A 56,853-nucleotide genomic window follows, 5' to 3' on the forward strand; every position below is an offset into this window, starting at 1 on the left:
CTGTAGGCTGACTGACTAAAGAGCCAAATATTATATAGTAGCAGCTTCAGGAGAAGGAAAGAGCGAAGCATACTCTCTTGATACGAATTCTGCTCTCATTCCTCTCCCCTACTCATCTCCATCTATTAATCAGAGAGTATTTATTCCAATATAGGGATTTCATGACAGTAAAAAAAGATGAAAATATTAATGTCAAAAAATTTAGTGGGAAATATTTTTCTTTAAAAGACGTGAAAGACAGAAATGTTTACAAACTTCTAAACACGTAACGTGTCTATAGTAATTACATATGAGGAAGATAGTTTTTGGAATCTGGTTAACAATAAAAAGAAGATAGGGTTATAAATTGATTTTTTTTAGCATCTAAACTTAGGTCAGAAAGAAATGGTTTCCCAATTGTATACTTTTGTCGTTTACACTGAAATAACATTTGTATATCTATGTGGATATGCTGTTAGCCGCTAGAACTTGTAGAATAGTGTAATTAACTGGTCTTGAATAATAAATAGCACTTGAGGATGCATAAGGAAAAAAATCCCAAACTAAATTACATTTTAGAGAGAAATGGAGAATTAATGGATGCATGAAAATATGAAAAGAGAAATTCTTACTTATTTTAACAAATATCTTCTGCAAACCTTTCCAAGTTTATGATTATACAAATCATCATCTATCACAAAGGGAAAAAAATTAAGCAATTAGTGAAACCACAAAAAAGAAAATGATAGATTTTACAGTTTTTAAAATGAATAGAAAAGTTGTATGGTTGCTGTATAGATGAGAAAATAAGAACGTTGTGTTATTTTTGGAGAAAAAGCAAAACAGAGACTTTTAAAAACAGGGCTCCATTGGAAGCGCTTGAGGGGTTCCCCAAACGCATAATTTCTTAAAAGCCCAAGTACGCAGTTTTTTGTGTACCTTTAAAACTATCTCAAACTTCCAGAAAATTTTCAAGAACATCTTTTTCCTCACTATTTGAAGGTAAATTGCTAACATGGTACCCTATACCCCCAAATACTTCAATGGGTAATTCTTACAAATAAGGACTCCATAATAACTTTCTCCTCCATAACTACCACACAACCATCAAAATCAAGAAATTAACACTGATATATTACTGCAATCCTCAGTCCCCATTAAAGTTCTGCATTTATCCCAACAATCTGCTTTATAGCAAAAGGGTCCAGTCCAGATCATACAGTGCATTTGGCTGTCATGTCTTTTGACCTTCTTCAATTGTGGAACAGTTCTTCTGTCTTTCATTGACTTTCACAACCTTAAAGTTTTTGGAGGTTGCAGGTAGGTTATTTTGTAGAATGTCTTCAGTTTGGGTTTGTCTGATGTTTCCTCATGATTAAATTCAGGTAATGTGCATCTTTGACAGGAACATCAAAGAAGTGATGATGTGTTCTTCTCATCACATCCTATCAGCTGACACATCCTATCAGGATTTCAATTTGTCCCATTACTGGTGATGTTAACTTTGATCACTTGTTTAAGGTGGTGTCTCGCAAGCTCCTCCACTGTCAAGTTACATTTTTTTACCTTTGTAATTTATACATATTTGTACATAATTTAAGTATATAGGCTAAATTTTTTTAAAATGATAATAAAACACCCTTGAATATGTTATAAATCAACTTTTAACTCACTGGAGGCCATTTCAAGTTATCGGCTTGACTCACTTTTGCATAGAGTTTAGGATGTTGCACACAATCTTCCTCAGGTTCTTAGAACATAATTTTGAATGACTCTTCATATTGTTTTTTCTTTAGCTGAGCTGAGTTTTCTGAGCTGATCTGAGAGACACTCAGCTATACCTCTGAGCTTAAAGAATTTTTAACACTGAACGATAACCCTGAAGTGTTCACAGTATTTATTTGCCTGGGAATAAAGCATCTGCATTAATTTTCTATTGCCAGAAAGCAAATTAACACAAATTTAGCCAGCTTAAAATAACATATTTATTATCACACAATTTCCCTGGTGCATGGTTTAGCTGGGTCCTCTGCTCTTGGTCATATGCAAGGTATTGACTGGGGCCAGGGTCTCAATCTGAGGTTCAGGTCTTCTTCCAGGCTTGCGTGATTATTAGCAATATTCATTCCCTGAGGCTGTAGAACTCATGACAGCCTGTTTCTCCAAGACCAGTAGGATAGTCTCTGACTTCAGATCTCTAGATTCTCTTTTAAAAGGTTCACCTGGTTAAGTCAGGCCCACCAAGGATAATATCTCTTTTGATTAGCTCAGTGTCAACTAATCAGGGTCATTAATTACATCTGCAAAATTCCTTCACCTTTGCCATCTGGATTAGATACTTGAACTTCCTGTATTGCTTCACTGGCTATTGAGTTTGTCACTCTGTTCTGAGTCAGCTTCTTCTTTCTTCAATTTTAATTGAGTTTTTGCATGTCGGAACACATAAAATTGTACAAGTAAAAACACTGTTACAACAAGTGTGTGCAATTGTGAAATATTAGATGAGGCTTGGGTATGTCTCTTTATACATGCTGTGTAGTAAAAGTTGTACCATAACAAGTAAATGCACAGCACATTGAGTTGTGATACTTTCACATTAAATAATTTTAATACTTGTAAATTTTGATTGCTTCTTGCCTGCCTTTTTTTGGTAAGAAATGAGATCAGTTATTAGATATTATTAGTGATGCCACTTAGAGGCAAACATTTATTAACATCCTCTCAAGCTTCTAGATTAGTTTAATTGAAGAGTATACTCAGTTTACAGTGAAGATGGAGGTTGATAGATCAGCAACAATCATCCACGAAACCTATAGGGCAAGCCTGTGGTTACTATTCTCTAGTTACATTACACTCATCCTTAAGAATTTAAAATGTAACCTTATAAAATAAAATATTGTCACAAGTTTCTGTTTTTATCTACGGCAGAGGCAGTGATCAAAGTGAATGTTTTAAGTGAGATTTTGCTTGATTAAAGAGTCTATTACTTTAAAAAAGTTTAAAAGCCACAAAAGAGTTTGAATAAGATAGTATTGGGAAGGTTGGATCTATAGCTAGTTAATGAATCCAGGAAATTCAGGGGCCTAACCAAGTCATAATTTAATTCAATTCTTTCTTTAATAGGACTTAAGGAGCTGTTACATAATTTGACCATTTGTGTATCCACCCAGTCTGATAACAGGACTACTGACATCACTTCCTCCAGCTAAGGGTTTATTGCACCTGATCAAGACCCTGTTTTTCACACTCTTCTACAGAGATATACGATAGCCCATCTTGCGTTGCTGAGTAAGCCTTATATCTGAATCTATAAGTCTCCTACCACCAAGATCTGACCATGTGCATTTTATCAGACAAAGTCAGTTCTTTCAACTGTCAGCTATATTTCTGGCTACATAAAGTCCATGATACAATTTCCCAAACAGAGTAGATTCCTTGGTATATGTCTCCTAAGTGACAAAGATTTCCTCTCCTAGAATGAGGCCAGGAAGGATCAAAATCTAAACATTCTAAAGTGTTAGGTTTCTCAAGGTATTTTTCTGCTCAATCTTATTGAGGTGTAATTGAAGTATACCAAACCACATACATCTAGAGAGTACAGTTTGATCCATCTTAACAATACATATATCATAATCAAGATAATGAACATTTCCATCAGCCTCAAAAGTTTCCTTTGCTTCTTTGTAATCCTTCCCTGCCTTCACCCTCTTCCTCAGAGAATCACTGATCTGCTTTCTGTCATTACAGATTAATTAACATTTTCTGGAATTTTATATAAATCGTATCATCCAGTATGTGCTCTCTTTTTGCCTGGCTTCTTTCACTCAGCTACTTACTTTAAGATTCATCCACGTTGTGGTGAACATCAATCATCCATTCCTTTTTGTTGCTGAGTAGTATTCCACTGACAGGATGTATCACAATTTGTTTATCCATTCATTCTTGAGGGACATTTGAGTTGTTTCCAATTTTAGACTATTACAAATAAACTTAACATAAACTTTCATATATATGTCTTTATGAGGGCATATGTTTTGTTTTGTTTTTTTTTGTGAGGAAGATCAGCCCGGAGCTAACATCCATGCTAATCCTCCTCCTCCTGCTGAGGAAGACCAGCTCTGAGCTAACATCTATTGCCAATCCTCCTCCTTTTTTTTCCCCAAAGCCCCAGTAGATAGTCGTACATCATAGTTGTACATCCTTCTATTGCTGTATGTGGGACGCGGCCTCAGCATGGCCAGAGAAGCGGTGCGTCGTGCGCGCCTGGGATCCGAACCCGGGCCGCCAGTAGCGGAGCGTGCGCACTTAACCGCTAAGCCATGGGGCCGGCCCCGAGGGCATATGTTTTAATTTCTCTAGGGTAAATAGCCAGGAGTGGAATGACATATGGTAGGCATTATGTGTAACTTTTTTTTTTATTTTTGGTGAGGAAGATTGGCCCTGAGCTAACGTCTGTTGCCTAATCCTCCTCTTTCTTCTTGAGGAAGATTGTCCCTTAGCTAACACCTGTGCCAATCCTCCTCCATTTTTTATATGTGGGACACTGCCACAGCACGGCTTGATGAGTGGTGAGTAAGTCTGCGCCTGGGATCTGAACCCACGAACCCCGGGTCGGCCGCTGAAGTGGAGCATGCGAACTTAACCACTACACCACCAGGCCAGCCCATAGGTTTAACTTTTTAAGAAACTGACACACAGTTTTCCAAAGTCACTGCATCATTTTGCATTCCCAGGAACAATGTATGAGAGTTCCAGTTGCTCTACATTCTCATCTACACTCGGTATACTCAATTTTTAGAAGTTTAGTCTTTCTAACGGGTGGGTAGTGGTTTTAAGTTGCACTTCCCCAATGACTAATGATGTCAAATATCTTTTTTTGTGAAGTGTCTGTTCAAATCTTTTGCCCATTTTCTTGCTGGGTTGCCCAATGTGTTTTTAATGAATGGGTCTGGGAAAGACTGGGCATTCGAATAACTCATTTCCTCATGTTGAACTTTTTAGCTCAAGAAATGATAAGTTAACCACTTTGATCTCCACCAAATTTGAGGAGACAGCTACTTTCCTCTCTGTATAACAAGAATCTATTCTGGGCTGCTTGATCTGATCACCTAGTACGTTACATGCCCTCTACCTCTATACTTATATCTCTCCTGCCAGGGCATGTGCTGCCTGTTAAAATATTCAGCTACAATTTGGTGCCCTCTTTATTTCGCATACCCTGTGATATTATTATTGGAGATGTGAGCACTAGAATTGGTGCAGGGGCTACTGAAAGCCTCCTTGCAATCAGCGTAGAATGGGAGAAAGTGTTTTGTTTTATGGTTTTCCTTCCAGGGAGAGCACGTCAACTTAAATGGAAAACTTTTCTCTAACTGTATCAATAAATACATGAGATATTGCCAATAGAAATCTAAGGGAAACCATATATCTATCCTTAGACTTAGCATAGTCTAATTAAAACGAGAGGCTAATTGAAAAACAATTAAGCTCTCTTTGCTCACTACCATTCTCAAGATAGATATTTTGAACTCTATAGACAGCAACTAATATGTCCTTACTCCACATCTTACATAGCCGTCTCCAAGCTGAGCTGTGTACATGATCGGACTTGAAATCAATACTGCCTGGTAAAACAAAGTATAGACAAAAAGATGAAGTCACATCCAAAATAATAGTGGTTATCCATTTTTCCAACTATTGCAGATTAGAGGCAGGTGGTGTTAAATATTTGATCTTAATATTTCAATAATGAAGAGGACTTTTGTTCTATTCCCCCGGAGGCAATGCATTTACTTTCTTTCTTTCTGCCTCCTCTCTTTGCTCTTCCCCAAGGCAAGAACAGATATTTATTTAATTAGTGAGGAGGAGAGTCTGACGATCATAAGGCCAGGTGGTCTCAGCCTTTAGAATCCTTTCTGGACCGCCTCTCCCGAGGCACTGTGGGCTCACTGCCTTCCAGGTTCTAATCAGAAAACTGGCAAGTGTGTTCGGCCTCCTGCAGGCTCTGACAGACCTCTGTTCTCTCGGAACCAGCTTCTTACCCTGCTACTGCATGGAAAAATCAGGTTGGCTGTTCATGTTGGGCTGTTTATCTATAGTTCTTGGTGGGTAGGGCAACGCAGGAGATAGAGGAGAGGCCTCAGAAAAAAGATTTTTCCTTCAAACCTAGTTTTACTGCTGATAAAGTTGAGAATCAAAACATATTCTATCTCCTTGGGTCTATTTCTGAGTTAGTAGAATCTGGAGGGGATTGATTTGAGCTACTGGTTTTGAGATTCAGAAAAAAAAAAAAAAAAAAGCTTGAATTGACTTATGGGAATGGGCATCTCCATTCTGTTCCCTTCACGGATGCATTGCCCAGTTCAGAGGATACATACATGATGTGGTTCGTGGCAAGCTCTGTTTTTGCCCCATCCTCTGTACATGCCTTCAAGACCAGACTCTCTTCTCTTCCCTAATACTTAAATATTGAGATACTTTGTAAAAAGTCTGGGTGTTACACAAGCATTTGCTGAGACTTGCAAAAAATGAAGGAAAGCATAAGTAAAAGAAACAGCAAATTTCAAGGTACAAAGGGCTGCTTTGAAAGCATTAAATAGAGTTACAGTCTGATAACACAATGTGAGAACTGATGAGTCTGATAACAAAAGAATCTACCTCAGCAATTTTTCCTGAATAGTGGGTAAAGGTGACTCAGGAAAAAGGTAACCTTACTGGAGCAGGTATTTAGTGCCGGCAAATCTGGTTTGTTTCTAATGCAGACACTTTCTACTTTTATTTATTGAGTTAAAAACACATGGCCAGCCCTGGTGGTCTAGTGGTTAAGATTTGGGGCTCTCACTGCATGGCCTAGTTCAATTCCTGGTCAGGGAACCACATCACCTATCTGTTGATTGTCATACTGTGGCAGCTGCATGTTGCTGTGATGCTGAAAGCTATGTCACTGGTATTTCAAATACCAGCAGGGTCACCCATGCTGGGCAGGTTTCAGTGGAGCTTCCAGACTAAGACTAGGAAGAAAGACCTGGCCACCCACTTCTGAAAAAATTGTCCATGAAAACCCTATAAATAGCAACTGGACATTGATATAGCATAGGAAGGTGAGAGGATGACCCAAAAAAGATCATGCAGAGTCCTGCTGTGCTCTACACAGGGTCGCTAGAAGTTGGAGTCAACTAGGCAGCACTAACAAAAAAAACCATATAATATTCTTAGGGCACGCATTTTTCTCTTCACACTGTATATTCTTTGTGATCAGGCTTATAACAACAGTGGTTTTGCCAAACACAGTACATTTTAGGAATTTAACCTTCATAATTGATAGATTATCGTATTGCTTTTGTATTTGGGGGAAAAAATATTAAGTTAAAAAGAGAAAAGTTAAATGACCTGGTTGAAAATAATGAGCTTTCAAATTCTATTATTTCTTGAAATTTGCCTCAGATATGGGAAAACAAATCAATAACAAACTAAAGCTGATTTTATCCTTCTCATGTTTAAACTTCCATGATTAGTGAGCCGGAGACACACTCTAGAGGCGCAAACTCAGATGAAGCTGAGAACTCAATAATTTTCAGTTTTATTATAAATTTATTACCTGTAAAAATGTGCGTAAGATGTTGGATCTGGCCATTCAAACCTTCACTGAGGACAGTGGAATAACTCTGGTGTATGGGATTACAGAGCCCTAGCCTTGACAGAAATTTTGGAGGCCTTCTCAGCTCTAATCTCCTGGGACAATTGCCCTGAACTTTCTAATTACAGTCTTTTGTATAACTGAAACCTAATAATACTTCCCCATATAACTCACTTGAATAAAAAGTTTGAATTAAATAGGGGGCACAGTGCAGACTTTTGCTATCAGAACAGTTCAAAAATCTTCTCAGACTTGTGAGCTTCGAGTCTTGCCACCTTCTTTTCTTACATTCTACCAGTAAGGTTGTTTGAATGGACACAGAGCAGATTCAACCCAATGTCCAAGAGGATATTCTTCCAACACTCAACGCGACAAGCAAATTAATTTGTTGCCTATTTCATCTAAAAATGATGCCAGTATCCTCTTCAATAATTGTAAGTCTAAATTTTTAGACCAATATTGAATTGAGCTTTAGGCAGCACTATTCCACTACTAATCTGTTAGGCTGTGTTAGTGCCTTTGTAATGAAATCAGATGAAAAATGATGCTTATTGACACTTAATATTGGCCATTTATTGACCTTGAATTAATCTGTTTAAGCATAACATAGACCCTAGTTGTTGATGCTTTTACAAAAACTGCACCTCAGTGAGCAGGAATGATTTCCTGAGAGGCATTTCAAACAATGCCAAATAAAATTTTAAGTCACCTATACTCCTTGTTCTTTTTCTTTAAATTGTCTCACTCTTTCTAAACTTGTATATTTATTTATACTCTGTACAATTGGTGCTTTAAAAATTTTTGGCTCTTGGGACTGTGCTCTTCACAACATCAAATCATGCTGTGGGGAGGATAAACATGAGCAACCTGAGAGGTAGACTCTGTTTAGGAAGACAATTTGCTGAGATTAAAAAAAGCACTGGTTTAGGAACCAGGAAACATGGTTCTGCCAAATAGCTCCATGACGGTGAATGAGTAATTTCATTTCCGGTTTTTAATTTCCTCATCTATAAAACGACCCAGTTGGGCTGGATAATCTCTATGATCCCTTCCAGTTCTGAATATTTGAACGTATGCTGTTTTAAAATACTCTGGCATTTCTTATAAAGCCCTTTCACGTATACTTTATCAGTTTATCCTCAAAAGAATCCCTAAAGTTGACAAGGCAGGTCTTTAGAAAATAGATATAGAAACTGGGTGTCATTTTAGATGTGGTAGCTACGATTGTGGGAAATTAGGTGATTGGCAAAGATTATCTATCTGATAAACAGCAGAACTGGAACAAGAACTCAGGTCTTCTGACCCCAGCAAATGTCTGTGCAGGCCACACAAAAGCACAAGAGAAACCATAACTGGAGTCATGAATTATATGTATGAATTATTTCTACTAACGATACTTCCTTTAGTTACTTAAACCACACTAAACTCAAACTAAAAGTAAATAACGGAAATAAAAGTAACAAAATGACCAGTGATCTATTGTGATATGAATGTGGGGTAATTACAAGGGATTGAAAGATAACAACCGGGCTCTGGGTGGTAAATTTGAGGCTGCAGTGTCGAGCAAGGTTATGATTCAGTTATGGCCACTGCTTACCAGAAACGTAGAGATAAGGTACAGGGGGCAGTTGGGGCACAAAGTCATGAGGAAAGACGAGGAATTGGGAAACTTTTCTGTAGGTCTAAAACTATTTCAAAATTAAAAGTTAACAAAAAAGAGTGACAGGAGCACAGTCACACAACAATTAAACAATGTAGCAGGACTCTTAGAGCTGAGAGAGACTTCATATTATATTTCATGAACAGATCAATAGACCTGAATTATTATCAATAGACCTCTAACTACACCATCTTGGACTACTCTTTGAAAAATTGTGGTTTTGGACTAAATCAGTGATTTTAAAACTGTTGTGTGGATTCTGGAAAAGTACTCCAGGCCCAAAAGAGCAAAGCAGGAGTTGCTCCAGACCTGCCTTCCATCCCTGTTCCCATTCATCCAGAGCAGCTTCCCTTTTTTTGGATGTACTGTATAGTTGTATTTGAAGAAAGGTTCCACTGCTTCAAAACAACTTTTTTCCCAAAGCTGCCGAACTAGATGAACTTTACGAATGATTTCAATTATGAATTCTTGGGCTTCAATTATTTGGAGGGAAACTATATTATATTAGAGATTGGCAAGGCAGGACCCATGGACCAAATCCAGCCTCTAGATAGTTTTTGGAGGACCCTCTAGCTAAGAATGGTTTTTACACTTTTAAATGGTTAAAAAAAAGAGAGAAAGATTTTATGACTCATGAAAATTATACGAAATTCAAATTTGATTGTCCATAAATAAAGTTTGGTTGGAACACAGCCACACCCATTTGTGTATATATTGTCTATGGCTGCTTTCACTTACAACGGCAGAAGTAAATGGTTGTGACAGACACCAGAGACCTTAGGCCAGCAAAGCCTAGGTGTTTATTATCTGGCCCTTATAGAAAAAGTTTGCCAACTCCTTTGTTATAGAAAAACCAGTGTAAATGATACAGTTCAGGAAATCCAGTGACCTCTGTGCAAGTATTCAGTTCAAAAGGAAAATGGCCTTTTAGGAAAGCTCAGAATAACTAGGGTAAGCCCTTGCATCAAAGCATGAGGTGACAATGAGCTGCATTTACTCATTCCTGCATTATAGGCGTCATTTTGAAATTGATTGTGATTGGATAGTTAATCTTCTCCCCTTCCCACAAAATCTGCCTCCTCCCATGCAATCATACAAAGGAACTTCTACTGTCAACTCCATAACTTCCCCCAAGAATATATGCACTGTAGGAAGGCCTTTACAAGAACCCTTGTCCAAGGGTGGGGATTTCAGGTGTTTTGGTGGGACTGTGGAGAGTTGGAAGGGCATGACATCCTTGGGCAGCGTCCTTCAGATCTCATCTTTTCCATATAAGGTCGGCCTTAGCTCTACCTCTCCCTTGATTCGCCAGGCAGTCAATTTCTGCACAAACCAGAATAGATACTTTCTGCTTTCTTTTGCTATCTGACACAATTATTCCTGATTGGGGAATAAAACCCCACCCAATTCCATAAGGATTTGGGAGATCAGCAGAGGTTATAAACGGATAATATTAGCAATGTTTCTGTCCTAGAACTTGGCCCCATTCTTAAGGGTGATATGCTAAGCTCCTGTCTGGCTCAAGGTTTCCATGACGATCAAGAGAGTTAATGAAAGAGAAAGTACTTTATAATGACAATGAAAAAATACAAGTGAAAGCATTCCTGAACTATGGCAATATGACTATAATGTATACATAGCTGTTATTAAGCTAAAAGCAATCCGAGATTAGAACTGAAAAAAATCATCAAATTGGTAGTCTCGTTTTTTATACTATAAGCACATAACGGACAGTTTAGCTGCCCTAATCCTGATAGATACAATATCCACTGCTGTTTTCTCTTTCCAATGACTCATGAAGTGTATTAGTTTGCTAGGGCTGCTGTAACCAAGTATCACAAACTGGGTGGCTCAAACAACAGAAATTTATTGTCTCACAGTTCTTGAGGTTAGAAGTCCAAAATCAAAGCGTTAGCAGGGTTAGTTCCTTCTGTGAAGGAAGGATCTGTTCCAGATCTCTCTCTCTTGGCTTGTAGATGGCCGTCGTCTCCCTATGTCTCTTCATATTGCCTTCCCTCGATGAGCACCTGTGTCCAAATTCCCTCTTCTTACAAGGATACCAGTCATATTGGATTAAGACCCACCATAGTGACCTCTTTTTAACTTGATTACTTCTGTAAAGACTGTATCTTCAAATAAGGTCACATTCTGAGATACTGGGGGTTAGGATTCAATATATGAATTTTGGGGTGACACAACTCAACCCATAACAAGAAAGATGGTTTATTTTGTGAACTTAAGTACAAAGTCCTTTTCTTGAAGACCTAATTCTTTGATGATCCATTGATTTTAGTGAAAGATGCTTCTTTCTTCTTTATTTTCTCAATTTCAAGCAAAGCTTGTCTCATTTCCACTGCTAAATCTATCCTGTTGAAATGGAGAAAAACAATAAGCTTGCCCTCTACAATATTGCAAAGAATCATCAGTAAATTCAAAGGTCTACCATGTAGAATTCCAGGCATACCCAACTTGGTGATACAGTCTTTCAATACACAGATCTTCTCCTAAGAACATAGGAACAATAGGTGAGAACACACCTCACCACTTTTTGCAAGAGCATAGAAAACGGGAGAGGTGTGGTTGTGGTTGAAGTCAGGCTGCTGGCTTAACTACAGAATATAGTGTAAACAGAAGCCTCTGAGAATGGGTGTTCACCTGTTTAAAGGGAAAATAAAAAAGAATATTTTTAGAGGAACGTATCAGTGATAGAACACTTACAAATACCAGATTTCAGTAAGTCCTGTTGGGGAGCACACATTTTAAGAGACACGAGGCATCGAAGAAGTCTTTCTTTTTGTGGCTAGAATATCTAGAAATCTGAGAATTAGCCTATTTATTTATTTTTAAACATTAAATTAAATTTATTTGCTATTTTAATAAAATCATTCCAGCTAAAATAGTAATTGCAGCAGCTGGTCTTTTCCACTGTTCCCTGAGTGCACCCCCAAAGTTTAGAATGTAGTCTTCATTTTCATTTGTCATGTACTAACATGTGCTGCACATCCTAATGCAGGCAATTACTAAAAATGTCTCTGAGGCAGTAAGACAGGTTCTACCTAATTCTCTTGTTCTGACTACAACATTCAATGATAAACTCCAGAAATGAAAAGAAAAAATAAAAGGAAACACTAAAACCTTTTATGAAATCTCCTCCAAATTTTTATTCAAGCAGTGAGGAGTTCAGTTATTAGCTATAGGCCTCCCCTGCTACCAATAATTGCTACATGGTAGCAAAAGCTGTGTAGGAAACTGTCAGTTTGTGTCAGTGAGGCACACATAAGCAGCTCCAAAATAATCCTTAGAAAAGACTGAAAAGCATGTGTTGTTGGCTTCACGTCTGAGGCAGTGTATGGGGGCAAAGGCCTGAAGGTGAAATCTTGAGTAACCTTTTGCAGTAGCCTGATTTCCAGCCTATGCATTTGTTTATTTATGAATGTCTTTCCACTGTGCAAGAGCTGAAATTTACCTGATGGGCTTAAACCAACAGTAAAAAATGGTGGTGACAGTCACTGAGCCCAGCTGTATTGAATTATTGATACAACAAATATAATGAGAAGGAAAGAATCTAGCATTTCCTGAACACTCACTCAGTGACTAGGTCAGCACTTCACCAACTTTAATGTGCATATGAATCATCCAGAGCATCTTCTTAACAAGCACATCCAGATTCAGCAGGTCTGGGGCAGGGCCTGAGATTCTGCGTTTTTAACAAGTTCTCAGTGACTGCCTGCTGCTGGTCCCCAGACCACACTTTGTGTAGCAAGAGTCTAGATCCTTCATATTTAATACCTACAATAAATTTGAGAGACAGATAGTATTATTACCTTTTAAAACAGATGTTGAAGGAGAGGTTAAAAAATTCGTAAATGAGGAAACCTAATATTTGACTAACAGCAAAATTCCTACTCTTTCCAATAATCTCATAACACCCCATAGGAGTAACAGATGTTTGATTTTATTTTATTTTTTAAAAATTCGTGTCTCGGGGCCGGCCTGGTGGCGCAGTGGTTAAGTGTGCGCGCTCAGCTTCAGCGGCCCCAGGGTTCGCAGGTTTGGATCCTGGGCGTGCACCGACGCACCGCTTGTCAGGCCATGCTGTGGGGGCATCCCATATAAAGTAGAGGAAGATGGGCATGGATGTTAGCCCAGGGCCAATCTTCCTGGGCAAAAAGAGGAAGATTGGCATCAGATGTTAGCTCAGGGCTGAACTTCCTCACCAAAAAAAAATTGTGTCTCAAATATGCCTGATAAACTGTGACATTTATCTAAAATTCAGATCCTTGGGTCCCACCTCAGTCTTTAAATTAGAATTTTCAGATGATGTGCTTAGGAAAAGGTCATTTAATCTGGTACCTAGGTGATTCTTGTCATCAGGGAAGTTTAGGAAACAATGGTCATTTAGGTCAAAACACTGTAGTTTTGAAACTTAAGTAAAGAGCTCTAGTGTTCTATGTTTATAAGAGAGCTTGAAAGAACGTGGTCTGCTGAGGTAAAAAAGATCTCGAAACCCGTTTAACACATTTCAACTTCACTAAGAAGGACTGCTGGGGCGCACGGAAGGAAACTTGCTGGCTTCCTGATGTAAGGGTGTAAGGGATAGGTTTAAACCTGTATCTTATAACAGGGTGCTAATGTGTAGTATTTAATTATGTCCCTTTTAATTGTAAGGTGAAATCAACAACAGCCACCAAGTTTTCTTTCCCTCTTTATCCTGTAAAGGATCTTTGCCTACCAATTCAATTATAGAGCATCTATATTCTAGAATAAAATCTCATCGAAATAATATTTCCCATATCCAAAGTCCATAATTAAATTTTTTAGTAGGAACTCTCAATGAGATTGGAGTCGGGTTGGTTACTTATCTCTGCTTTGAAAGGGCAACTTTGCACCAAGGAGATTACCCATAAATTTTTCACTATAGTTCTGAAGGGTAAAGAAAGGGCCAAAGAAGTAGGTTTTCTAAAGTAAGCATTGAGTTACTTCTTTTAGATCACTGATATTTTTTCTGGCTTTTAAAAAACGCATTTAGTGTATTACAAGACTATATATTATTAAAAGGCACTCTAGGATCTTGATATAGTTAACGTATTTATGAAATTATTTATTAGCTTAATACACTCTGTTATTAAGAGAACCTAATAATTTAATACCTAGAAGACCTTGGATTTTCTTATATATTTATATTTTGAATAAAATATAATTATATATGACCATTTTCAAATGAATTATTACATTTCCTCTTAAAATTAACAGGATATTTCAAATATGTCGAAAGACTTGTATACTGAAATCTCACTATGACACAATTCACTAAGGGTAGAATTTGTTGCAGGGTAGGTCAACCAGTATAAATAGACATTTAGAGACAGCCCAATCTGAGTTTGAAGCCCAAATCAGACCAGTTGCTTGACTTCTCTGTGTTCCATTCCTCATCTGTAAAATAGGGACATTTCATTGCCAAGTTATGTATTAGACTAAAGATAGATAAATGGGCAAGTGTGTGGTAGGTGATTACTGAATTGTAATTATGAAACAGAGTATAATTGATGAACTGTCAAAAGGACATCCTTTTAATGATTATCACTTATAAAGTAATCTCAAATAACGAATTTCCCCATCACTTGTTTAGCAAAGTTCCTGTGTTATTTACTTCCTCCATCAGATTACAGTGAAGTCACATGATATCTACACTTTACTTATTCAAATTCAACTATATGCATTGACAAGAAAGAAAAAAAATGGAAAGAGGAAAAAAATTCCCCAATCTTAAATGATCTAGGCAATGTAGCCCAACATTCCACTCAACGAGCAAATACGTTGGCATAAATATAAGATGAGAAATGTGAATCTTTCTCTCAATTGGTCTCACTTCCAATGGGACTCTTAAAGTATGAACATGTCACTGTACAAAGTATAATTATAGTATCTTCAAATATTTATTTCTGTACAAAATATTCCTAAAGCACAAGCCAACAACTTCCCTTTATCTGCTGCTCAACTGAAGAAACAATGATCCGTTTCAAAGCTGGAGGGAAAACTGGCTCTCTTGGAACGATTGAGAAATATTATGTCTCTCTCTGAGGTAACAACTTTCTGAGGAATTTTCCAATGCAATTTGTAAAAATCTTTTTATTTTGAAATAATTTTAGACTTACAGAAGTTGCAAAAAAGTTGGAAAAATAGTTCAGAAAGTTGTTGTCTACCTTTTACCCAGCTTCTCTAATGCTAACAACTTACATGTCCATAATATAATTATCAAAAGCAGGAGATAAACATTGGTATGAAACTATTAACTAAACTACAAAGCTTATTCAACTTTTGCCAGTTTTTCCCCAATGTCCTTTTTCTGTTCCAAGATGTGATCTAGGATCCCACCTTTCAGTTATTTGTTGCATTTTCTTAGTGTCCTCCAGGCTGTGACAGTTCCTCTGTCTTTCTTTGTCTTTCATGACTTTGATCTGTGTCTTCATGAAAGTAAAGAAAGGTAATCAAGTCAACATTTAAAAAAAATGTCTTAAGTAGGTATTGATTTCTTAGGTAATTCTGTGTAACTACAAAAGCAGGATATTTTCTACAGGGGGTTATTTATTAATTTGTCATTACACAAGTGAATGTAGCAGAGGCCGTTATCAGAATGAATATAACTACCCAAATGATAACAAAAAGTATGAACTGCTCTTGCTCTTTGATAGTTACTATCTTACCGTAGGAGCCATTTCAGACACTGGTGGAAGAATCTGTTGTTAGAATTCCATTTCCAACACCTCAGATGGATTGGAGAGTCAGCAATTTTGACTTCAGGTACTTATTACCATTGATTTCTTAATAATCTTTCTTGGATTTATTCAAAAGAAAAATAAGCGAAAATTTATAGACAAGTAAGAATCATCACACATAGAAACTCTTTTTTAAGGAGTGATGATTTTAACAGCAGTAATTACGTCTGGTGCCAGTATGTTCAAAAACATCCTTCAATTATAAACAATAAATGGGCATTCACTGCAAAGATAGCATCTTTTAAGGATTTTAAAGTATGGTGACAGAAATGGAAATAATAGTTGAGACCTATGAAATTTAAAAATTTTGTAAACATAATTCAAAGGATCATAGTTATCAATCTATATGTATGTTAACTAACATAAAAAGGCAGAATTTTCATTGTACTTTTGAAGATCAGTAGCAACATGTATTTCTCTAGAGGACTCTTTTTCCCCAGCTTTATTGGTATAATTGACAAATAAAAATTAAATATATTTAGAGTATATAACGTGATAATTTAACATACAGATACCTTGTGAAATGATTACCAAGATTAAGTTAATTAACACATCCATCACCTCACATAGTTATCTTTTTGTGTATGTGTGGTAAGACTAGAGGACTCTCTGTTTTCAGTTTTTTGTTCTTTTATTTGCAAAGATTTGAAAAAATATTGTGGGTTATTTAGATTCTGGTTTGTGATTACCTATTTTTTTTTAATAAACGTTTTATTTTGGAATAAATTTATGTTTACAGAGAAGTTGCAAAGACAATAAAGTTCTCATAGAGCCCTCACTGGTTTCCCCTGTTGTTAATATTTTACCTTACTGTGGCACTTTGGTTAAAACTAAGAAACCAACGTTGATACATTTCTGTAAACTTGCGATTTTATTTGGATTTCACCCGTTTTTCCATTAATATTCTCTTTCTGTTTTGGAATCCAATCCAGGGTGCCACAGTGCATTTAGTTGTCATGTCTCTTTCAACCTCTGAGCTCCTTTTACCTTGTCTTTCATGACCTTGACACTTTTGATAAATACTGGTTAACTGTTTTGTAAAACACCTCTCAATTTGGGTTTGTCTGAGTCTTTCTTATGATTACATTGAGATTATGCCTTTTTGGCAAGAATTCCACAGAAGTGATGCTGTGCCCTTCTGAATGCATCCTGTCAGGGGTGTGTGTTAGTCACAGGATAGTTTGGTCAAGGTAGCAGCTGTCAAGTTTCTCCACTATAGATTTACTATTCCTCCCTTCCTATCCTCTGTTCTTCGGAAGCAAGTCATTGTCTAGTCCATCAGCAAGAGCGGGGAGATTTAAGCTCTACCACCGGCAGGGGGGGCTTATCTACATATATTATTTGGATTTCTTCTATAAGGAAGATTTGCCTGTACAGGACTTTTAAAATCTAACATCATTAGTTATCCAATTGATGTTGAAATAATGCTATTCATTTATTGCACATATATTTTTGGTAGATACCAATAAAGTACAAGGCATACTAGGTCCCTGCGTGATACGATTTATATCTAGCGGAGAGAGAGATTAAAAACAAATAAACAGCAGATAAAAAATTGCATAATGGGATAAATGTTATAAATGATACTCAGTATGTTGTAAGAGAATGTGGCGATTCTTGGGGAGGCCGTCTGAGAGAGTGTAGTTTGGAAAGGTCAGTTAGATGTGTTGACATTTGAATTGAGAAGTGGAGGAAGAGAATAAGTCAGTTCTGTGAAAAACCTTTCAAATGATAGAGTGGTCTGGAGGAGGAAATTGTCCTGTAATGGTTAACTTCATGTGTCAACTTGACTGGGCCACAAGAGTGCCCAGATATTTGGTTAAACATTATTCTGAGTTTGTCCATGAGGATGTTTCTGGATGAGATTAACATTAAATTGGGAGACTGAGTAAAGCAGATTGCCCTCCCCAATGTGGGTGGGCCTCATCCAATCTGTTGAAGGCCTGACTGTCTTAGAGCTGGGACACTGGTTTCTTCTGCTTTCAGACTTGAACTCAAACTGGAATTTACACCATCAGCTCTTCTGGTTCTCAGGCCTTCTGGCTCAGACTGAAACTATATCATCAGCTCTCCTGCTAGAGAGCTAGCTGACTGCAGACTAATACATGTCCCCAGAACAGAAAGGGGGCTAGCGTGGCCCAAGTGCCATGAAAAACGAGAAACTGCTATGAGAAGAAGTAGGGAAGAAAAGTGAAGGCTGCCCCATTGGGGCCTTGAGGACCAAGGTGAGAAAGGGGTTTGAATTTTGCTCTACAGTTTGTAGAAAGCCTTTGAAAGGTTCTTAGCAGGAAAATTAAATTATATATTACATTATTAAAAGATCATTCTAGGGCCCACAGATGGTAAAGGGCAGATGTTAGGAGGCCATTGTTGTAGGCTAAGCTGGAGACGACTGTGTGTCTCCTGGATGAGGAGTATGCCAGCTCAGATGCAGAGAAGTGGAAGGATTTGAGAGAACGTTTGCAAGTTGGACTGACAGGCCTCGTGTATCATGGTTTGATTTCATATGGTGTTTATTAATTTAAAAAGATAAAGATGGGTCAGCCCCAGTGGCCTAGTGGTTAAGTTCAGCACACTCTGCTTCGGCAGCCCAGGTTTGGTTCCCAGGCACAGACCTACACCGCTCTATTAGCGGCCATGCTGTGGTGGCGGCCCACATACTAAAAAATAGAGGAAGACTGGCATGGATATTAGGTCAAGGTGAATCTTCTTCAGCAAAAAAAAAGATAAAGATAACATTCCTATAGAATTTTAGAAGGTTAAATTTGTCCTAGGGAAGGGGAGTATCAAACTCCTGAAGAAGGATAGAAAGACATTCACTGCAGCAAAAAATCAGAAACGTGTCCATCAATATGGAGCTGGTAAAACAATGCATCCATTAAAAAGAAGGCAGTAGATTTTTGTACATGGAAAAGAAATGATGATCAAGAGATACTAAGTGAAAAATATGGTGAAGAAGAGTCTGTATAGTATGATCCCACTCATGTGAATTAGAAATGATGATCACTATGTCTACCCTATATTAAGTATTATAAGAAGTCTGATGAAGTGTATCAATATATATTGTTAACAGTGGTTAACTCTGTTAACAGTGGCTATCTCAAGATGCAGTAGGGATTGTGGGGGGGTTTCACTTTATACCTTATCCCTGTTTGTCTTACTAGAATATCTTAAACAACGGATGAGAAGAAAAATTTCTTTTTATCAGAGGCACAAGCAGTACTTTCAGGATTAATAGGTACTTTAATGAAGTCTTTGAATCAACTTTAAGAAATAAGTCCTATAAATATAAATATTTTCCTTTATAGAGAGTTTACATTACACTCAGACCAGGAAAATGGAGATTATTGACTAAATTGAAATTATTAACATTTCCAAGATGACATTGCAACCATATTTATTCATTTCCTTCAAATTAACATCAAAAAGAAGTAAGTTTACAAAGGTTTTTCTATGTCATTTATTCAGCAATGCCTCTCACAATGATTTTCATAGCTTGATAGAGAAATAGATATAGAAATTTATTTGTGAAATAAAATAATTTTCTTCTTAAATTATGCTTTATGAAAAGACTGTCAAAGCATGGTCATCTCTAAGCACCAAGATTATACATTACGTCTATTTTCTTCTTACCTCCTGTCTATATTTTCCAAATTCTCCATAATAATCACGAATCACTTTTACAATCAGAAAAAGAGGTTTTTTAAAAAAATTGTTACATTAAAGTTAGGTGTCCATACATTTAACACAGTATATCTAATCCACGTCAATCTGCTTGCACTTTCTATATGACATCAAGTAGTTATCTTTTTCTCAATGACTGAACTTTGCAGACTTTATTTACAAACTGGGAGCAAATGACTTGTATTGTGATCAGATTAGTCCCCACCTCTCTCTATCCAAAATGACAAGGCAAAGTCCATTGAGCACACCCTGACAAGCAACATTTTAAATGTCGTTACTAAAATGACTATGCAGGCCTCTACAGAACCACAAAGAAAGGTCAAAGCAAAGAGAAGCTTACTGTTAGAAAAACTCCAGCCTGTTACACCTTCTCTTAGCCACAAACACATAGTACGCAGCAAATACTTTTAGGTTACACTGAGAAAGTTTGAAACTGCAGCTTTGGTGTGCATTGTGATGTGCAGAAAAAAGGGAGAGAAAAATAGGGGTTTCTTCATGACGACTGAAGTTTTTATGCAAAGGGTTTGAGATCCTTGGATGAAAGTTACTAAGTAAATACTGCATGACATGCACATTGTACAACAGCATATCATAATTATAGTTCGCTTTCAACCATCTGAAGCCTTTCGGTATTTTCTGGTTTTAGCTTCTAAGCCTTGTAAATTATTTCTGACTCATGAGCCTTTCACCCTAGGGGCAACTCACAAGCTCCATAAAAGTATGGATATTTTTCTTAAATCTCTTTTCCAGCAAATGCATTCATTTGCTGTTTAGCCTCAGAATGTACATTCCCACAGTGAAAAGCAACTAAATAATACTTGTCTTCCCCTTTTATATCCTCCTTTTTCTAAAAATGTCATATTTATAATTAAAAGCACATATCCGAAGACCAATTTTTTATTACAACTGAGGATCTTAAGCTGAGGAGGGAATTGGGAGCAGGATGGTGTAAATACTACTAGGCCAGAGTGCCCCAACCTTGGCCCAATCGGCACCTTGGGCTGGGTAATTCTTTGTTGTGAAGGGCTGTCCTGTGCATTGTAGGATGTTCAGCAATATCCCTGGCCTCTACCCACTAGACGCCAGTAGCGCAGAGCTCCAATCCTCCAGATATGACCACCAAAAGTGTCTCCAGACATTGCCAAATATCTCCTAGGGGACAAAATGGAAGACCAATTGAGAAGACCAAAGACGATATAAAACCAAACCCTTTGTGCCTTTGCCAATTCAAATTGTTCCTTTGATCCCATGATCAACCTCTACCTAACCTACCACCAGCCTAAAACACAGACAGTCACAAATGCCCTCACATTCTTCATGCCAAAGCCCTTAAACATTGTCTAGAGTTCTGCCTCTGAACCATATGTGGCCAACTTGGCTAGGAGGAGAGAAGCAGGCACTGGTAACTGTTTCCCACCCTTCACTGACATGGGTGTTCATGCTTATCACTTTTAATGTATGTAAATTCATAATGTCTTGACTTCTGAGGCTCTAAAATGGCCCCAGTTTCTTTATCTGCTAGCCACACTCTGCAACTTCATGCTCCCTCATGAATATTGTTTCAACCATAATTTAATTAAATATGTTTGTTCTACCTTGCAATTGTTTTTCTCATTTGGCACTTAAATATACAATATGATCCAGGCTCAAAATATTTATTTCCTGAAATTATCCTAGATTAGAGCCAATTAATTAAAACTGGGAGAGGGGATTTATAGAATTTAAAAAACCCAAAAAACAAAAAACGCTTTCTCTAATTCATCCCACAACAAAGCAACACATATTAGCTCATATAAATTTTCTTATTATGCCTCCTAATATAGTCAAGGGATGTTTATTCTTCCTGCTCCAGGTTGTCTGGTGTTTGAAGCACCAAGGAAAATGGGCAGAGGAAGTGATTTCCTCTACGGAAGAAACATTATTAATGAATTCTTCCCTATGGAAAACTCTGAAAAGTGGATCTATCATTACTAGATTTGTAATCTTGAGTAAGCACCTTAGTCTCTGCCGGCCTGTTTCACCTTTGGTAAAATGAGAATGGTGATACCTACCCTCTAGGGCATGTTGAATGAGATAATCTGTTTTAAGCTCTTAGCCCTGTGCCTGACATACAGGTGTTTAAGAAGTCATTTTCTATGCCACTTCCCTTTGTCCCCAGTACCGGTTAAATAATTTGTGAGGTTCAGTGCAAAATGGAAAGGAAGGGTCTCTTATTCAAAATTATTAAGAATTTCAAGACAACAGCAGAACATGAAGCCATGTCTGGGGCCCTTCTAAGCAGCTCTCTGTTATGGCGTAGGTTATACACTCATAAAGCCAGCCCGGCTTACTCCCCTAGGGTTTTCAAGGTTCTATTTGTCTATCCTTCTACTAAATTAAAAGCCACTCTTCAATTTCATAATTGACAGGGAAATAAATGCAACTAAAGAAGGCTTGATTATGTGTGTTGTTTTTCAATGCTGGCTCACTTTTACTCAAGCTGTTGAGTGTTAGTGAGCCCAGAGCTCTTATAAAGGAGCTGTTTTCATTTGCCATGGTATTGTAGAGGTGTGTATCATTCTCAACATGGAGGAATCAAAAAAAATACTTTAGTTGTCTACAAGTAATTGGACCCTTGAAGATAGGCCAAGAGGCACTTAGTGGCCAAAGAGGTACTTAATTCAAAAGGTCAAAAGCTCTTTATCTAGACTTATCAAACAGCATTCACAAAGAAAGCAGCATTGTTCTAAATCGCTGTTTTAGATCCTAGACTGGACACTTTTGGGGAACTGGTCCAGATGTCTAAGTGTAAAATACCCAAAGAGGAAGACTTGGTCTCCAAACCACTGAGCCCCAGGTCTGCCTGTTATTCCCTCTCCTTTATGGATGCATCAACATGTCCTTTAAAGGATTTCTCAATGTTCTCACATCCTATTTATAAGAGCAGATCCTGTAAAAAAACAAAATGTGTGTGAATATATACATGTATACATATACATACACTGCCGCACCTCCAGGCACACAAGGTATCTTAACAGAAGGCAGAGATTTGACATTTATTAAGCACCTCCTATGTGCCAGGTGTTTTATATACACTGGAAGATTAGAGTATGTTTTCATCCATTCATTCATTTACTCTCAACACCCAAGACAGCTTTTTTTTTTTTTACAGTGGAGATACTGAGGCTCAGAGCAGTTATGTAACCTGCCCCAAATCACACAGTTAGTAAGCTGGAAGATCTGGACTGGAGATTTTATGACCTCAAAGCTCATATAATATCAAAATCCTATTCAGTTTAGATGATTAAAAATCAGGGGTCCAATTTGTCACAGTCTCTTTGAATCAAACAAACAAAATGCAACAAATTTCAACATACTTGCTAATCTTATTCGTGTATATGGCCGCCTTGCTCTTACCATAATTTTCACCCTTTCCCCCACTCCCACTACTATAAATCGCTCAGCATCTTACGGTTAGCAATTTTGCTAACAGTTGATCGGGAGAACAGGATGGCCTCTCAGCAAAGATTAAAGGTTAACTTTAATTCGTGGTCTGGAACTAACACCGAAGACCTCAGGAAAAAAACGAGCTGTTCGGAATGACAACTCCTCACTTCCGGCCTCGACTGCGCGGGAGGGAACTTGCGCACGTGAGTCCGAAGGATTCCCAGCCCGCGCCGCCCTCCGGGTAACTGGCTGGTCGGCCCGGACGGCGCAGGCGCCAGGGCCGGAGCGGCTGGGGCCGGTCGGCCCGCGGTTTCCCTGGAGACCGGGCGGAAGCGGCCGGAAACTGCGCTGCGGTTGGCCGCGGCTGGATGGAGACGCAGGGGGTGGAGCCTGAGGAGGAAGGCGGCCGCGACCAGGAAGAGGACGCGTCTCGGGCCATGGAGCGGTTGGAGGCGGGGGCAGCCGGCAGCTCGCCGGAGCCTGAGGAGTCCGACGATCTTCTTTGGTGTAAATGAGAAGGGCGGGGCGGGCGGACACCCAGGGCGGCGGCCGCGGCCGTTGGGGTGTGACGGGCCCCGCCCCCCTCGGTTCCTTTCCGTCGTCCGGGCTCCGTCGAGAGAGCTGCCCTTCATTAGTGTTTTGTGGCTAAGACCCCGAGCGGGACAGCTTCGCCTAGTAGGAATAGGGTGGGTGCGTCAGTGTGTTCGTGGAGGGTGCATCTGTGGTGCCTTAGACCGCCCAGTGAAAGCCTAAGAAGCTCCCGGGCGGGTTAAGGTGCAGAAATGGAGAACCTTGTCGCCCTCCCGGCACAGGTTGGGGCCTGGCCTCAGCCCGCGCTGGAAGAAATGGCTCGGAACCGAGGACGAGGCACGTCTGCAGTGGCCGCCTCTGCGGTGACCCACTTCCAGCCCGTGGGCTCTACTTTGTACCACCCAACCCCAGCGCCTGGGGCCGGGGCTCTGCTTTCCTGCACTTTTTTTTTTTTTTAATTGGAATAATTTTAGGTTTAGGGGTAGCTTTTCCTAACGTTAATAATCTTACAACACCACGGTACATTTGTTAAAACTAAGAAATTAACGTTGGCATAATACTGTTAACTAAAGTGCCAGCTTTATTCAGATTTTACCAGTTTTTTCCACTGATTTTTTTACTGTTCCAGGATCCAAACCAGAATACCACATTGCATTTAGCCTGCCTTGTTAACTGGTGTTAAGAGCTGGAATCCTCTCTGTCAACCCCTCGCCCCGCCATGGCATGAACTACTTTTAAAATCCAAGAAATATTTACTTATTCTTTCAATTTAGCGAATATTTATTGGTAGTCTGTTGTATGCCAGACACTGTTCTAGGAACTGGGAATTAAGCGCTGAACCAGATAGTCCTGCTCTCATCTGAGAGCTATATACAGTCCCCTGGAACCCGTAGGTTCTGTCTTCTGCTGTTTTGTATTTCTGATTTTTTTTTTTTTTAAGCCTAAGGACATGCCGCTTAGAATAATTTTTGTTGGTTGAAATCAGCGTTTAAACTTGTCTGCCCCTTCCTATTTACTCTGAATTTTACTATAAACTTCTTGGTGGTAGGATTACCTCTTGCATCTTCCATTATTGATCAATTCCTGAAATTTATTACTATCCTGAGAAAAATACAGTGCACAAATAAATGCTAAATAAACAGGACTGAAGACCCTACTATAGATGGAGTTTCTCTCATGTTTGTAATTTTTAGATGCTTTGACACAAATAATAAATCCAGGAAAAAACTTTTAAAGTCACTCTGCATTCTTCTTTCTCAATTACCATGTTTTAAGGAATGGCCAGTTGCTCAGAGATGATAAACAGCCTGAATATATTTTTGTATTTTTTTGCACATTGTGCATGCAGTTCATGATCAGCTGGAGCCAGCAGGAAGTTCTTCATCCAGAGTCATAGTGCACGTGGATCTGGATTGCTTTTATGCACAAGTAGAAATGATCTCAAATCCGGAACTAAAGGGCAAACCTTTAGGTAATTCTAGTCATTGATAATATTTTCCTAGTATGATAGGATTAGCTACTCATTTATTGTTTATTATGTTCTGATTTATTAACCATACTAAGAAAGATTTGGAAGCAGTTCTTAAGGTGTTTTATGGATGATCTTTGCTTCACTACCAGGTGTAAACTTTATAAGGCTCATTTATTAAATGGTGAATTTGATGGAGGTAGTATGGCCAACTGAACAAATGAACAGAACCCATAATAAACTTGTAGTCTTTCTCAATGTGTGAAATTTTATAATCCTCTTATCTCAAAAACAGCCTCTTTTATAACATTTTAATGGAAGCTTTCAGCTGTCCTCCCATTTTGAAATTAACTCTTGAATTGTGTAATGTCTGACAAAATAGTTGGATTTTGAACAGGACCTTAAATATTAAGGCAAGCGTTCCATAAAAGCACAAGTATCTTTTTAAATAAAAGGCAGAGAAATTTTACGTTGAGGATTTACTTATTAGTATGTTAGCTTGTTTTAACATTTTTATTATATCTTAAATTGGAAAAGTAATTTAAATTTCCAAAAATTTCTTTTATGCGTGTAGTAAGGATTTATCTTTTAGTATAAGCTTCAAGAGCAATTTTGGTTCACCTGCTGCTACCCTCTTGTGCCTGGTTTGGTTCTGATAAATCCCAATTCAACCCAGCCTAGTTGATTTACTAAAGAACAAAGGGATGACTAGTTTTTGGTACACCAAGGTCAGTCTAGGATCTTTAAATTTACCTAAGGATGTCAAGGAGTTAGGATTAGGGGGCCTAAGTTTTCTCCTAAATGTGTTTCTAATTAGTAGCATTATAACACAAGGTGTTTTGTAGATAATGCTTAATAAAAAGATATTGTGTAATTAAGACTGAGGAATGAATGTGTATTGGGAAGTGAGGGATGTGATGATGAAAGTTTCTAGGAGAAAGCATATGTAGACTTTCATCTATACTCAATAAATATGACTACGTAACTTGGGCTGGTGAGATATAGTGGTGAGTCCATATAATTCAGCATTAAAAGACTACTTTTTTACTTAAGGACGTTACCAGTCTGACTTTTTATGTAGTTCACTGACAAATCTTAAATTACTTTTGACTCAATGTTCTATTTTTGGGCATAATCTGAAATCTTTATGTGAAATAATGTTTCTTTGTCTTGTTTATATTATCAAAATTTTAGAAACAAGTGTCTTACGTTAGGGGAATGGGCATAACATTTTTTTCCTTCTTGTTTGTGTTTTACATATTTTAAATGAGTTACTTTTATAGAGGTAAACAAGTAGTCAACTTGTGTAAAGAAAAAAGCAAATAATTTTAGCAATCTTAAGTCACTAGTAAACTAGAATTTGATCCAGTCTGTAGAAGATCGTAATTTAATCATTTTTGATAATGAGAGGGCTCATAATGCCCCCTCACTATCTAATCTTTTATGCAGATTACTATGAAGAACAGTCCAATAATTAGAACATTTACTGGAGAGAGATCCCTAATAATTGTAACAGAACATTGCTTTATATTCATTGGAAAATTAGACGATAAGTGAATTTTTTTAGCAGCAACTGGTAATTAATTGTACTCAGTTATTTTCATCTGCTTTATGTTTTGGTAAAACATGGCCTAGAGTTATGTATAGAAAAAAATCCTGGAAGGATTTTATTTGTATCTTTTCACTGAAGATTCCATAGAATATATTGATCTATGGTAATTTTTGTTAAATTCTACTTCATAGAACTTTGATGAATGGAGTCTGCATTTTTTAACTGAGATAGAGCTTTTTATTCTTATCAAAACAAATTGCATTGCAACTTACAATTATAATATGGAATTAATTATGTTTTAAGATGTTTCTTCCATCCTGCTCAGTTTTCTCATAAAATGTTTATTTTTTCAGGAGTTCAGCAGAAATCTTTGATGGTTACCTGCAACTATGAAGCTAGGAAACTTGGAGTTAAGAAATGTATGAGTGTCAGAGATGCAAAAGAAAAGTGTCCACAACTGGTATTAGTTAATGGAGAAGACTTGACTCGTTACAGAGAGATGTCATATAAGGTTACAGGTATATATTATGGACAATATATTTTCAGCATTAATTTTTATATAGGATGCCTATTCACTACATGTATCTTTTAATAAATGTAAAATACCGTAAGTCAGTTCCTTTTTGCTAATAACTTTTTATTTTGGGTCTTGTCTGCTTTAAAAAAATTTTAATGTGAGAGATGACTTTATGTGTTATGAGTACTGTTGACAAAAAGAATATAGTTGGAAGGAATTTGAATGCTATCATGACTAGTGTTTTTATAAATATGAGGAAAAATGTAAAACAAAATTTAAAAGAGAAAACGGGAAGATGTACCAAAGAAACTCAAATATTTTTTATTTTAAGTGCCAAATTTAAATGAATTATGAAGAAATATGCTATACTCTAATACACTAATGGTACTTGGGAGAAGCTTCTGTAGTGTTCGATTAACATACTTAAAAACTGATCTGTTAAGAACTGTTAGCAAAAATAATGCGTATATTAATTTTTTCTTAGATTTTATGTGTATATTAAATATTACAGTGTAGGTAAACTCCCTCATACTAAGGTTTGGGTTTGAATCTTAGTGTTTTAGTTAATTACAGGAAAAATGAAAATGTGTGTACTGGCGTATTGCAAATATATATAATTTAAAAATGTGTAAGAATCAGCTTTTTATTTAATTTTTTTCTATTTTTTTGTTCTTTTGTAATTTGTAGCAGTTTCCTGATGAAAGCGTTAAATACCGTAATATCCAAAAGCTCTTAAAAATTAGCAAGAAAAAGAAACTCCAGAAGAATGCACAAAGGATATGAATAGGCAGTTGACAAAAAGAGCAAGCCCAACGTCCAAGAATTAAGTGGAAAAAGAATGCTCAAATTTGTTAGTGGCTAAGGAAATTTGAATTAGTAAGATCTTTTATATCCATCATACCTGCTAAAAAATAATGAGAAAAAGTGAAAATGTAAAGTATTACGGCCTTTTTAAAAAAGCAAACTAGAAACGTTTTTTGAAATTAAAGATATATGTTATATTCTTTACCCCAGTGATCTCACTGCTGGGGATTTATCTAATAGAAATAAAATCATAAAACATACATACAAAAATGTTTATTGTAGCATGGTTCATAATTGGTAGAAATGTGCAATGAAAACATATGCTCATCAGGATAAGAATGGCTAAACAAGCTAAGAGTTCCCTATGATGAAATATTATATAGCCATTAAAAAGCATGCATTGGTGTTATACTGTTTGACCTATAGAGATATGCCTTGTTGTTCAGTGAGTAAAAGGCAAGATGCAAAAACATGTATCACATTTTTCCATATGTGTAAAACAGTGGCCCAAACCCCTTCCTCCACATATATGTATATGTCTATATATGAACAGGAAGAGAGACACGAGAGGATATATGCTAGGTTTCTAACATTGGTTAACTTCTGGAGGGGAAAAGGCAGTGCTGAAATGGGAGGAAGCGGGAAGAAGGGTTAGTCAAGCAAAACAGAGAAGACTACGGTCCCAAGATAATCACTTGTACATCTATGCAAAATTGTGTGTGTCTGAATATTAAGAAGTTAATTTTTAGGGGCCGGCCCTGTGGCGTAGTGGTTAAGTGCACGCGCTCTGCTGCTGGCGGCCTGGGTTCGGATCTTGGGCGTGCACCGAGGCACCACTTGTCAGGCCATGCTGTGGCGGCATCCCATATAAAGTGGAGGAAGGTGGGCACAGATGTTAGCCCAGGGCCAGTCTTCCTCAGCAAAAAGAGGAGGACTGGCATGGATGTCAGCTCAGGGCTGATCTTCCTCACACAAAAAAAATTGAAAAAAACAGGTTAATTTTTATTGTACACAGAAGAGGTTATATAACACATACAGTTGTGCATTTGCCTTTATTCTTGATGATCTTTCATATCATTCATACAGCTTGACCTCATTCTTTTTAGTGCTTTTGTGGTATTCCACTGTATTTTGTTTCATATTTGTTTAACCAGTTTTTTAGTGATATGAAGACAGTATGTCCACTTTATGCCTATCGTCTGTACATAATTATTAATAGCACCTCCTACCTTTCAAAAAATGTCTTGTTTTGGATGATAAATTATATAGTTTCCTCTATAGTGGTGGATTATTAGGCTCTTACCAACTTTTTGCTCATATAAATATATGCTTCAGTAGACAGTTTCACATAGAAATTTTGGCATACTTTTATGGGGATATCCGTAAGGTAAGTTCCCACAGGTTAATTGCTAGGTCAAAGGTAATTTGCATTTAAAATTTTGAATACTGCTTATATGTTGCACTTGAGGTTGTCCCAACATATTGCTAGTATGTATGAGAGTGTTAGATATTCTCAAATTGTAAAGATTTTGCTTGGTAGGTGAAAAAAATAGTAAATCGTTGTTTTGACATGCATTTCTCTATGAGTAAGTTTGAGCATTTTTTCATATATTTTTGCTCATTTATATATATTTTTTCTGTGAATGGCCTATTCACTTGGGCCTATTTTTCATTTGGATTGTTCATCTTTTTTCTAATTAGTTGTGTCATTTTTTTGGAAGTTAAGGAAAGTAGCCCTTTGATGGCCATGTGTTATAAATATATTTCCAAATTGTGTTTTGTCTTTTTTACATTATTTATGGTGTCAGACTTATATCAGTCTTTCTCTTATGACTTCTGTGCCACTGCACCTTTTCACAATGAAAATATACTGGAAACTCAGTGAGTAAATTTGGGTTTTTACACTGATTTTATAAAGTATCTTGAAAGAATTAAAAATGCACTAATAACAAGAAATATTCTAAGCATGATTTGTGCATTGATAAAAAGTTATTTTGTTAATTTTTCTCATAGTGTTTTCTGAATTGAAGTAGGAACATTGCCTTTAGTCCCATACTGAATTTATCTCTGACCTGTTTATGATGTATAACCTTATTGTTTATTCTACATTTTTATTCTACAGTATATATACTTTTTTGTCTAGAGAGTTTTTTTCTCTAATTATGAACTCCTCTCTTTGGCCTTGCAAAATTATATGTAAAAATAAATGCATCTTATTTATGAAGTTGACAGCAAAAAAGAGATTAACTTCAGGAATGGGATAGGTGATTTATCCCTGTGACCTAGTAATAGAACCAATATAATCAATCAGTATTCAGTGGTCCACCAGTTGTGTGCACGATTCTGTATTTAACTTGTTTTTCTGTTTAGTACTTAAAACTTTGTACTTTATTTTTCTCATGTAGTATTGTTTTGATAAACTATTTTGTTTCCTACCCGTTACTCTTAGATATCAGGTATATACTTTTGAAAAAAATTTGCAGAAATTGATGAGGGAAATGCGAAATAATTCTTTTATATGATCAGACACGTTGTCAGTCTCTCCTCAGAGTATATAAATTGTTTTCTCTAGGTAGACTGGAAGTGATTTTTGGTGGTCACCAGGTCACGTTATTATCTTTATTAATTGTTTTCGCCTGATATTATCAGTATTGGCATCATAAAACAAGGCATTTTTCATATTTGTGTAAAAAACTGATCTGTGTGGAATGACATAGTCCTTTTATTTCTGAGCTTTCAGATTATGGGGCTTCAAGAACCTATGCATTTTTGTATAATAAAAGGCTAATAATTTGTTTTCTGCCATCCAGCTGGTTTCAGTAGGTGATTCAGAGAGAAGTAAATCTTCTTGATGATTTCAAAGTTTTTATTAGTCTTAATCCTAAAAGTGAGAATTGATACCTCAAATCTTGGTTCACTTCAATTTAGTAATCATTTGACTTAAGGACTAGGTATTGTGTTAGACGCCGGACATTCAAATACATGTAATTCATTGGCCATCTCTGCCCTTAAGGAATAAGCTGGAGGATGACTAATCAAAATATTGCATTGTAGTATATTTTGAAAATTAAGTGACTTTTTTTGTCTCACTAATTGGAAGTTTTAAATTTTATTTTGTTTTTTGCCTTTTTAAAACTCTTGTGGAAAGTATAGCTAGACTATGTTATTACTTGTTTTTACTTTTCTAGGCAGACTATAATTTATTCTTTGACCCACTGCTTCAAGATCATAAACTATAAGCATTGATATTTAATATACTACAGATATAGAAATTATAGGTATAGGAGATTGAACTAAATATATTGCTATGAATATCTGCCCAGGGAATGTCATTTTTAGACTTATTTTGTTGGAAAATGTTGCTTTTATTGAAAATGTAGTGCAGAAAAAAAAAATCTCAGTTAACTGAGGACTTTATTAAAGATGTTGTGGAACTGTGACTATATGTAAAACCTTTAACAAATATTTGATGTATTTTTTAAGCATAAAATAGTTAAATTTATTCTATTTATAACTTCAGTTACATCTGTGCTCTAATATTATTTCAATTTAGAGTTGTTGGAAGAATTTAGTCCAGTTGTTGAGAGACTCGGATTTGATGAAAATTTTGTGGATCTAACAGTAGTGGTTGAGAAGAGACTACAGCAACTTCAAAGGGATGAACTTTCAGCGCTGACTGTGTCAGGTCATGTATACAGTAATCAGTGTAAGTAGGTTCTTATTCATTCTGTTTGGTAACTAAAAGTACATACATTTCATGATGTTCAGTGAATTCAGTGAGTTGACTGTGTCCTTCTGAAAGTTTTATGGCTTTTGTTGGAGGGATAGCCATATTTCAGTAATCTGAGATGACTAAAATTAGGTATTGCTTGCTAGTCCATATTAAGTAGGCAGAAAATGAGATTTTGATGACATGTAGCTCAACACTTTTTCAGTTCTCTGACACTGTCTGTGTTACCATTTTTAAGAGCCATACCTCTTTAGGTTATCCTTAAGTTATAGGAGTTGGCTTGATAATATGCTTTTTAAAATAATTTTTGATTCTCCTAAAACTATCTTTAAGCAAAATTTTGAGGTAGTCTAAATTTGCCTTTGTTGCCTCTTTTGCTTGTTTCTTTCTATTTGCGAATCTCCAAGGCACCAAGACCCTCCTGTTGCCCTCTGACTTCCCGAGTTACCCCTGTGGAAGCTTGTCCAGGCCTACCTGCCATCTTTTGCAAGCTCATATTTAAGTAGTTAAATAATCTTTGCCAACTCTTAGCAAGAAAGCAGAATGGTTCATCTCCTTCTCATATTAAAGTATAAATGACTGATGGTATTTCCAGGGATATTTATATTTGAAAATAAGCTGCACTTAGCTCCAGTGAATATCCAGTTAGACTTTCAAACGTCTTGTGACTCTGCTGCTGGACTCCCACATCATACCACTTAGAAGACAAGCTACTCTGCTGTTGTTTAAGACTTTCCCTGACCCTCTTGCTCCTAGGTCTCAGCATGTGCTTCCTCTTATCCCCCTTTTTGGAGAGCTGGTGATCAATCTCCAGTCTAGTTCTCTACCTCCCTGATATTCAACAAGAAAGGAAGTAGAGCTACAGTTCTCTTCTAGAAGAAGACATGATGCTTTTCACGTGTCTTTTGTATCTGTGCTCTTTTGTCACTTAGAAGAGCTGAGTAGCAGGAAGGTTCCAAATATATTTCTATCTAATTTTTCAAGCAAACTCAGACTTTATGGTTAGAACATATTATGGAGAGCTCAGTTTTATATCCTAAAAAGAAAATGTCTAAGTCTTCATGAATTCTTCCTTCTCTTCACAAGATGTTGTTAAAAATTTTTTCAAACCTACAAAAAAGTTAACAGAATAGTACAATGAGAACACTTATTATGCCCATCCTTGTAGATACACCTGTTGTTATTTTGCCACATTTGCTTTATCTTGCTCTCTCTCGATTGATTGATTAGTGAGACATTTAAAAGTAAATTACAGACATCATGACACTTCATCCGTAAATACTCCTGACGATAAGGACTGTCTCATATAACTTGAATACCATTTTCACACCTAAGAAGATTTGTTCCTATATAATTTCCATACACCTTTTATAAAAGATCTCTTAAACTATATACAGATCCAAAATTATTTTCAGTAGCACATTTCTAGCACATAAAGTTTGTATTCAGATCTTTAAAGCTGTACTGTTAGCTTTCTTATTAATGTAATACTTTTACTTGTATGCTTACTTATATGTAAACATGAGTAAAAGTTTTACTAACGTCAGTAAGAATTTTTTATGAGAGATCAGTTTTCATATCTGTTAATCATTAAGCACTCCCAGTACGTGCTCACTATCACAGGCCATTAGAATTCACTTGTGGTAGTTGTTTACTTCTCTGAATTCCTGTGAAGAACGAGAGAGATAAGTTAAGTGGGTGGCATTATGGAGGTGTTGGTGGGAGAGGGCTGGGGGGCATATAGGTTAAGCCTTGTACCCTTTTTAAACTCAAAATTAAATTTTTTGGTGGTGACCTTTAACGACATTGACTGTTTTGTAGCCGTAAACCTGCAGGACGTCTTGCACATCAGACTCCTTGTTGGATCTCAGATTGCAGCAGAGATGCGGGAAGCCGTGTACAATCAGCTGGGTCTCACTGGCTGTGCTGGAGTAGCTTCTAATAAATTATTGGCGAAATTAGTTTCTGGTGTCTTTAAACCAAATCAACAAACAGTCTTATTACCTGAAAGTTCTCAAGATCTCGTTTATAGTTTGAACCACATAAAGAAAATACCTGGTAAGACAAATATATTTGAAATGTACATATTGGTTTTATTGTATTTCTTTAATTTTAAAAATTATAGATGCATGTCATTCTTAGAGCCTGTGTAGTGGGCTCTTGGGAGGAAACCAGAAAATCTAATGTTTTCTGGAGGGAATCTATATTAGGAAGTATATGAAAGTACTTTTCTAGTTTCACCTACTTTTGTATAGTTTGAATATGATCATGAAAGTTATAACCTGGAAACGTATGGTCCTTTATTTCCAGTCTCCAATTCATACTCTTACACTGTACATTGCATCTACAGAGGGGAATGTGTCTTTTACTAACTCTATTTTGGGATTATGTATAAAATATTAGGGCTACAAGGGACCCTTCCAAAGCATCTAGGCCAAGTTTTCATCTTAAAGATGAGGGACCTGATTTTCTTGAGGAGGTCAGTGACCTATTCACGTAATGGGGAAGTTTGTATCTTTGAAGATCAAATACTTAACATTTTTATAGACCATCAATAATGGATACGTTAAACTTAATTTTTATGGCATTGTTGGGGCATAAGATGTGATAATTCTGTGGAAGTGAATTTCTAAGACAACTGAAACTTAACCTTTAGCTGTCATAATTTCACTTTTTTTTTTATGTTTAACTTTTTTTTATTGATGTCATAATAGTTTATAACATTGTGAGATTCCAATTGTACATTATTATTTGTCAGTCACCATATAAATGTGCCCCTTCACCCCTTGTGCCCACCCCCCAGCTCACTTCCCCCTGGTAACCAGCAAACTGTTCTCTCTATCCTTGTGTTAGTTTATATTCCACATATGAGAGAGGTCATACAGTGTTTGTCTTTCTCTGTCTGGCTTATTTCACTTAACATAATACCCTCCAGGTCCATCCATGTTGTTGCAAATGGGACGATTTTGTCTTTTTGCATGACTGAGTAGTAGTCCATTGTATATATATATACATCTTCTTTATCCAATCATCTGTTGATGGCCACTTGTGTTGCTTCCACATCTTGACTATAATGCTGCAGTGAACATAGGGGTGCATAAGCCTCTTTGGATTGTTGATTTCAAGTTCTTTGGATAACTACCCAGAAGTGGGATAGCTGGATCATAAGGTATTTCTATTTTTAATTTTTTGAAGTATCTCCATACTGTTTTCCATAGAGGCTGCACCATTTTACATTCCCACCAGCAGTGAATGAGGGTTCCCTTTTCTCCACATCCTCTCCAACATTTGTTGTTTTTTGTCTTGGTGGTTATAGCCATTCTCGCGAGTGTAAGGTGATATCTTAGTGTGGTTTTGATTTGCATTCCCCTGATGATAAGTGATGTTGAACATCTTTTCATAGGCCTATTGGCCATCTGTATATCTTCCTTGGAAAAATGTCTGTTCATATCCTCTGCCCATTTTTTGATTGGGTTATTTGTTTTTTTGTTGTTCAGATGTGTGAGTTCTTTATATATTATAGAGATTAACCCCTTGTTGGATATATGGTTTGCAAATATTTTCTCCCAGCTGCTGGGTTGTCTTTTCATTTTGATCCTGGTTTCCTTTGCCTTGCAGAAGCTCTTTAGTCTGATAAAGTCCCACTTGGTTATTTTTTCTTTTGTTTCCCTTGTCCGAGTAGACATGGAATTTGAGAAGATCCCTTTATGACCAATGACGAATAGTGTACTGCCTATTTTATAGTTTTATAGTTTCGGGTCTCACCTTCAGGTCTTTGATCCATTTTGGGTTAATTTTTATGTATGGTGAAAGCAGATGGTCTCCTTTCATTCTTTTGCAAGTGGCTGTCCAATTTTCCCAGCACCATTTATTGAAGAGACTTTCCTGTGTCCATTGTATGTCCTGTGCTCTTTTGTCGAAGATTAGCTGCCCATAGATGTGAGGTTTTATTTCTGGGGTTTCAATTCTGTTCCATTGATCTGTGTGCCTGTTTTTGTACCAGTACCATGCTGTTTTGATTACTATCGTTTTGTAGTATGTTTCGAAGCCAGGGATTGTGATGCCTCCAGCTTTGTTCTTTTTTCTCAGGATTGCTTTAGCTATTTGGGGTCTTTTCTGGCCCCATATGAATTTTAGGATTCTTTGTTCTATTTCTGTGAAGAATGTCATTGGGATTCTGATTGGGATTGCACTGAATCTGTAGATTGCTTTAGGTAGTATGGACATTTTAATTATGTTTATTCTTCCAATCCACGTACATGGGATATCTTTCCATTTTTTTGTCATCATCAATTTCTTTCAATAATGTCTTACAGTTTTCATTGTATAGGTCTTTCACCTCCTTGGTTAAATTTATTTCTAGATATTTTATGCTTTTTGTTGTGATTGTAAATGGGATTGTATTCTTGAGTTCTCTTTCTGTTAGTTCGTTGTTAGAGTATAGAAATGCAACTGATTTTTGTAAGTTGATATTGTACCCTGCAACTTTGTTGTAGTTGTTGATTATTTCTGATAGTTTTCGGACGGATTCTTTAGGGTTTTCTATATAAAAAATCATGTCATCTGCAAACGCGAGAGTTTCACTTCTTCATTGCCTATTTGGATTCCTTTTATTCCTTTTTCTTGCCTAGTTGCTCTGGCCAGAGCTTCCAAGACTATGTTGAATAACAGTGGTGAGAGTGAGCACCCTTGTCTTGTTCCTGTTCTCGGAGGGGTAGCTTTCAGTTTTTCCTCATTGAGTATGATGCTGGCTGTGCGTTTGTCATATGGCCTGTATCATGTTGAGGTACTTTCCTTCTATACCCATTTTGTTGAGAGTTTTTATCATAAATGGATGTTGGATCTTGTCGAATGCCTTCTCTGCCTCTATTGAGATGATCGTGTGGTTTTTGTCCCTCATTTTATAACTTCACATTTTTAACCTATGTTTGTGTGATTCCAAAATGTCATATGTTAACCTTGCCTTCCTTAATATAGTATAATCGTAGCTTGAAGTTTTTTGGGTGACTCAGAGTCTGCGGTCTGAAGAACAATTACTATGTCAGGCTGTAATAAATTGAGGACTATCTGCTGATACCTGACTTATTACTCAGCCTTACATTTTGAGTTCTTGTATTTGTTTTTTTTTTCCACAGGCTTTCTCTTTTCTTCCTTATTGCCGAATTGCCTGCCCTCTTTTTTTTCAGCTGTGAAAATATCTGTCACTCCACTTTAATAATTCTCCATACACACCCCGCCCCTTTGATTTACCTTTTTTATTGTGCAAGGAAAGCAGATAGCTGTAGAATTAATTTATATTAATTAATTAATTTTTTTTTGTGAGAAAGATCGTCCCTGAGCTAACATCTGCCAATCCTCCTCTTTTCTTTCTTTCTTTCTTTCTTTTTTTTTTTTTTTTTTGCTGAGGAAGACTGGCCCTGGGCTAACATCCATGCCCATCTTCCTCTACTTTGTATGGGACGCCGCCACAGCATGGCTTGCCAAGCGGTGTGTCGGTGCTCGCCCAGGATCCGAACTGGCGAACCCTGGGCCGCCACAACAGAGCGCGGACACTTAACCGCTTGTGCCACCGGGCCGGCCCCTAGAATTAATTTTTAAAAAATGAGAAGAGTAAGGCACTAAATTGCCTGAGCATTTCTCTGTGATAAAGTATGACTGAGTTTAATGCAAGAACTTTGTGATAGGAGTTTACTTTCTGGTTCTTAGTTGTATTTGGGATGGTAAATATCGCCAGATATGACTTGTGGATAAATGTGAGTGTTGTATATAGGAATTGTTTAGGTTGGCTAATAAGCACATGTTAATTAATTGCTCTACTGACAGTCTTTCTTTACATGAATAATAACTGTGATTGTTGAACACTTGCATGGTGTTATATAACAGGTGGTAAAAATTTCATTTTATCAAGGAAGCATTTATTGGCTGTCTCTATATTCATTATGTTATCCTAGGGTTGGTAGATTTTCACAGTCGTTCTTATATAACCATGTGCTGCATAACGATGTTTTGGTCAACAGTGGACCACAGGGCTGGCCCTGTGGCTTAGCGGTTAGGTGCGCATGCTCCGCTGCTGGGAGCCCGGGTTTGGATCCCGAGTGCGCACCGACACACCGCTTCTCCAGCCATGCTGAGGCCGCGTCCCACATACAGCAACTAGAAGGATGTGCAGCTATGACATACAACTATCTACTGGGGCTTTGGGGGGAAAATAAATAAATAAATAAAATTATTAAAAAACAAAACAAAACAGTGGACCACAAATATGACAGTGGTCCCATAAGATTATAATGGAGCCGAAAAATTCCTATGGCCTAGTGATGTGGCTATTGTAAATTCATAGCATAATGCATTACTCACGTTTTTGTGGTGATGCTGGTGTAAAAAAACCTACTGCACTGCCAACCATATGAAAGTATAGCACATACGATTATATATAGTACATAATACTTGATAATAAATGACTGTGTTACTCGGTTTATTTACTATACTTTTTATAGTTATTTTAGAGTATGCTCTTTCTACTTATAAAAAAGAAGATTTTTCTGTAAAACAATATGCTGTGTTACACCAGCAGAAGCCTCATACATCTCGCATTCACTGCATCTCTTGATTGCATCATTTTCTCTTGTGCTTGACTTAATGTTGTGTTGTTTTGTTCATCATGACCCCTAAACATACAAAATCCGCTGCTAATGTTGCCAGTAAAAGGCTGTGTCCAGTGCTTGAACTAGAAATGAAATTGAAAGTGATTGAGGACTACTAAGGTGGAAAATCAGTGATGGTTATTGCTCACGAGTCAGGCATGTCCCATTCTACCCCAGCTACGATCTTGAAGAATTTAAGAACAAAGTGATGGAAGCTGTTAAAGGATCTGCTTCATTGAAGGCAACAAACTAACAAAAATTTGAGAAGGGTCTATATCAGACATGGAGAAACTTAGAATGACCTAGATTGAAGACAGTGCAGAAGCATATCCCTCTCAGCACCATGACGATCATGCCCAAAGCAAAGAGTTTGTTTGCAATGTTGAAAGAAAAAGTTGGACTCAACTATGATGTTGAATTTACTGCCAGCTCTGGGTGGTTTAAACGATTCAAGAATCGTTATTCATTACGCAATGTGAAAGTCATTGCTGAGCCTGCAAGTGCTGCTGTGAAGGCAGCTAAAGTATTTTTGGAAACTACATAAGCTGATTGTGGAGGAAAATTACTTGCTAGAGCAAATATTCAATATGGATGTAACCTCCTTGTTCTGGAAATGGATGCCTAAAGGACTTTCATCCATAAAGAGGCCAAGTCAAGGCCCGGTTTCAAGGCTTTTAAGGACAGTCTTGCCTGGGGTCAATGTTGCAGGCTACGAATTGAAACCCTTTGTGATCTGGCACAGTAAGAACCCCAGGACCTTCAAGCACATCACTAAGTACACACTGCCAGAGTACTACAGAAGCAATAAGAAGTCATGGATGACCCAGCTCCTCTTCTAAGATGCCCTCCTGAATTGCTGTGCCAGCAAAATGGAGAAGTACTGTTTGGAGAAGAGCGTACCTTTGAAGATTTTGCTTATTGTCGATAATGCTCCCGGATAGCCTTCTTTTATTGGTGATCTTCATCCCAATATTAATTGGCCTTTCTCCCTCCAATCACCACCTCTTTGATCCAACCAATGGAACAAGGAGTTATGGCAGCTTTTAAGGCGTGCTGCCTGAGGGAGGACCTTTGCCCAGGCTATTGCTGCAACTGAGGAAGACACTGAGAAGACACTGGCGCAATTATGGAAGGATTATAACATCTCTGACTGCATTAAGAACCTTGGTTGGGCTTGGGGTGATGTTGTCAAGGAGTGTATGAATGGCATCTGGAAGAAAACACTCAAGAGGTCCATCCGTGACTCAAAGGATTTGCCAAGGACGAGGAAGTGGCAAAAATCGACAAGGCTATCACTGAGATGGCAAACAACTTGAACCTGGGTGTGGATGAGGATTACCTTGAGCTCCTAGAGGTGGTTCCTAAGGAATTTACTAATGAGTTTTTGGAACAAGAAGAGGAATGCATAGATGAAGAAGAGGCAAGAGAAAAGGAAACTGCAGAAGAAGAATGCCCCAAGAAAATTCACAGTGAAGGGTTTAACAGAAGTTTTTGCAGACCTCAGCAAGCTCCTTAAAAAGTTTGAAAACATGGATTCCCAACATCGAAAGGTTTTTGTTAATAGAGAGGAATGTTCATGGTACATTATCTGCTTACAAGCAAATCTCTGATGAGAAAAGAAACAAACCAAGCAAACCACCGTGGATGTATTTCTTGAAAAAGTGACACCTCCTCAAGAAGAGCCTCAGGCAGGTCCTTCAGGAGGTATTCAGGAAGAAGGCATCGTTCTCATAGGAGATGACAGCTCCGTGTGTGTTACTGCCCCTGAAGACCTAGTGGGACAAGATGTGGAGGTGGAATACAGTGATATTGATGATCCTGACCCTGTGTAGACCTAGGGAAATGTGTGTGTGTCTTAGTTTTTAACAATGTTTTAAAAGTAAAAAAATTAAATTTTAAAAATAGAAAAAAGCTTACAGAATAAGAATATAAAGAAAGAAAATATTTTTGTACGGCTGTGCAGTTTGTGTTTTAAGCTGTGTTATTACAAAAGAGTCAAAAAGTAAAAAAAAATTTAAAACTTTTTATATAAAGTAAAAAAAGTTACAGTAAGCTAAGGTTAATTTATTATTGAAGAAAGAAAAATATTTGTTCAAAAATTGAGTGTAGCCTAAGTGTAGAGTGTTTATAAAGTGTATAGCAGTATATAGTAATGTCTTAGGCCTTCACATTCATTCACCACTCACTCACTGACTCACCCAGAACAACTTCCAGCCCTGTAAGTTCCATTTACAGTAAGTGCCCTGTACAGGTGTAGCATTTTTTATCTTTTATACTGGATTTTTACTGTACCTTTTCAGTGTTTAGATATGTTTAGTTACACAGATACTTATCCTTGTGTTACAGTTGCCTGCAGTATTCGGTATAGTAACGTGCTGTACAGCCTAGGAGCAGTAGGCTGCCATAGAGCCTAGGTGGGTAGTAGGCCATACCATCTGGGTTTGTGTAGGTACACTCTATGATGTTCGCACAGCAACAAAATCGCCTAATGACGCATTTTTCAGATCATATCCCTGTTAAGCAACTCATGACTGTAACTCAGAGGCTAAGAGCAGAAGAACAATGACCTAATTTTCAATAAAGCTTGATCTTAGCAAAATATTAATTATGGAACTTAAAGTTTTGGTTGATATATTTATAATATTTTAATTAGCTTTATTTTAAGGAGAAAACACTATTGTAACAGTGTATGCATTTCTTTTGTTTAGGTATTGGCTATAAAACTACCAAACGTCTTGAAGCTCTGGGTATCAGTAGTGTGCGTGATCTTCAAACCTTTTCATCCAAAATATTAGAAAAGGAATTAGGACTTGCAGTTGCTCAGCGTATCCAGAAGCTCAGTTTTGGAGAGGATGACTCTCCTGTGACGTCCTCAGGACCACCTCAGGTACATGATGATGATATTTATTTTCATTAAGTACCGCTTGTCACATTATTTGAAATAAAGATTCCTAGTTTTAGTACTGTGTTCTTACTATTCTAGTTTGCTTATTAATACATGATCCCTTTTCTATGAGAAGGGTATTAGATTGATAAATATTCTTAAATTGAATCTAAGTATTTAAGTCTCAAGTTAGCCACTTTGGTTGAATACTACTTAATTCTAGTAGCCTATATTGCATATATGAGGCAAGATATTTTAATTTTTTAAAAATCTTATTTTCAGAGTAGACTTATGATTTAAGAAATGGAGAAAAGTATAGTCAGCCAGTTAACAGTGGTTTTTTTCCTCTGTGACAGGCACTTTACTAAGTGCTTTATATATGTTAGCCAATTTAATCTTCACAACAGACCTTCGAGGTAGGTAGTACTATTGTTTGTTTGTACCTTTTCCCTCCTCTTCTCACTCTCTCTTCCATTTTTTTTTAAGATGAGGATACTGTACTTCAGAAAGGTTAAGTAATTGCCCAAGGTTAAACTCAGATTCAAGTCCTAGGAGATTAAGAGCCTCGCTGTAATCATACAGTAAAGCTATGGAGTTGGTATCTAGGGCTTTATAATTGTCTTGACTTCCAGTGCACTTTCTAGTAGAGTACAATAACTTGCAGATGAAAAGAGTTAATATAAAAGTGAACTAAATAGCTCAAACTAAACATAAGAGGTAAGTTAGTAAAGAATGTGTTGAATATTTATTTGACATGTACACTGATAATTGGATATGCTTATTTGGGTTTACAATAATCCTTATTTGTGCTTCTTTGGTAGTCCTTTAGTGAAGAAGATTCATTTAAAAAATGTTCATCAGAAGTTGAAGTTAAAAATAAGATTGAAGAACTACTTGCTAGTCTTTTGAACAGGTGATTTTCCATTTTATGTATGGTATGTAGGAAAAAACACTTGATGTTCTGTCTTGGAACTTACAGGTTAACGGGAGATTAAACAGTGTAAGGTAGGTCGTTTATCACTGAATTTCTCTATGTTATAAACTATTGCAAAGATAATAACAGGTACTCTTAACTAAATTTAATCCATCTACTTTCATTATTCTTACTTTTAGTAACATGGTGGTTGTACCGTGGATCTTAGCTGCTGATAGTTACCTAAGGGAGTTTTATGGATATCTCTATAATCTTTATACCTATAAATTTGTGAAGGTTGAGGATAGGAAATTATTAAGAGCAACAATGATGGAGAAAGCAGAAGAACGCTTATATCTTCTTTGTCTCAGACTATGTGAAAGAAAATGGAGTCAGATGAAGGAATAGCTAAATGGGGCTATGTGTAATCAGTAAGAGTGATTGTGGGTGTGTGCAGGGTTACTAGTCTGTAAGTACATGAGGAGTGTCAGCCTGGATTATGGGTATACGAATAGCATAGCTTAAACTGAACCAGACATTTAGTTTGCTGATGTTCCTTTGACGTCATATATCTGTTTCTCAGTACTCCATAGAAGAGTATTATCTCTTTTCCTCCCATTTCTTTGATTTCTCAAAATGGGGTGTCAGGGGTCTAACAGTTTTGGGTAGGCGTGCTTCTGTAATGATGCTAGGATGGCTAACTGTGACTAGAGAAAATGGTTTTTGGATGACTCTCTCAGAAAACTGATGAAGTGAAACCTCATACAACTTTGCTCTCATATGCAGTGTGGTTCTCATGTCTTGAGCAGAGACATGCAGCTCATCGTTTGCTGCATGCAGCTAGGGCTGGCTGTATGACCCAGCTTCAGTGATATGACTCAGGCTGAACCTGTGAGTATGCTAGTGAAATTGGGTCATCTGCTTTGCTTCAGCTAAAGATAAGACTACTATGAAATGCCTGGCCATTGGAAACAGTTCTACACATAGAGAAACCACAGAAGTGTAAGTTTCATAGGTTCTCTTATTTGAAGAGTCAACCCAGAAATGAGACCAGGTGCTCTAAACCTGTGAAATACCAACTAGTAACCATTTATCCTTATCCCTGGTTGCCATTCCCTCCTCTGCATTGGCCTCTTATTTCAGTGACTGAGGTGTAATACCATCTAAGTGGCAAAAAAAATAGTTGTGTGTGTGTAAATGTGTTTTCCTTCTAGAGTATATGATGATTACTGCTATAGGTATGTAGGAGGTATAAAATTATAATTTTTAATCCATCCTCTAGGCACTAATTTAAGATTGCTTAAAATATAACCTTTTTCTGGTAGTTATAGGAACCAAATCACACTCTTTGAATTGTGTAATGACTTGAGAGAACAAGTTTAACTGGAAGATATTTAAACTAGTAACGTGTTTACAGGAACCGTTTAAGATATTTTATTAGTAAGGCAGCAATCAAGAAGTTTTGTGATAAAACAATAAGAGAAAAACATTATTTACTACAAAAATATAGATTTTCCAATTCAGAATCTTCAATTTGAGTATGTTTAACAATGTGTAATATTTGTATTTTATGTTTGTGATTTTTTTAGTGCATTGCTATACATATAAAAAGGAAAATGTTATTTTTTAATAACATTTATTTTCTCTGATAATTAGATTTTAAGTGAATTTTCTACATCATTAAAACTTTGTCTTCAATACCAAAACCAAGATTATTTAGATGAAACACTTTTTGAGATGCATGTACATGTACTTATCTTCCTAAATATAGTATATAATTGATCCTTGAAGTTATTGTTCTAATGTGCCGTATAATGGTGATATTACTGGCTTCTTTTTATCTATTTGGGAAGCGCTCTTTGACAAAAGTAATCTCATTTTTAAAAATTTTTTTCTTTTTGTAATCTTTTTTTAAAAAATGTATAAAAAATGTCTTCTGTCATTTTTCATGTATTTGCTTCTGTCAGTGTATGATTCTTTCAGTTTCTTAAATTTCCTGATGATTTTATTATCTTGCTTTTAGTTGTGTTTTGGACTTGGATTATAAAACGGCTTTTTATAATTATATCTTATTTCTGTTCTTTTTCTTATAGCACTCAATTCTGAGTGAAACCTGAGAGCCTTACATTTAAAATTTCAGAGCTTTGTTGCATAGACTTTGTGAAATTTATTTGGACTCTTCAGGGACCTTTATTGCTTACTGCCTAGTTATCAACTGTATTTATAATTGTTATAGTTACTAAATCTGGCAGCTTTAGATAAATGAGGTGTATTAGACCATTTAAAAGAATAGTTAGGTAGTACTTTTTCTAATTCCTTGTTTCTGCTTTCTCTTTATTTTTAGGGTATGCCAAGATGGAAGGAAGCCACATACAGTAAGATTAATAATCCGTCGGCATTCATCTGAAAAGCCCTGGAGCCGTGAGAGTCGTCAGTGCCCTATTCCATCCCACGTAATTCAGAAGTTAGGGACAGGTGTCGGCTAATTTTCTAATAATTTAATTAGCAGGTGGAAGTCTTAAAAAAGGCAAACTTTGAATTAAAAATATGATCCAAAGTTGGAGACTCTTCACAGGGAGTTAGTGAGCTATTAAATATCTTTATTCGGTTAGGAATTTTTACTAGAAAACTTTGTTGTTGTTTTTTAATAAATAATAAAAGTCAAGACTTAGTTAAGAATACTTCCCAAGTTGAGAGAAAGCAAAACTGTGATAATTAATTATACGGCATGAGATAACTTCTTTATGGGCATTTAGATTGTTTCCATTGTTTGGCAGTTATGAAAAATGGTGCTGTGAACATTTATGTGCAAGTCATTGGACGGGTATATACTTTCTTTTATCTTAGGTAGATTACAAGGAGTGGAATTGCTGGCTTTTGTGGTAAGTTGAACTCTAAGAAACTGCCAAACGTTTTTCTGAAGTGGGTGTAGCAATTTAGGTTTTCACCTCATATATGAGGGTTTCAGGTTTTCATATTCTCACCGACAGTATTGTCAGTTTCTTTTATTATAGTCATTCTTTTGGCTATGTAGTGGTATTTCATTGTGTGTTTTTTTCTTTAATGAATAGTGCTTTTGGTGTCATATCTAAAAATTCTTTACCTAACCCAAAGGTTGCAGATATTTCCTCCTATGTTTTCTTCTGGAAATTTTATAGTTTTAATAAGCTTTATACTTAGATCCACTTCTGAGTTAATTTTTATGTGTGGTGTAAGATAAGAGTCTTAGTTCATTCTTTTGCCTGTGGGTATCCAATTGTTCCAGCAGAATTTGTTGAAAAGACTATTCTTTCCCTGTTGATTTGTCATGGCACCTTTGTCAAAAACTAATTGACCATAAATATAAGTGTTTATTTCTTGACTTTCTTGTTACATTGATCTATATGTTTATCCTTATGCCACTTCCACCCTGTCTTGATACTTTGTGGTAAGTTTTGAGATGAGGTAGTGTAAGTTCTCCAGCTTTGTTCCTTTTTGAAATTGCTTTGGCTATTCATGGTCCTGGGCTTTTGTTTGTGAGAAGATTTTTAAAATAGGAATTTTATTTCTTTATTTGTTTTAAATTTATTCAGGGTTTCTATTTATTTTGAGTCACTTTGGGTAATTTATATCTTCTAGGAAAGTACATATCTCATCCAGGTTGTCTAGTTTGTTGGCATGAAGTTGTTAATATTTCCTTATAATCCTTCTGAGTTTTGTAGGGTCTATAGTGATGTTTCCTTTTTTGTTTCTGATTTTGGTAATTTATGTATTCTCTTTTTTTTCTTAGTTATTCTAGCAAACGTTAATCAGTTTTGTTGATCTTTTCTAAGATCCAACTTTTGGTGTCATTGATTTCTCTCTTGTTTTTCTACTTTCTATTTTGTGTATTTCTGCTCTGTTTTTGTTATTTCCTTCTTTCTGCTTGCTTTAGGTTTAATTTGTCTTTTCTCCCCTAGTTTCTTAAGGTGGAAGCTTATATTATTTTATACTTACCTTCTTTTCTAATAATTCGAGTTTAAAGTTATATATTTCCTTTTAAGCAGTGTTTTAGCTGTATTCCATAAATTTTTGTTGTGTTTCTTTTCATTAAGGTCAAAATAATTTCCAATATCCCTTGTGGTTTCATCTTTGATCTTTAAATTTATTTAGAAATTTGTTGTTTAATTTCCAAATGTTTGATGATTTCTCAAATTTCTTTCTGTTTTTGATTTCTAATTTAATTTCATGTTGATCAGAGAACATACTTTGAGTAATTTCAATCCTTTTAAATTTATTGAAGCTAATTTTATTGTCTTGCTTATGGCCTATCCTGGAGAATGTTCCATTTGTCTTTGAAAAGAGTTGAGCAACATTATCAAACCATTCTACTTAACTAAAATTTATGGAATACTCCACCAAAATAGCATCTTTGAATGGCAGTTCATCTGGGTATATAATTCTTGACTGTTTTTCTTTCCATACTTTAAATATACCATTCCATTGCCTTCTGGTTTCCATTATTTCTGATGAGTCACATGTTAGTAGTTTTATCAGTCTCCTTCCAATCAGGAGAGAATAACCACACAGAAATTTGAGCAGGGCAAGTTTCACAGAATTATTAAACTATGATAGAGGAGTGACTACAAAGGTATAAAGAGAACTCTAAGAGGTACCCAAGGGCTGAGGAAAAGTACCCAAGGAAGGACAAACTTGGAAAGGGGAGTCCCCGTACCCATCAAGGAGAAGATGTGGTTGCAGGACACTTGGATGGTAGAGAAATCCTTTGAGTTACCTGGCCAGGAGCTTGTCCATAGTTATTGGACAAAGAGAAAACCACCCTCTGATCCATGAATGAGCTGAGGCTGAGTGGTGGGCACGCAGGAGGGGTTGGCATGTTAGGAGCTTGCGCATTGGCAGGGTGGTGCATGAGCTGGGGTGTGCTGTGTCCATGTTGGGAGGGCTTGTGTTAACCCTCCAGGATGCAGGCAAGCTGAGGCTGGTGGGTGGTTGTGCTGAAGGAAACTGCATTCTTCTGCTAGCACAAAATTAGAGGGTATGGTGCCTGCAGAGAAAGAACTGGAGGAAACCCTTTGGGGCGTAGACAAGTCAAGGCTGTTAGGTGAGTGTGCAAGAGTCGAGGCACTGTTTACAGCACCAGCCTGGTGTGTGCAGCGTTGGAGTTGGTAGTGCCATGGTAACATGGTCACTAGGCTTGGACTGGGGCTCGCGGTTGCTGAGGGACTCAACATTCCACATGTGTGTGGTGTGGCAGAGCACTATTGGATGTCCCCACACGTATATACCACAGATCATGTAACAGGAGCAAGGAAAAGTAAATGACAGTACATTGGAACCAGGAAGAGATACTCCCTGTCTCCTTTAGTGGTCCTCCACTGCTCTCTACTGATGAAGCTTAACATTGTGTTCAATGTAAAAAAAAATTTTGGAGAGTCCAACCTATTACCACAGAGCAGGTGCTGCAGACTGCGTTTGGAGCTGAGAGGAAATAAGTTGTTAGAAGGCATAGTTGTATTGTTGATCGGCTTTATATGATGAGTCATTTGTTTCTTTGTCTTTTTCAGTAGTTTGACTATGATATGTCGAAGTGTGGAATTTCTTTGTGTTTATTCTAGTTGGAATTTATTAAGCTTGATTCTGTAGATTAATTTTTTTTAATGGAATTTGGGGAGTTTTTTGCTCTTGTTTCTTCAGATATTTTTTCTTCTCTTTTTTTCTCTCCTCTCCTCTGGGACTCTCGTCGCATGAATGTTGGTGTGCTTGATAATGTCCTACAGGTGTGTGCAGTTCTATTCATTTTTCTTCAGTCTTTTTTCTCTTCTTTATTTTTAGACTAGATCATTTCTATTGAGCTGTCTTCAAGTTCTCTGATTCATCTGTTCATCTCAAAACTGCTATTGCCCATCTAGTGATTTTGCTTGTTTTGGTTAATGTACTTTTTAACTTTATAATTTCCATTTATTTTTGTTTGTTTGTATGTTTGATTCTGTTTCTTTATTGAGATTCCTCTTGTTTTGATAGTCATTATTCTATTTTACTTGAATTCTTTAAAATGTTTTTTTAAATTCTTTGAATACATCTATAATAGCAACTTTGAAGTCTTTGCCAAATCCAACTCAAAGTCAGTTTCTATTGACTGCTTTTTCCCCCAAATATGAATCACATTCTTCTGGTTTTTTGCATGTATTGTAATATTTTGTTGAAAATTGGACATTTTAGGTAATGTATTGTAGAAACTCTGGATTTGGATTTTTTTCTTGTGAGCTTTTTTGTCCCCTTTTTTTTTGTAACTTATCTGGACTTAAGCTGCAGAATCTACCTTCTCTGTAACGTGCTGCCCCTGATTTCTCTGCTCAGCTTTTCTTTTTTTAATTTAAATATTTTATTTTGGCTTCCTAGGATGTTACCCCTCTGTCTGCATAGTTTAGTGGTTAGCCAATGATTGGTCAAAGGTTTTGCTCAAATGCTAGAGCCTTGAAGGCTTCTATCGTCTGTCAACAGATGTGTGCTTGGGTTGGAGAGCACTTTCAAAATTTAGGCCATTGTCAGGTGTGCCTTGGCTTTTATTTTCTGCTAGGCCCTCTTGCATCTCCCTTCATATGCTTTTGCTATTCCAGTCAGGGATGTGTGGAGAGCTTGGGCCCTCTCTGGCCTCCCCTCCCTGTGCATACAGCCTCTCAGGCAGCTGAGGTTGTGAGGAGAGTTTATCTAATCCCTCTATGGTTCTCTCATTTCCAGATCTTCTGGTTAAATTTGTGGCTCGTCTACTGATCTTTCACTCACCCCACCACTGCTGCAACATCAGGCTAGAGTGCTGTGCGATTTTCCCGTTTGTTTCCTATCAACTTTGGTTGTTTTACTGGCAATGCTGCTGGATGTGGGCTTTTGCCTTCTGCCTCAAATCAAGTCTGTCCTTTCTGGCAGCGGAGCTGCTGGCTTTCACAGCCAGCCTCACCCTGGTAGAACTACTGTACCAACTGAGCTGTGTAAAGGGAGATGCAGACAACACCAGCCAATAAGGCTGCAGTCTCCCACTTTCTTACCTAAGTTCTAGCAGTTTTTCGTGAATTAATGCTTCTCACTTTATTTGCCTTTGATTTGTTTCGAGATCCTCAAAATGATTATTTTTGATGATTTTGTTCAGTTTTATTATAGTTTTATGGGGAGAAGATCTTCTGACCTCATCACTCTACCATAACCAGAAGTGTCCCGTGGTTTCAAATCTTTTGAAAATTTGAACTCATTTGGCATTTAGTATTAATGTTGAGATGTCCAAGTTTAGTATATAATGTCAAGATGTCCCAGTGATATCTATTTAGGATTTTAATTTCTTAATCTAAGCAATATAAATTAGACTAAGCATTTAATATCAATTATGATATAATGTGTTTATATACTATCTTCTTAAACATTTTATTTAGGAAATTATGATGCGATGACCCCAATGGTTGATATAGTTATGAAACTTTTTCGAAATATGGTGAATATGAAGATGCCATTTCATCTTACCCTTTTAAGTGTGTGCTTCTGCAACCTTAAAGCACTGAATACTGCTAAGAAAGGGACTATTGATTATTATTTAACACCGTCATTATCAACAACTTCACGCTCTGGCAAGCGCAGTTTTGTAAGTACACTGTTACTGGATTTGTGTGGTTAAATTACAAATCTAAGTTTGTGTTTGATATAATTTAGAGGTTCTTTTGGGTAATATTGTTTGAATGACTTACATATATAGTATCTATCATATTATTTATAATTGCTGGCCCTAAGTATATTGTACTGTGATCTAAGAAGAAAGCATAAGCATCACTGGATAAAAGAGAAAACATGATGGAGGTTCCCTGTTTTGGAAGCAGGTTAAAACATTTTATAACAGTATATAGGAATATGATGATTAGCTCATCATTTCCAGATACTGGAAATCAGATATTTTTGTCTGCTAATTTATACATAAGCTAACAGCATCCCACCCATGTTTTTGTTAAAGTATTTAAATTTTCTTGGTTTTGAATTCTATTGAATTCTGATAGCAATATTGATAGAATATGACTACAGTCATAATGACATTTCAGTCAGCAATGGACCACATCATTAATAGTGGTCCCATAAGATTAGTACCATATAGCCTAGGGGTGTAATAGGCTATACCATCTAGATTTGTGTGTGTACGCTCTGTGATGTTCGCACAATAATGAAATTGCCTAACGACGCGTTTCTCAGAACATATCCCCATCATTAAGTGCTATGTGACTGTACTCGTTTTACAATTGTAGAAATTATGAGTGTGGCGATAGAGAGGCAGAGACAAGTCGTATTTTCAAATGACTAAAACAAAACCCTATATGTACAGCCATTTGGCAAACTTCTGTTTACTAAATGTGAGATGCTTTAAAAAATAATCATCTTTTACTAAATTGTTCATGCCGACAATTAACTCTTAATTTAAAATGTTTTTATTATTTTCTTTATTTTTTATTGCTTACTCAGTATAATTCTAGTAATATTTTCATTGACATTTAAGTTTAAAATGAGAACACAATAGTGTTATTGAAATAATGAATTAGTGCCCTCTTCAATTACTTTTTTTCTCTTACTCTTTTTATCCCATTTTTTAACTGAAATTTTAAAAGATGTTTACTTTTTACTTTTTTTTTGGTGAGGAAAATGTGCCCTGAGCTAACATCCATTACCAGTCTTCCTCTTTTTTTTTTTGCTCGAGGAAGACTGGCCCAGAGCTAACGCCTGGGCCAGTCTTCCTCTATTTTGTATGTGGGATGCGGCCACAGCATGGCTGACGAGTGGAGTAGGTCCAAGCCCGGGATCTGAACCTGCAAACCTGGGCCGCTGAAGCGGAGCATGCAGAACTTTAACCACTCAGCCATGGGCCCAGCCCCTACTTTTTACTTTTTAATTAATCTGTAGAATAAGAATTAAAGGTCTTTAATCTACAGTGGTATTAGAGAGATAAACATCAGAGAGGTAAACATTGTACGTGCCTGGCACACAGTAGGTGCTCAATATATACAGTGGCCCAAATCTCTTCTTCTCCTTTTACGTGTTTGAAGTTTGTATTGAGTTGATGTTTCCTGAATCATATTTGACTGTGTATACATTTTTATGATACTTAAAACAAGAGAAAACTTAAGTGAAAAGCTTTCCATAGAAAAATAATGCAAATTAGAATTGAAGGTGTTTTTAAATTTTCATTTTTATGTAAATATAAAAGAGTGTTATATCTTAGTAATGATGTTGGATTTTTACCATAGAAGTATATTTTTTCTTTCTGTTAAATGTTACACTTCAGAATAGGGATTTTTAGAAAACCAGCCCTTGATGCTTTGTACATATTATACTTTTTAGATAGCCTTAGGTAAGTCATTTACTTTTCTAGGCCACCATTCTTTTATTCACAGAATTGGAAGTTTGAGTACATGATTGTTAAGATCCTTTCCAGATCTCCAAATACATACCTACCTTCTGGCTCAGTGCTGTCTAGGAAGGAAACCTCTTCCTGGAATAGTGAGTAAGGATCCACACAATAATGTGACTAATTTTGGTAGATTAATCATCTTTAGTTGTTTGGAACTGGCCAAAAGGATTGAAGTTATTGAGTAGAATAGAAATATGTTGGTCAAATAATATCTACAGTCACACTTTTGCAGCATGAATATTTAAAAGATATCAGATATCTAAATTATTGTTATCCTTGTGTTCTAGAAAATGAAAGACACTCATATGGAGGATTTTTCTAAAGACAAAGAAACAAATTGGGATTTTCTACCAACTGGAAGAATTGAAAGTACAAGAACTGGGGAGTCTCCACTAGATAACACACATTTTTCTGAAGAAAAAGACAGTAATGAATTCCCACTCTGCTCACTTCCTGAGGGTATTGACCAGGAAGTATTTAAGCAGCTTCCAGTAGATATTCAAGAAGAAATCCTTTCTGGAAAATCTGGAGAAAAAGTTCAAGGGAAAGGAAGTTTGAGTTGTCCATTACATGCCTCTAGAGGAGTATTATCTTTCTTTTCCACAAAACAAATACAAGATAGTCCCTTACATCCTAGAGATCATTTATCCAATAGCAAACAGATGTCCTCTGTATCTCCCTGTGAACCGGGAACTTCAGGCTTAAATAGCAGTAGTTCCTCTTATCTGTCTAGCCAAAAGGATTATTCACATTATTTAGACAGTAGATTAAAAGATGAACGAATGAGTCAAGGACCTAAAGAATCTAAAGGATTCCACTTTTCAAATACAAACCCCACTGTATCTGTTTTCCACTCATTTCCAAATTTGCAGAGTGAGCAACTTTTCTTCAAAAACCGAACTACAGATAGCCATAAGCAACCAACAGCAACAGTCTCTCGGCATGAAGGACTAACAGAAAATAGAGAGCAAGACTCTACTGATGAGAAAATTACTTTTCCTTCTGATGTTGATCCTGAAGTTTTCTATGAACTACCAGAAGAAGTACAAAAAGAGTTGTTGGCTGACTGGAAGAGAACATGATCAGATTTCCATATTGTAAATAAATAAGCATGTTCAGAAAAAAGGTCTAAAAAAGCAAGGGAAAGACCACTGTTGTTGGCAGTTTATTAAGCTCTTCTAAATTAAACACTAATAGATATTCAATAATGTAGAAATCCAACATAAAATGCTCTAGATAAAGCAAGAATAGTTATGGGAAGTAAATTCTGTCACAGCATAAAAATATTTATGACAGAAGAAATAATGTAAAATAGTACCTTCCTCTGATTTCTAAAGCTATTTCATATTGCTTTTCAATAAAAAGAATATCGTAGTCAGCATTAGTACATTTTCCATAAATTGGGGGGAAGATATATATGCCTGCGTCTGAAAAATAAACTAGCTAAATCATTGCTATGCTATAGTGAAGAACAGTTTTTTTTTGGTGAAGTATGGAATGACTTGAGAAATTCAGCCCATTAGGAAATAGCCAAATAAGAAATTCTGCTGCCAGCTAATCTATTAAAAGTGTAGATATCTTTGAGTAAAGTACTATGTACCATATAATAAGTTGACTTTTGAAAAAATACCAAAGCAGTGTATATTCAATTAATACTTATTAGTACTCCTAGGACCTACCACAATGCCTGGCACACAGAGGGCACTCAGTAAATTTTGAATGAATGAATTGTGTGGCAGGGACCAGGTGGGGAGTTGGGCGGGGAAGTGTATATGTTGTAGAGAACTAGAAGAACTCTCCGTACAAATAGATTAAGGGAAAGATGGAAACCAGAAACGCAAGGTAATAGGTCTTTAAGAATGCTAGATAATGGAAGAAGTCCATTTCCTTCTGGCCAGTCTGTAGAGTTTAAAAGCAATGGATTAGATGTTTTTGTATCTTCTCCACATTTTGGAGATAAGATTAAGGACGTCAACCCACAACAAACATCCACATTTACTAAATTGATGGATGTTTTCTTTATCCCATTGTAATTACTATCCCCTCTTGCCTGCCAGATTAAAAGTTGGATATAAGATTGTGGCCATCTTATAGTTTATAAGACATGGAAGGTGTTTTAGAACACACCAAAGTATCCCTCAGCACTGGCTTGGAGGAGTTCTGTTCTCAAGTTTATAACCTCTGCAGATATAATCTAAAGAAGAGACGATGAAAAGAAAGTACACGTGAATAAAGAGTAGCTTAGAAATACTTTCTTCTAGGTAAGAAGTTTTAACTTAAATTTAGATTTCTTGAAATTTGAAAATTCCCTAACCACCAAGGGTTTTTAAAAGGGAGTTTGGGGTTATCAAAAACAATATCTTGGAGCAAGAACATCGGAAGTTATTTGCTGTGCAAATATTTAGAGCTCTGGATCAAGGACTAAAGAATTTTCTACATGTAGTATTCTGGTAAGGTAGTTAAATTCATAAAAGGAGTATATTTTTCAGATAATACGTTTTTTAAAAGTTTCTAATAGACCTTGTAATTATTTCAGCCAGAAATTGTTAGACAGCTAGAAAGATTGAAAAAAAGGAAAAAAAAGATATGAAGAGTAAACAGTTTTGGCCAGTTTAAAAATAGAACACAAAGTAGTAGTTAAAAGTACACCTTCTGAAGTGAGAATGCAGGGGGTTTATCACAGCTCTGCTACTACTACTGTGGCCTTAAATTAGTCTTTCAGCATCTTTGTGCCTCAGCATCTGACTTTTTAGGTTGTCTTTTATCTCTGTCTGCTTTTAATAAAAGCTTTTTTTCCTTTGGTGTTCTACGAGTGTACTATTATGTTTGGAGATGTGAATTTCTTTTTATTTATCTTTGGTATATGCTGGCTTCCTGTATCTTTCAATTGATGCTAGTTCTGTAAAATCTTTAGCCACCAGCTCTTCAGATATTACTTCTCTATTCTTCTAGGACTCTGATTACACAAATGTTGGACTGTCTTACTCCATCCTTCGTGTTCCTTAATCTCTCATACTTTTTCGTCATTCTGTTTATCTGTGCTACATGTTGGTTAATTTCATTAGCTCTGTCTCTTGTTTACTAATTGTTTTTCAGCAATGTCTGATCTACCATTTAAAACACTAATTTCAATAATTATATTTTTCATTTGATTCTTTTTCTCATCTTCCTATTTATTCACTATAGTCTCTGGTAAGTCCATTTCTAATTTAAAAAACTCATAAATATTTTCTATTCTGTTTCTGATCGTTTCAATGTTGTAAATCTTTATAAGTCTAAATTTTTGCATATCGTTCTGTACCATTTTGGCTTGTTTCCTTGAGTGTGTGGCTAAACTTAATCTGTGGGAAAACAAAGGACCTAAGTTGTGGATGCTTCCCCTTCAGGTGTGATTTGCATTTGCTTGCAATGAGGCAGTACCAATCTATTGGCACCACTGTAACCCCTTCAAAGGTCCTGACTAAATGCATTTAATTTGTCTTATTTTGCCTTGTTTTCAGCTCCCTGACCTTGCTGCTGCTATCCTAAGATTTTGTCTCCAGAGGTCAATTGCTGGCTCCTATCAGCATTTGCCTTCAGTGTAAACCTCACCTTCGAAGCCTGCTTCTTGCCTGATGCTTCCTGCTTCTTTCCTGCTTTTGTTTCAGCTTTTTTTTTCCTGTGTGAGTGTAGAGGGATGGGGCCTTCTATAGCATAACCCTGCAATGAATTAAAAGGTCTGTTTTCTCCAGGATCTAGTGTTTTGTATTGGGATAACTCTTAAGAGTATCTGTCCTACCATAATGTGAAAGTGCAAGTCTATTTGGATTTATTTTTTCTGTCTTATTTCATACTGTATTTTTTTCTCTTGTTCTATGCTGATGCTTCTTTCCCATCCTTATCCCTTTCCTGTCTTCTTTTTGGCTTGGTTGCATTTTCTATTTATTATATGTTTTCCCTCTACTGATTTGAAATGTAAACATTCTATTATAAGTACTTTTGATTATCCTTAAAAGTTGAGCATGCTTAGCATCTAAAAATGATAACTATCTGTACCCTCTTTCTAAATAAAGATATTAAAATATATTAATTCTAATCAAGTTCCTCTAGTTCTTTATTTAACCTCCAAATTGGATATCATTAGCATTTTATATAATGCTTAGGTTTGCATACATGTTTATCTTTCGTTTTTTTGGCTCAACTTTTTTTTCTTGCATCTCAGACATTCTTTCAAAGTAGAATTGTTTTTACTTTCTGAAATTATCTTTAGAGCTGTGGATTTAGAACTGACTTCTTTTGGGCTGTTTTAAGATACTCACTTTTATCTTTGGAGATGTATAGTTTTTATTATACGTCTAGCTACAGATTTCTTTTTATCATGTTTGGGATTTAAGTGCTTTCTGAATCTGCAGATTTATGTCTTTCATCAGATCTGGGTTAATGTCAGTATTAAATTTATTTCTGTTGAGAAATCTATATACACAAAAGTGCATAAGTAAATGGACATGTTAATGGGTAATATAAGCAACGACTATGTAACCATTTATCCAGGTCAAGAAATAAAACGAGTGACCAGGAATTCTAGAGGTTTTTGTTTTTGTTTTGTATTTTTTTATTGAGATATAGTTGACATAACAGTTTCAGGTGTACAACATGATTCGATATTTGTGTATATTTCAAAATGATCACCACAATAAGTCTAGTTAACATCCATTACCATACGTAGTTAGAATTTTTTTTTTCCCTTGTGATGAGAACTTTCAGGATCTATAAGTTGAAGTCCAGAGTTTTTCCTGGGGTTTCATGATGTAGGGAGGATTTAGTAAATCACTGACCATGTGCTTGAGGTCAGTCTCCAGCTCCCCTCTCCTACCTAACCTTCCTGGGTGTCAGGCTGGCTCAGAGTCTTGCCATTCTGATTATGTGGTTGATCTTTCTGGTGTGGGCTAGCCCCATCTAAGTCAGCTTTTTGGCATAAGCTATCTAGGGGTCCACCATGAGTCACCTCATTAACATACACAATCAGTGTCCATGATGAATAACATAAATCACTTCTGTTTGGGAAATTCTAAGGGTTTTAGTAGTTCCATGCTAGGAACCCCGGACAAAGACCAGATAAATTCTTTATTCTACTGCAAAATATTTTGAAATAAGTTCTGAGATGTTTTGCGAAGCCCCAAATGTACTCTAAACCTTAGTAAATATTCTGTGTGTGCTTGAAAATAATGTGTTTTGTTGTTGAGTAGAGTGTTGTATAA

General features: G+C 36.5%; 1 protein-coding gene across 6 annotated transcripts; it reads left to right on the forward strand.

The window, feature by feature from the left end:
* Window positions 1–23,529: 23,529 nt before the first annotated feature.
* On the forward strand, window positions 23,530–55,295 carry POLI (DNA polymerase iota). 6 transcript variants are annotated; one of them, XM_058557161.1, is made up of 10 exons: window positions 23,530–23,668; window positions 25,041–25,163; window positions 27,066–27,230; window positions 31,587–31,739; window positions 33,585–33,821; window positions 41,116–41,294; window positions 42,113–42,204; window positions 44,549–44,679; window positions 49,605–49,810; window positions 51,904–55,295. In XM_058557161.1, exons 1-10 carry the CDS (start codon window positions 23,530–23,532, stop codon window positions 52,696–52,698), a joined length of 2,220 nt encoding a protein of 739 aa, XP_058413144.1. In that variant the 3' UTR covers window positions 52,699–55,295. The 6 variants fall into 6 exon arrangements, with proteins under 6 accessions (XP_058413144.1, XP_058413145.1, XP_058413150.1 ...); XM_058557162.1 differs by having other exon boundaries at window positions 44,549–44,634; XM_058557167.1 differs by lacking the exon at window positions 51,904–55,295 and adding an exon at window positions 45,052–45,086 and having other exon boundaries at window positions 49,605–49,699.
* The last annotated feature ends 1,558 nt before the right edge of the window (window positions 55,296–56,853 follow it).

This window comes from Diceros bicornis, chromosome 16 (assembly GCF_020826845.1).
Source record: "Diceros bicornis minor isolate mBicDic1 chromosome 16, mDicBic1.mat.cur, whole genome shotgun sequence".
Taxonomy (NCBI): domain Eukaryota; kingdom Metazoa; phylum Chordata; class Mammalia; order Perissodactyla; family Rhinocerotidae; genus Diceros; species Diceros bicornis.

Excerpts from the sequence above, each read along its gene's own strand:
- POLI (XM_058557161.1), top strand. The coding sequence starts at position 23,530 with ATGGAGACGCAGGGGGTGGAGCCTGAGGAGGAAGGCGGCCGCGACCAG. Across the intron at positions 33,822-41,115 it reads CCACATAAAGAAAATACCTG|GTATTGGCTATAAAACTACC; the intron begins GTAAGACAAATA and ends TCTTTTGTTTAG. Across the intron at positions 41,295-42,112 it reads CGTCCTCAGGACCACCTCAG|TCCTTTAGTGAAGAAGATTC; the intron begins GTACATGATGAT and ends CTTCTTTGGTAG.